Source organism: Oncorhynchus mykiss, chromosome 19, assembly GCF_057628025.1.
Source record: "Oncorhynchus mykiss isolate SJ-2025 chromosome 19, ASM5762802v1, whole genome shotgun sequence".
Classification (NCBI taxonomy): Eukaryota; Metazoa; Chordata; class Actinopteri; order Salmoniformes; family Salmonidae; genus Oncorhynchus; species Oncorhynchus mykiss.
Window position 1 is genome coordinate 52611583 of NC_143040.1, and position 72089 is coordinate 52683671.

The following is a 72089-nucleotide window of genomic DNA, read 5'->3' on the forward strand; positions in this document are numbered from 1 at the left end:
AGCACCCACACACATCCTCCTGCAGATGAAGTTGTGTGGTGCACTGTGCACTAATCTATGGGATGAAATAGTTTTCTTAAAATAGTATGACAAAGTGGGAGATGTGGTTTCCATGGTTACCCAGTCTGTGGGAGAGGCAACCAAAGCATTCAGTAGACCAACCTCGCCAGTAGAAGTTGGCCATCTGAATTACTACGGTATATCCACAATTATAGGAGACAGAATTATACTGGCTGTGTTGGCCATGTCTGTGTCCGATGTGACTAATACATGCTGTAAAATCACACAAGCTTCATCAGCAAACCAAGTAAACTAACTAAGCCAAATATGTCCTCCGATTTTCTATTTCCGAAATATCCGATGAGCAACATTCTGTGTGTATTGTCATTCTCACCTTATGCTGGGTATTTGGAGCGTTGGAGAGTTTAAGAGTTTGTGACATGCTAGGTGAGAGGTTTCCAGGCAGTGTTATCTATAAATAAAGAGCTGGGGCTGCTGTAGCCAGAGCTGTCAACTCACATTACCTGTAGATTTCTTTCTCCTCAAATGGTCTTAGCACTTCTGATGGCAGGGGGTGAAGGTCATGATTGGCTCAGGCATTCATTTTACAGACAACCTTGATCAACAACATTTAGGACTGTGACTCAGACTCATCCAATAATGATGATAGAATGTTCTATGTATCCACTGCAACTGTTTTAAAAGCGTGACAATTGTCTATCAAGGCTATGATGGGAACGGTTTATTATCATGAAAATGCAGTATTTTTTCCCATGTCTCTATGATGTTACTGCTGGTATAATTTTCCTTGAGATCTATGCAGAGGGAGCCATCATGCCAAATTAAGGAGAACAGTTGGCATCTCCCTGTGGCTTGGAGGCTCACAGATGGCAGGGAGTTGTGTGGTGGTGTTTTAACTCCTTACTACTTGCCTCAAATTAACTTTGGTCCATCACGATGGTGACTCCAGGGATGTTTTTGACGTTCCTCAAAGATGAAGGAAAATAACAGAGAGGTGGGAAGCATCTTTTTATGTCAACATGTCTGGTCGTGTTTTCTTTCCCTTTTTCTCTCAAGATAGTGATTTTTTTAACGACATAGGTACATGTCCATCACAGACAGATATGCCATGATGAGTCCACCCACTCATGCAATTTAGATCCCATAGTCCTCAATGGCCTATGTATCTCTTTCCCGTTCAGGTGTGAATGTGTGGTAATGTCCTCTCCGGAGCAGTGATGGCACAGTCCTAGTGACAGTAACCCAAGGTAACGCCTTGGTTATGTTCCACTGTGGGCTGCTCTATTACTGCTGTCAATGTGCATCACCTTCCCTATAAATCCAGCCCTTTGAAAAACCCATGAGTTATTGTGTTGGAATGAAGTCGAAAATGAGGTCTTTATTTGGCTGGGGTTTGTCTGGGACTAGAAGGCCACATTAAAATACTCAAATACAGCTTGTTAGGGGAGATACTGTGGGCATGATGAGCCTCCAAAGAGCACTGGATTACACATGCTGAGGGGATGGAAGTGAATGTACAAAGTACAGTACAACACGCAAGCTCATTTAATCCTTGTCTGTAATCATCACCTTTCTGTCACTCTCCCCATCATTCACTCTTCAGTAGTTTAATGTGATATGATGCCGATCACATTCAGTTGCTTGCTGTTTCCTTTTTAACCCCTTTCAGTGAAGGACATCTGACCTTCTAGGACTAGAGATCCTATTATGGATTCTACAACCCTACAGTCAAAATACCACATACACTACATCTCATACAAACAGGCCGTGTCCTAGTTTGTGTCAGTAAAGAAGAGTAATTGCTTGCTGTATTTCATTAAAGGCCTGTGGCTATTGTAATCAGCCTCTGTGGAGAGGTGCTGTGCTGGGAAGTGAATGGCCTTCTCTCACCATCCCCTGGAGAACTACCATGCCACTGAGACACCATGGAGGTGGAGCCTTATCTACTGGCCCAAGGTGGCACTGGGGCCAGCACTGCCCGTGGGTATAAAGAGGGCATGGGGACGTCATCAGCTGCTGCCCAGCTCGGTCATGTTCTGACCTGCATTGTCCAGTAGGTATTTTAGTAGCAATTTACATGTATATCATAGATTGGAGTGGCTTGGTCAGCATTGCAGTGTTAATCAAAGTTGTTGTTTTGTAACTAATGATAAGGGGTTGATGAATAGATTATTATCAATCACACTTTGTTTAATTTGTTTTACTTATTTGACTTTGGAAATCCATTATTGCTGTCAATAGGTTGGCCTGGAACATTTTAAACCATGAATTGTATTAAGCTACATGTATCTAAACATCTAAAGGGTTATTATGTAGGAACTAAAGTTCCAAGGGAGATATAATTCAAGATAATATGCAACTTGCTGCTGTGCAACATTTCACCTACTGTACTAAATTCAGACTCAAGTATGATATTAACTCCAGAATCCATTTTGGTGCACATGCTACAGTTATTACAGATGATTCATTTTGTGTGGGAGCACATTATGCATAATGTATCCATATAAACACATAGTCAGGTAGTTAAGGAGTCTTGAGTTCTCCTTTTTCTATAGTTCTAAGGGACCCAGAGGCAATTACAGTGTGAGGCGGCTCTCTTGCTGTTGGAAACATGCAGATTTGGTCAAATTAAATATTAATATTTGAAATGTATGCTAGGTATGTACAGCTACTCAAACACAATTTGTCTTGATCAGCTGAACATACCATGTAAATGTGCTGATGTTAAATATCCGTGGAGAATAACCATTTGAAGCCCTCAGTCTTGGTTTTTATAAGAGAACCGGAGGTCGGATACTTGTAGTGCACAGTACACAACAGCAAGCCCAGTAAGTATGGAATGTTACAAAATTATTTGAGGACATCTGGTTTACCAAAGGGGACTATGGCATACCTCTGTTTTGATAAACTGATCCACATAAATGTCAAATGATAAGATATGACACTCAAGCCGCAGGGCCAAGCCTAACAAGGACCAATAACAATGGTCCTGGGAGGTGATTGCTGGCTGAACCAGTCCATCGATTGCTGGGAAGATAGTATATTCAGCCACTTACTTCTGACAGCTCCACTGATTGTGTGGCTTTACGACCTCTGACACTCTGGGCCCAGAGCTCACAGTGCATCAATCCAGTGATTTCACATCAGTTTATTGATACTCAATCCCCTTCAATCAATTTTAGTCTCTTATATTTTTATTTTTTATGCCTCAGCCAGGGACACACTTTAATCGCACCTGGAATCAAGCCATTTGTAAAAGGGATGGCTTCAGGATCAGATTAACACCTATTCCCATTAGCCACATCTCTTATGTGAGCTGAGCTTATTTGTAGAGTTGCTCTGCTGTCAGAACGCCAGCTACGACTAAAGCCTGTGTATGAAGTCACTCTGAGGGACTGTCATATGAGAGGAAATGTGTGAAAGACAGGGAGAGATATCCAGCTCTGACACCCTACTAGGACGTCTGATCTTTGGTTCAGAAATAAATTCAAACACAACGCATATTTCCACTATTTCCAATATAATGTTTCTGGTTGTTAACGTAGTGACACAGAAATGTTGATATTCTATCTCATAGCAGCACGAACATAAACACAATTTACCTCCCATTCCATTTGGGAGCATTCTAGTGTATAGTGGAGGAATGAGAGTGTGAAATAGAACAATGACACAAAGAATGGGTGTAACTGTGAGGAGAATGTCAAACGGCTGTTTATAGCATGGTCTGAGGGGATATATCCAATCTCCATAGCTTCATGCAGGTGTCGTGTCTTTACTATCATTCAATTGAAGACTTTTAGTTTTTATCAAAGATTCTCTGTAATTAGCATTACGCGATTAAACTGATTAATCATGTAACTGTAATTAACTAGGAAGTCGGGGCACCAAGGAAAATATTCAGATTACAACGTTATAATTTCCTAATATAACTTTTCAGATATTTTATATCTGATAAATTAGTCTTCGAATTCATGAATTATTTACTTTACCTCACGTTAGTCTCATTCCAAACGTTGTAAATTGTTGGTTATCTGCACGAACCCAGTCTTCACTATGAGTCATCCATACATCAATTGTCTTAAATAATTTATTTACTAACTAAGTAATTCACAGAAATGCATAAACAAACAAACAAAGTAAAAATGTTTACAAGAAATGATAGGGGAATGTGCCCTAGTGGGCTAAACCGGAATGGCGGCTTGTTGTACAAAAGGGAAGTGGGGGTCGACTGAGAAGACAACAGACAGTTGATAACTATAACAATTGAAATGCTAATCCTTTGCACATGAACGCTCACTCATTCGGGAACAATTGCAATCAATATATATATTTACTCTCAGTGAGTCGTCTTGATCGCTGTTGAAAAGTTTGTTTCTGTTGGAGAGTTCTCTCTCTCTCTCTCTGTCGTGGTTAGGATGGATTGTTCAGAGTGACATTCATTCAATTCATTGTAGAATGAATGTTTCGGCGGTTGTTGTTCTTCGCGTTCAAAGGTACCGAATTCCTAGCTGCAGACTAGTAATTAATATCAAAGACTTGTTCTTATTCTGTCGGTATTGATAGTGTAAGAGTTTAACCACGTGGTATGGTTAAAAGATTCAGCAATGGTCAGCAACCTTTGTCCTCTGGTAAAGGAGAAAAACATGGTCTGTTGAGAACTTCTCAAAGTTGGGGTTTTATTCGGAATTGCAGAAAAGGGCCTGTCCCAGGATGCCCGACCCTAACTGGGCTCATGGGCGGTCCTCTGATTTAGTTCAACTCAAAAGGGAATTGGAGTTTCCTTCAGTAAACTGTCCAAAATCACATTATACAATTTTACGAACAGTATCATCCTCACTCATTCATCTTATACAACAATTAGATGTAAACCTCATATCTGAGGCTATTATATAAACAGCGTTATGGTAATGTAGCCGCACCGTCTCCCATGAGCCTCACCAAAATGTAACAAACGGACCGGTTCGTAACTGGATTCTTCACCGATCTTTTATACCTTCTCCAGAACATAAATGTTGTTCGGACCTCAAGGCTATACACAGTAGCGAGGCTATATACAGTAGCGAGGCTATAAAAGTAGCGAGGCTATAAAAGTAGCGAGGCTACATGCAGACACCGGTTCGTCAGGCTGATTGAGGTAGTATGTACATGTAGATATGATTAAAGTGACTATGCATATTTGATGAACAGAGTAGCAGTAGCGTAAAAGAGGGGGTAGCGAGACACAATGCAGATAGCCCGGTTAGCCAATATGCAGGAGCACTGGTTGGTCGGGAAAATTGAGGTAGTATGTACATGAATGTATAGTTAAAGTGACTATGCATATATGATAAACAGAGTACTAGCAGCGTAAAAGAGGGGTGTTCAGGAGTCTTATGGCTTGGGGGTAAAAACTGCTGAGAAGCACAGAGCCACATCTAGTTAATCAGTTGGTCTTTAGGTCCTTCTTTTATGTTCTCAACATACTTACAGCTGGACTTTTGATCTGGACATCATGGATATTATGGATATTTGACAACCCTGTTCTGGCCTGTTTAACTGCAAGAACTGAGGAAAATAAGAGTCCTCTAAGACTGTATAAGAGGGCTTTCGCGCAGACATTAGGAAATGAGAGGGAAAGGCCAGAAAGTTCATGGGAGTGATGAGGTTTCTGCTCACTAACATCCACAAATCCCAATCTTCAATTAGAAAGACCTACGGGGCTTCACATTTCTTCTCAGACGCCTCCATAGAGATGAATTTCCACATGCATTCAACGCTCTGCTCCTACACAGGGCTCCTTTGACCATCATTAGAACTTAATACGATACTCTATATCCTAAGAATATTGTGGCATCCATCGTTTAAAATGTACCTTGATTGGGTGTGTTAATTTTTATGCTTTGATTTGGTTCCCAGTTTCCCACTCTTCTATAGGGACTATAATGGGATATTCTCACATCTTGTCCTAATTAGTTTCAGCTCCCGTTCGTTAGATACATCTCGCATGGATCAATTCCCTGTAGTCCAATGATACCAGTGCCGTAAATCATCAGTGGCTCCTCGCCTGCCTGCCCGCCTGCCATGCCTCAACATATAATAAATCCTACCTCCTCCGTAGTTCAACTCTCATTCTTCTTTGCTTTTTGACTATACCATCTCATGGATGGAAGGATCTTACTGTGTATGAATATGTGTTATAGTTCATATTCAGTCTGAATTAGGTGGATGACACCAGAATAATGAATGACCCACTTTCCTTTTTTTTTTTGTAGATTCTGTTGTTATGGCTGTCTTTGGGCTTCAACATTTCAATGTAATTAAAAATGCCTTTAACACTCTTAGAAAAAAGGTATTATCTAGAATCAAAAAGTGTTCTTCGGCTGTCCCCATAGGAGAACCCTTTAAAGAATCCCTTTGGTTCCAGGTCGAACCCTTTTGGGTTCCATGTAGAACCCTTTCCACATGGAACCCAAAAGAGTTCTACCTGAAACCAAAAATGGTTCTCCTATGGGCACAGCCGCAGAACCCTTTTGAAACCCTTTTTTCTAAGAGTGTAGGCTACATGTTTTATTTGATTTGTCATCAGTGACTTAAATACATTAAAAACATCCCATTTCCAGACACGCTGTCCTCTGAGTTTAATGAACTGTCTGTTAACTGTCCCTCTTTTTCCTTACTCAGCCATGTTATTGGAAATGATCGTGTGAGGAACCTGGGTGGGAGAATGACTGTGACTTTCCGTGAGCTGGGTGTCAAATGTAAGAAAATTAACTGTCAGCAATGCTAAGCCTGCAGGCTGCACCGTCTCAGACTGCTTTCTCCACACAAAGCAGCTGTAGTCAGGATTGGAACTCCTCTGCATGTGTTTGTGCAAAGGAGTTAAGAACAAACCCGGAAGCTGACGCCACAGCTAGCTTAGGCTTCCACTGGGGCACAGTGACACTGAGACTGGGGATACATACCTTTTTCTATGAACTCCAAAGGCATTTGAGAGAAATGAATGTATCCTATTTGCTATGAACAGATGAAAGATATTTTCTTATTTTTAAGAGACATAATAGTCTGTGTTGTACTGTCTGTCCTCAGTAAAGGTGAAGCCAGATGATTTGGTCTGAGATATACAGTCGAAGTCAGAAGTTTACATACACTTAGGTTAGAGCCATTAAAACTAGTTTTTTAACCACTCCACAAATTTCTTGTTAACAAACTAAAGTTTTGGCAAGTCGTTTAGGACATCTACATTATGCATGCCAAAAGTAATTTTTACAACAATTGTTTACAGACAGATTATTTCACTTATTATTCACTGTATCACAATTCCAGTGGGTCAGAAGTTTACATATACGAAGTTGACTGTGCATTTAAACAGCTTGGAAAATTCCAGAAAATTAAGTCATGGCTTTAGAAGCTTCTGATAGGCTAATTGACACCATTTGAGTCAATTGGAGGTGTACCTGTGGATATATTTCAAGGCCGACCTTCAAACTCAGTGCCTCTATGCTTGACGTCATGGGAAAATCTAAAGAAATCAGCCAAGACCTCAGAAAATAAATTGTAGACCTCCACAAGTCTGGTTCAGCCTTGGGAGCAATTTCCAAATGCCTGAAGGTACAACGTTCATCTGTACAAACAATAGTATGCAAGTATAATCACCATGGGACCACGCAGCCGTCATACTGCTCAGGAAGAAGACGCGTTCCGTCTCCTAGAGATGAACTTACTTTGGTGTGAAAAGTGCAAATCAATCCCATGGCTCCAAAACCGCAATAAAAAAGCCAGACTACGGTTTGCAACTGCACATGGGGACAAAGATTGTACTTTTTGGAGAAATCTCCTCTGGTCTGATGAAACAAAAATAGAACTGTTTGGCCATAATGACCATCGTTATGTTTGGAGGAAAAAGGGGGAGGCGGGCAAGCCGAAAAACACCATCCCAACCGTGAAGCACGGGGGTGGAAGCATAATGTTGTGAGGGTGATTTGCTGCAGGAGGGACTGGTGCACTTCACAAAATAGATTGCATCATGAGACAGGAAAATGATGTGGATATATTGAAGCAACATCTCAAGACATCAGTCAGGAAGTTAAAGTGTGGTTGCAAATGGGTCTTCCAAATGGACAATGACTCCAAGCATACTTCCAAAGTTGTGGCAAAATGGCTTAAGGACAACAAAGTCAAGGTATTGGAGTGGTCATCCCAAAGCCCTGACCTCAATCCCATAGAAAATGGTCAGAACTGAAAAAGCGTGTGCGAGCAAGGAGGCCAAGAATACCTGACTCAGTTACACCAGCTCTGTCATTAGGAATGGACCAAAATTCTCCCAATTTATTGTGGGAAGCTTGTGGAAGGCTACCTAAACAATTTAAAGGCAATGCTACCAAATACTATTTGAGTGTATGTAAACGTCTGACCCACTGGGAATGTGATGAACGAAATAAAAGCTGAAATAAATTATTATTCTCAAAAATTATTCTGACATTTCACATTCTTAAAATAAAGTGGTGATCCTAACTGACCTAAGAGGGAATTTTACTAGGATTAAATGTCAGGAATTGTGAAAAACTAAGTTTAAATGTATTTGGCTAAGGTGTATGTAAACTTCCGACTTCAATTGTGTGTGTCTCTGCTCTTCACCACAGAAGTCTGCACCTCTAATTATCTACAGAGATCTCAGGTCAATATTAATGGGAATACAACAGGTATTATGAGAAGCAGGCTATTTTTTAATTTTTTAATTTATTTATCCATTATTTTACCAGGTAAGTTGACTGAGAACACGTTCTCATTTGCAGCAACGACCTGGGGAATAGTTACAGGGGAGAGGAGGGGGATGAATGAGCCAATTGTAAACTGGGGATTATTAGGTGACCGTGATGGTTTGAGGGTATTGACATACAAGGGACACAAAAGATAGGAACCACATTCACACTGCTCTATTGTTCCCTTGCAAATGCAATTTCTTTCACTGATTGAGCCACCACCATCAGTGTTTGCTTTGTGGTGTGTTTCCTGTTTTAGCTTGATGTTGGAGGTTTTATAAAAGCTACATAGCAGAGATTGACAATAGCTCTAAATAGAATATCAATTTCCATCAATACTTTGTTTCTAACTGGCTTTTCAGTCTGTTAAGTCTGGTTAAAATAAGAGATTCATGCCATATAGGTAGTCACAACCTCACCTGTTTACTGTGGAGGTGGAGCCTTATTGTTCTTAACCTCTGATGGCGAGGGTGTCTATCCCTTTAAGAGCAGAACCAACCGGTCCAGGCTGATTTCTACAATCAACTACCCTGCTCACGTTCCCTGACATTATGGAAGGATTTTCTTATTTTCCTATTAGACTCCCCATTCATCTCCAACTGAGAGGTAATGGCACTGTTTCCACTGGTTCACAGCTATTGTGATGAGGTTGAATAGAGAAAGTGGAATACATTTATCCAGCAAATAGTAGTCACTGTGAGCTGTATTTTCAATTATTTTAGCAAAGTTGGACAAAACAAAATGAAAACCGTCAAGCAATTATGAAAGCAGGCAGAGTGGTAGGCATAGATATAAAACAGTTATGTATTGGTGGTTGGCTATGCCAACATTCTAGAGGGATTCAGTGACACCTAGTGGAACTTATCGCACAGCTACTGTCAGTTCCATAGCAACAAAGACAAATTAGAACCCATTGAATCAGAAAACTCACCCAACATGACTAATAGAGAATATGTCTTTATTATAACATTCATTATGACAGCAATACTGAGAGAGGACATCTTGAGAGAAATACTGGTACGATGGCACCACAATATATCATGCGCTTAGGGTATTTACACGGTATGTCATTGGTGAAACATCTAATATTATGTTAATTGCTACTATGGACAACCCTGAGCTGATGAAATATACATGAGAAAACTGTGGTTGAATCTATTCTTTCGATAAAACGTCTTACACATACATACAAAACTATTATTTGTCTATATCTACCTGTATAAAAAAAATGGAACAGCTTATCTTTTTCTAGAGTTTGTAGTGTTTTAACAATAAATATGGACAGTAACATTGAAATCACGTGGATTTACATGTTGTATACAATATGCATTCTTGTTATTACCTAAGGCAGGACAATAACTACACAGTCCACCTGAATGAACTTCTCCAGTTTCCTGGCCTTTCTGCCATACTGTGTGGTTTTCTGATTGTCAGAGTCCCAAAGCCGATGGCACACTGATTGGATATGTTTTGGCTATGTTCCATGATGGCTGGTACTGTACTTTGATTGTCTGTGTCCTATTCAGGACGGTACTTTCATTGGTTTTGCCTCATAACCCCGTTTTGGCTGTGATTGGCTGCAACTGGTGTTAAGACTGGCTGTATATACCATACTGTGAGTAACGGCGTCTCCTCACAGGGAGTTTTTGGTCCCTCTGTGTATCTTCTCGACTGTGTGGCACTAGGGTCCTCCAAGACATACAGTACTGTCAGTGGCTCTGGAGACAGATGGCTGAGCATCACCTGTGATGTCATAGAGTGGGTGTGTCTGACCGGCTGAGGGGCGTTCCTGGCTAGGAGGAGGAGGAGGAGTCCTCCACCACGGAGTGAAGGGCGTGCCTCTTTAGGAGTGTCTGCAGGATCTCTACCTCGCGCTGCGTCTCCCTCAGCTTCTTACGCAGCGTCTCGTTGTTCTTCTGAAGCTTCTGGTTCTCCTGAGAACAACATCATTCACTATCATTGTTTATTTGTTTGAATTGTCAACCTTATGTTCAAAACTCTAGAAATGAGAATGTAGTACATTCAATGTACACAATTGAACACGTATCAGTAACCCAGTGGTGTCTGAATCTCACCGTTTCTAGAGTATCATAGGTGGGTTTGTTGTCTTCGTCCAGCTCCTTGGGCTGTAGCACTGTAGAGGCTCTGTTCTCCCACTTGGCGTAGGCCCGTCGTTTGCGTTGGGGCACCGGGCTGGGGCATGGGGTGAGGGAGGGGGGTATGGGGGCCAAGAGAGAGGAGGGTACAGGGGCCAGAAGAGAGGACTGTACTGGCTGCAGCCGACTAGGCTCTTGAGGGGGGGCAGGGGCGTGGGGGCCCTCTGTCTGGGTGCTGCGGTGGACCCCCACAGGAATGGCCAGCTCAGGGGGGAGCCTCAGATGGGAGGGGGCCGGTGAGTCAAGGCTCCAGTCCCTACATTCCTCTGAGGGGTACGGGAAAGGCCCCTCTTCTGAGCCTAACACAAACAACATCATGAAGATAGTCAGTCAAATCTGATCTGTTCAACCCATTTCAATCCGTTTTGGGGTTTTGAAGTGATGTGTTTGCATACAGTCTGCATCCCATAAGGTTAAGAAAAAGTCAACTGAGTGATTGTCTGACCACAGAATGTTATTTTTAGTAGTTCCTGAAAGCAAATCCAGTGTTACGGTAAGTGAGGCAGGTCCTTGACTTTAGCGAGCAGTATGACAGTTTGAATCCACCTACACAGGGAAACTACCCAGGATGCTGTGCTACTTTTCCATAAAGTAGCTTAAACCTGCACTATCATCTGCAAAAACAAACTGTATCTTTCAAGTAATGATTTGGCATTTTAAAGTTCCTGTGTATTTGCACTCTACCAGTGTCAACAATGGTTGCAACATTGAATGGTACAGTTTAGGCCTATCTGAAACAAAATAGGTTTTAGTTTATATAACTGTAGTAAGCACAATGAGGATGTTATATTACTTATAGGCCAACAGATGGCGACCTTCTGTGGCCTTAGATTTCTAACACAAAGCTGCTCTGGCTGGTTACTACACTACATGTGGTTACAACTATTTTAGATAAAGAACCTATTTAGTATGCGTGTACAGTGCAGTCATAAAGTATTCAGACCCCTTCACTTTTCCACATTTTGTTACGTTACAGCCTTATTCTAAAACTGAATAAATAAATAAAAATCTGAATCAATCTACACATAATAACCTATAACAGCAAAGAGAAAACAGGTTTTTAGAACTTTTTGTAAATGTATTTAAAAAAAAGAGATATATAAACACATTTACATAAATATTCAGACCGTTTGCTATGAGACTCAAAATTGAGCTCAGGTGCATCCTGTTTCCATTGATCGACCTTGAGATGTTTCAACAACTTGACTGGAGTCCACTTGTGGTAAATTTGGAAAGGCACACACTTGGCTATATAAGGTCTCACAGTTGACAGCAAATGTCAGAGCAAAAATCAAACCATGAGGTTGAAGGAATTGTCCATAGAGCTTTGAGACAGGATTGTGTCGAGGCACAGATCTGGGGAAGGGTACCAAAAAATGTCTGCAGCATTTTTTTATTTACCTTTATTTAACTAGGCAAGTCAGTTAAGAACAAATTCATATTTACAATGACGGCCTAGGAACAGTGGGTTAACTGCCTTGTTCAGGGGCAGAACAACAGATTTTTACCTTGTCAGCTCGGGGATTCAATGTTGCAACCTTTCGGTTACTAGTCCAACATTGAAGGTCCCTAACAACACAGTGGCCTCTATCATTCTAAAATGGAAGAAGTTTGGCACCACCAAGGCTCTTCAAGATTCTCTGGTTTGATGAAACCAAGATTTAACTCTTTGGTCTGAATAGCAAGCATCATGTCTGGAAGAAACCTGGCACCATCCCTACGGTGAAGGTTGGTGGTGGCAGCATCATGCTGTAGTGATGTTTTTCAGCGGCAGGGACTGAGAGACTAGTCAGGATCGAGGGAAAGATGAACGGAGCAAGGTACAGAGAGATCCTTTATGAAAATCTGCTCCAGAGCAGTCAGGACCTCAGACTGGGGCGAAGGTTCACCTTCCAACAGGACAATGCACACAACCAAGACAACGCAGGAGCGGCTTTGGGAAGGCTCGGAATGTCCTTGAGTGGCCCAGCCAGAGCCCGGACTTGAACCCGATCGAACATCTCTAGAGAGACTTGAAAATAGCTGTGCAGCGACGCTCCCCATCCAACCTGACAGAGCTTGAGAGGATCTGCAGAGAAGAATGGGAGAAACTCCCCAAATACAGGTGTGCCAAGCTTGTAGCGTCATACCCAAGAAGACTCGAGGCTGTAATCACTGCTAAAAGTGCTTCAACAAAGTACAGAGTAAACGGTCTGAATACTTATGTAAATGTAATATTTCTGTATAAAAAAATAAAAAAACATTCACCAAATTTCAAAAAAACTGTTTTTGCTTTGTCATCATGGGGAGTTGTGCGTAGATTGATGAGGGAAAAAACGATTTAATCCATTTTAGAATAGGGCTGTAACGTAACAAAATGTGGAAAAAGTCAAGTGGTCTGAATACTTTCCGAATGCACTGTATGTGTGTTTGTGTGTTTGTGTGTGTCCCTCCTCACCTTCCGGGCCACATGTGGTGCTGGGTGTGGAGTCTGGCGTTAGTGGACCTTCAGAGGTGCTACTGCCTTTGGCATTCTTCTTACACTCAAACGCCACCTGATCCTTACACAGCCTATGGCAGTTCATACCACAGTCTGTGACCAGGCCAAGAGAATACAGACAATGTGTTAGAGCAAGCAGAGGTGGAAAGGAGGTAGTTAAACATGTATACTTGTATGGTCTTGCTGGGTTGCACAGAGAATGCATATTTATGTTTTGTTGTGATTTACTAACGGAACACTTCAGCACCCGACTAGCTAATGCAGCATCCATTCCCCCTCAGTAGCCTAATGCTGCTGCTCAGCCTGTGGAACAGAACAGTTCTCAGACCTTTACGTACATGTTGCCATGAAAACAGTGTGTTTCTGACTGTTTCAAGGGGAAGAGGGTAAAAAGCAATGCTGTGGTTGTGACTGCAGACTCAAGTCTTTTATCTGTTGCAAGGTTCAGCAAGCAGTCTGCATGACAGAAACCACACAACGCAGCTTCTTCTTAAGATAGCTACACTTCACTTGCTCCTCACAGCCTCCCCATTATCAAGAACATCGGCCTCCCCATTATCAACAACATCTGCTAACATTGTATTCTATCAACAATACAAAGTACTGAGTACAACGTACTGAACTCTAAGCTACATACAGTATGACATATATAGAAACACTATGGAATATTCCAGTCTAAACTCAGTGACAGTAAAAAAAAAGAAGAATCACCTCTGCATCTGTAGCCTTGTTTTATGACGCCCCACAACTGTAATGGAGAAGAGGAAGTTGCTAAGATTATTAATAGATAATACAGCTGATGCATATTTAAAAATTAGCATGTTTAAATATTGTCATTTATAGTCGTAACTGCATTGCTATTGTTGATGAGTAGTCTATAACTAAGGGCCAACTTTTTTCCTGTTCCAGTTACATGGTCTGGAAAACCTCCTGGCCCTATTAATGAGAACTACAGTCTAGCTGAAGACAGGCCAGTATAGAGTAGTGAATTACAAATCCGGAGCAGTTGTCACAGAATGTGGGCTTCATGTAGGTGGTCTCCTGAAAGTTGTGGACAAAGCCAAGACCCAGTTTGGAACAGATGACACTAGCACGCATGAAATAGGCTGTGATCTCCTCTCTGCTGATGAGGCCTTCCCTGGGGCAGGACAACACAAAGCATATCTCATGTAAACAAACTGTCTGATAAGAAATGTTTGCAATGTGCTGTGTAGGCATTGGGAACCATTTCATAGGTCTTCATTGAAATAGGAGCAACCAAAACTAGCAGTTTTTTTCACTTCAACAGTTTCAATCCAGTAGCTAACTGGTTAAAAGGTTTGTGGTTTCACCTGTCAGTTGACCACAGTGAGAATGGCTAGCTCATAGTTCTGATGCTATTTCTGTTTCCTGTTGCTACAGACCCTGCTAACAGATTCCACTTTAGTTTCCTTTCTCTGCAGTCACAAATGAACCCATGCAGTTACAATGAACTGTCAAATGTGCCAAAGGAGAGCCCATTCACCCACAAAGAAACCATACACTCCACTTACTTCTCTTTGTCCATGACACAGAAAGAGAATGGAAAGCTAGCAGCAATTTTCTCAAAGTCCCCTTGAGAGATGAAGCCATTCTCATCATGGTCATAGTTTTTAAACACGGACTGTTGAGGGACAAGAAATTGTAGTGGGATACATGAAGCACAATAGATCAACTAGGAGAGGTGGCGTAAAACCACAACTTCTAGAGAAATAATGTATATAGTAAACAATATTAGTCATTACATAACAGCCATGACATAACAATAATCATAACACAATTACTTTTTTTATGAAACAGAATACAATGTGCGTGAGAATACAGTGTGATAGGTCATGGATAACTCACATCCACCATTCTTTGCACATGTTTGCTGATGGTTTTGGGGTCAGGTTTTGGGGGCACTCCTGAAGCCCAGTTCACAACCACTGGAGGTCTAGAGGGGGTGGCGGGCTGATGTAAAACAAAACAGATGATCAGAACACTGTCAGAAGATGTAGAATAGACCATACTGATGTTAAATGGGCCAATTAAAAAAAAGTGTCAGTGCTTATTCTCTTTCAATAGGTTTGTTCATGAGATATACAACATCCAATTTCCGGACATTCAGAAATGATTCAGTAAAGCTAACTGGGTCTTAATGAGTGTTATTATATGTTTTAAATTGAAAATACCCGTAGCCATAACACAGTGAACGTGATATGGCTAGGGTTATTTTCAGTTTTTCATGTCCCTTTTTTACTCACGGGTGCTTTGCTGTTCTTGGGCTCCCTGGTGTAAGACAGCTCATAAATCTCATCCTCTGTGTAGTAGAGGTCCAGGGACAGCTGAGCAGTAGAGGACACCAGGGTCAAACAGCTGATATATTCCAACGAACACAGTAGTGTGTACTAGCCTATGAATTTGATATTTTGCACTGATATTACGATTACATGTTTGTGTCATTTTTGCATTGTAGGCATAAACGTGTCAGTGGCATTTTAAGTGTGTACTAACCGTGAGAAGGTGGACCAGGTCTTTGTTGGCATCGAGCTGTGGGGTGATCTGCTGTAGCTGGATCAGCTCGTTGATGTGGTTGTACAAAGCCTGGAGCTTCTGAACATTCACCTTGTTGTCCTCTACGTAGTCTGACATGGCCTCGTTGACTGAGATCAGGTCCTTGAGGTGAACCCCCAGGATGGGGATCTTAAAGCCTGCACACCTGCTGTACGCCTGACGGTAGTTGTCATAGTTCCTACAGGAGGACAGGAGGTCTGTCATCTCATTCAGCACCTGCGGAGAGAAGAGACAGCAGAGAAGATATTGTAGATGATCACCTTGTACAGTATGCATATATTGGAGACATTTGTCAACATACTGATCAATAGATCAAGTTATGATAATGTTATAAATAATGTACCTTGGTGACCTCGTGGGATACATGTGAACTGGTCTCTTTAAGTCTGGAGATGGAGCTGTGGCATAGGCCCCCCACCACAGCCATTAGTGTATTGAAGTTGTGCATAAGATGAAGGCTCTGTTTAACACATACACAAACAATTAAATGAACCCCGGAGTTAACCAATAGTACACCCCACAAGTAGCACTCCAATATTGATTGCATAATGCACTCATAATACTGGCACACTTTTCTCAGTTCCTAATTGATGCTATATCCCTGCTGTGGGACACTGGAACCCATTGATGTGGAATACATTAAGAGAAGGTAGAGGAGCAGCATCTGACTAGTGCATTAAAGGGATACTTCAGGATTTTGGCAATGAGGACCTCTATCTACTTCCCCAGAGTCAGATGAACTCGTGGATACCATTTTTATGTCTCTGCGTGCAGTTTGAAGGAAGTTGCTAACTAGCGCTAGCACAAATGCTACCTTGCGTTAGCACAATGACTGGAAGTCTATTGTATCTTCTAGCATACTATCAGATAGCATAGACTTCATGTCATTCCGCTAACGCTATGTAGCATTGGCTTACGAAACTACCTGTAACTTCTTTCATACTGGACACAGAAAACTAAAAATGATTTGACTCTCATCATTTGACTCTCATTGCCAAAATCCTGAAGTATCCCTTTAAAGTAACCTAGAGAGATTCTCCATCCAACTCGGCCTCTCCATCCAACTCTCTCAGCTCGTCATCACTTTTCAGGACACAGCTTTGCATGTGAATAAAGTGGTGAAGAGCCATAATAAACCAGATTTCATCAACTAGAGCCACTAGTTATGTTTTCCATGGTACACTTGCTAGCACTTGAGTGTCAGTGTTTCACCTGATAAATCTATTAGTGCGGATGGCCTGTGCTTTGTTAATATTCAGAGCACACATTCTCTGTTAGCAAGCTTCTTTGACGCACTAAAAGCCCATCATGGAACTCTTGAGAGTCATTAGCAGCCCTCTTTTAATATGCATTATGTAACTACAAATGATGGTGCTTCTGCAGCTCAGCAGTAGGTAGGTCTCACTGTGCTGTATGAGATGGTAGACATGTATTCGCTTAAGCCGAGGAAAAGGCACTGGATATACACTATGAACAAACACTCTTTGAGAGGGTACAAAACATGGAACCTAAATACCTTGTATGTGGACATTTAGTTATTTTTTACACATAAACTGTAGAGAGATTGTTAGTCTATGATAGATCTGAAGGAGCAGGAATAGTTAGGGCCATACCTGAGCCACATGGATGAACTTGGTGAAAACCTCTGCTCTCAGCTGAGCTGTAGGCCGACTCAGAACCATGAGCTGCACCCACTGTGAGATACCATTACACAAGGTAATGGAACGTTCCATCATGGGGTTGTCCTTCATGCAGCAACTGCGGATGTAGTTCTGGTAGTCTGCAAACTGTCAGAAATAATAAAGCATATGCTGACTCATTTTGCTAAAAGGACAGAGGTTGGGGAACACATTTGGAATGCATTGCGATACCTAAAGTAGAGCGCATGTGCTATGAGATTCTTCCCAATGTCATAGTGTTAATAACGATCACATTCAGGCGAATTGGGACTCTACTCACTGATATTCTACAGAAGGACTTGAACTCCAGGTAGGTGAGGTGCTCAGCCAGCTCAATGGGCTCCAGGTGATCAAACAGCAGAGACACTTTCCTCTTCTTACTACTGTTAGCCTTGATTTTCTGACTGGGCTTCTGAGACCAGTGCCTGTCATTTCTGTGACACAACATGGTGAACAACATAGACAGGAAATATACAACTACACTACATTAACAAAATGTAGTGAAAATGCACTGATATTGGCCGATTAGGCTTGACTCGCAATCGGTGTTCCAATTCACCCAAATGGTGTTTGATCGGGTTAAGGTAAGGGCTCTGTGCAGGCCTGTCAAGTTCTTCCACACCAATCTCGACAAACCATTTTTGTATCAACCACGCTTTGTGCACAGGGACATTGTCATGCTGAAACAGGAAAGGGCCTTCCCCAAACTGTTGCCACAAAGTTGGAACAACAGAATCATCTATAATGTCATTGTATGATGTAGCCTTAAGATTTCCCTTCACTTGATATAAGGGGCCTAGCCCGTATCATGAAACACAGCCCCAGACCATTATTCTTCCTCCACCAAACTTTACAGTTGGCACTATGCATTTGGGCAGGTAGCGTTCTCCTAGCATCTGCCAAACCGAGATTAGTCAGTCAGACTGACAGATGGTGATTCATCAATCCAAAGAATGCGTTTCCACTGCTCCAGAACCCAATGGTGGTGAGCTTTACACCACTCCAGCCGACGCTTGGCATTGCGCATGGTGATCTTAAGCTTGTGTGAGGCTGCTCGGCCAAGGAAACCCATTTCATTATGTTCCTGATAAACAGTTATTGTGCTGACGTTGCTTCCAGAGGCAGTTTGGACTCGGTAGTGAGTGTTGCAAACAAGAACAGGTGATTTTTACGCACTATGCGCTTCAGCACTCGACGTTCCCGTTCTGCGAGCTTGTATTACCTACCACTTCGCGACTGAGCCATTGTTGCTTCTAGACGTTTCCACTTCAGAAATAAAAGCATTTACAGGGTAGACATTTGATGAACTAACTTGTCGGATCCTATGACAGTGCCATGTTGAAAGTCATTGAGCTCTTCAATAAGGCCATTCTACTGCCAATGTTTGTCTATGGAGATTGCATGTCTGTGCGCTTGATTTTATACCCCTGGCAGCAAAGGGTTTGGCTGAAATAGCCAAACCCACTAACTTGAATCCTTATACTTTTGTATATATAGTGTAATACACAGGCATGAAACCATTACATCAGCATGAATGTTAAGCCAGAGAGATATTCGTTCTGTTCAGTAATATACTGGGGATACTTACATCCATTGAGTCTGCAACAGAGGGCACAGCCTCTCCTGGCCCTGATCTCTGATCAGATCCTGGAACTGTTCCATGGAGTCAGACAGGCTGCTGTGCAACCGGAACATTGTCCAGAACTCCTGGATCCAATACCTGAAATAGATAGAAAATAGATTGTTCACTGCAATTAAATACTATACTTCTGACTCTAAACCCCAGTTGTTTAGTTATCTAATAAGAAATCAACACTGTAGTTTAATGCAAATGTAATAATAGCATGACCTAAACCAGTGTTGCCCAACCCTGGTCCTCGAGTAACTCTAACAGAACACATTTTCATTGTAGCCCTGGACAAACACACCTCATTGAGCTCTTTGAGGCTTGATAATTAGATTACAAGTTGAATCAGGTGTACTTGTCCAGGGTTACAATAAAAATGTGTACTGTTGGGATACTCGAGGACCAGGTTTGGGAAACACTCACCTAAACCATTAACCTAATTTCAGAATATTGTATAATTAGGTGACAAGTGGATTTCATAAGCTCTTTCATAAGAATGATTGGACAGTGAGGTATTGTGTGAAAGCTTTAGTGGACCCCAGCAGGCCCTGTGGTAGTGACAGGATCAGGACACCTGCACGGGGTACAGACAGTTACCTGATGAAGTAGCAGATCCTCTCACATTCTGTGGACTGCTCATTCTCCACGGCGCTTTTAAATGTAACAACTCCAGTTAAGGATACATTATGATTCACTGGTATAGTAAAATGTGTGCACATTGTTTAGAGTCAGGGAAGAGACCAGGCACTGTATGTGGGATTTATTAGTGAATAAACGACCTGGATCACTATGCAGGACAAAGTGTCTATTCATTTCTGTTCATCTAAGTCACATGTGTCAAACTCATTCCACGGAGGGCCGAGTGTCCACCTTTGTACTTGATCGATGAATGGTCACTGATTAGTAAGGAACTCACCTCACCTGGTTGTCTAGGCCTTAATTGAAAGGATAAAGCAAACATCAGCAGACACTAGGCCCTCCATGGAATGAGTCTGACACCCCTGATCTAAGTAAACAATTCCAAATATGTGTTTATTATATTTAGTGGAGGAAACAGGTGTGATATTTGGTGGTTTGGGAGGAGGCGATCACAAATGGTTAAAACTGGTTAGGAGCATCAGCAAATGAATCATTCTGGTGGTGTGTGGTTCCGATAGCCCATTTGGTTGAAACATGGTTTTTATAGTGCAATGGGTTGGATTGCTTGGTTGCTTTGGATAAAAGTGTCTTAAACGTGCCCAACACACATTCACTATTCCTTTCAAAACAGACTGTGTATTACATTTGCTGGCAGAGTACCCTTTTAGTTAGTAAAAACATGTTCTCTTAACTAGCTAAAAACACAGCTTACATAATGTTACTTTTACCCCTCAATGGCTTTGAGTGTGAGAACAGTTTATTACCTAAGCTGCTGTGCCATATGCTCGGTAGGTACAGAGTGACCAGAATCCCTAGGGGATTGTATTAATCAAAATAAAAAACATTTCCATTCTTCTTAGTATATAAAACAGGGCTAAAAATAGCCAGCACTGTAAGCCTCGCCACAGCACTCTATTGGCAGAAATCAGCTTGAAGTGATGCACATAAAAAGGCTAATTCCATCATGGGAGCTCGAGAGCCGCCTACACCATCCCAAAGCCAGAATGTGTTTACAATAAATGGCATTAATGGCTACAGGGCTTTCCCTTGTTCCTAACCTGCTCTTAACAATATTTGATGCCTGCTTCGGAGACCTTGGCTCAGAACGAGCCCAGGGGTTCAAAATAGAGGGCAGGACACATTGTGCATCTTGAGGTGTGACGTAGGTTTTGGTGAGCAAGCCTCCTTGGTCAGTTGAGAGGCAGTGCTTATATCTGAAGAGGACTTCAGTCTGGGAAGATGTCATTAACACCTGAAGCCCATAGCCTTATTGCCCTCCTCACTGGGCCAGTACTGCTGCTCCTCTAGACTTTGTGATGTCAGAGCTCTTTGTTGAATGGAGGCTTAGATTACATACCGCTCATTTGGTCATTTTGTAAATATATATTATGTTCTGAAACCATTACATGCACCCATCTCATTAGTATTTAATTATTAGAGATATACAAATGTTTTTGCACCCACCATGAGTCATGTCCGCAATGGTCATGTGAGGTGAACTGTGTATGTTTTGTGTGTGACCTGATGAAGATCCGTTTCGGATCGAAACGTTGTCAATAAATCTGTGAATTGGGAGCTTTAACAGTGTGCGGGCCTTCTTGTTGTATACAGCTCATTTTAAACAGAAAATAGGCTTCTAGAGTGACCTTTAGAATCATGTTTTTTGAATGGTCCTGTGTAGCTAAGATGGTCATAGAAAAAAAAGTGTAAGGTACCCGGAAGACATGGAATTTGAAACAGAACACGGTGATGTGTACTGGAGCTAACAAAGACATGTAAAGAATCTACAGTAATAGGAAATTGGGGTGCACACATATTGGCACTGATAGTCACATTGATTGGAGGAGTGAGGCGTCGATGACATGGCACCTTGTCAGCCAAGTTGGATCTTAATTGGCCGTTGCTACCGACAACCAAATCACAAAGCAGTGCTGCACAGCCGGTAAAGATCCGGTGTTATGTTTGGCACAACAGATTGGTCAGGTCCTTGTGCCAACTCAATAATAGTTCTGGCTGTAGTGGAGCAGCCGCAGAGCATTGGGTCTGCTTGATAAAGGATATAGGGAGGTGAGTTTCTCCAGGAGGTCACTGGAGGACATGAGGAGTCGGTGCATGGTCAGGGTGATGTTCATCAGGTGGCTGCTCCCACATACAGAGCCCTCCACGTCTGAAAGAGAGCACACAACACATGGAGCAAGTCAGCAGACATTCTGTTGCACATCACAATGCCAATACTGTACTGCAGATGGTTGAGAGTTCATATGGACAAGAAAATGATTTCTGAATATCAATGTCCAATGCTAATGTAGCTCTTGGATAACAAAATCTAGCAGTCATGTCATGCAAAGAATCAATGTCAACAAAACAAGGGGATGTAGCTATTAAAACTACGTAGATTCTTTCAGCCACAAGTCTGCAAAGGCATGCAATAACAGAAAAAGAATGATAGTAATCAACCATAAACACAATAATGTGCCAGTTATGTGTCAAATACAAATCTCTAAGTGTATCTAGTCACTGGGTAACGGACATGTATAAAAAGAAATGGCATGTATGATAGCATTGTCATCTAAGTACAACTAACATTACCAATTCCCCTACTATCTGAGGTCATGCTTGATATGCTGGTATACACCATACCTGGACGTCTCTGCCTTTCCTGTGGTCTACTTTTCTCTGTCGTGTCTCACTTCCTGTCTTTGACCACCTCCCCTTACCTCTGCTAACGCTACAGACATCACAGAGAACTGCAGCCACTAACACTGTCATCTACTCTAACAGCTTTGTCCCTAGAGGCACTGGAGATAAAAAATGTTTTAAAAAGGATATGACAATGTGGAAACCCACTGGGCAAAAACTGATTGAATCAATGTTGTTTCCACGTCATTTTAACAACAAAAAATCTATTTGATGATGTTAAATGAACGTAGAAAACTGATTGGATTTTGAAAACAAATCATCAACGTAATGGAATTTAGTCTTTTTTTTTACCTAAATCAAATGACATGATGACATTTTTTATTTTATTTCATGTTGAATTCTAGTTAGTTAGACAACTCAACCAAAACCAGATGATGTTGAAATGACGTCTGTGCCCAGTGGGAAAGATCTCAAGGAATACATCGTTACCTGTATCCACAAAGTAACAATGGTGGAAAAAGTACACAATTGTCATACTTGAGTAAAAGTAAAGATACCTTAATAGAAAATGAGTCAAGTAAAAGTGAAAGTCACCCAGTGAAATACTACTTGGGCATCAAAAGTAAATGTAATTGTTAAAATATACTTAAGTTTCAAAGTAAATGTAATTGCTAAAATATACTTAAGTATCAAATGTAAAAGTATGAATAATTTCAAATTCTTTATATTAAGCAAACCAGACAGCACAACTTTCTTGTTTTTACTTACTTACGGATAGCCAGGGGCACACTCCAACACCGAGACATAATTTACAAACAAATCATGTGTGTTTAGTGAGTTTGACGGATCATAGGCAGTAGGGATGACCAGGGATGTTCTCTTGATAAGTGCGTGAATTGGACAATTTTCGGTCCTGCTAACAACTTTTGGTTGTCAGGGAAAATGTATTGAGTCAAAAGTACATTATTTTCTTTAGGAATGTAGTGAATTAAAAGTATAAGTCAAAAATATAAATAGTAAAGTAAAGAACAGATACCCCAAAAACTACTTAAGTAGTACTTTAAAGTATTTGTAATTAAGTACTTTACACCACTGCAAAGTAGCAATTGCAGACTCCATTCCTAACGACATTAGCCTTTCTTTTACAAACGATCTGAACTGAGAAAAGCTTTTGTTGGTCCGCTGTAACACGTTGTGCATCAAAGTTGAGACCGAGAGACTGAAAAACAGCTTCTATCTCAAGGCCATCAGACTGTTAAACAGCCACCACTAACATTGAGTGGCTGCTGCTACATACAGACTTGAAATCATTGGCCACATTAATAAATGGAACACTAGTCACTTTAATAATGTTTACATATCTTGCATTACTCATCTCATATGTATATACTGTATTTTATATTACCTATTGCATCTTGCCTATGCCGCTCTGTCATTGCTTATCCATATGTACAGTTGAAGTCGGAAGTTTACATACACTTAGGTTGGAGTCATTAAAGCTCGTTTTCAAACACTCCACAAATGTCTTGTTAACAAACTATAGTTTTGGCAAGTCAGTTAGGACATCTTCTTTGTGCATGACAGAAGTAATTTTTCCAACAATTGTTTACAGACAGATTATTTCACTTAAAATTCACTGTATCACAATTCCAGTGGGTCAGAGGTTTGCATATACTGTACTAAGTTGGCTGTGCCTTCAAACAGCTGGGAACATTTCCCAAAATGATGTCATTGCTTTAGAAGCTTCTGATAGGCTAATTGACATAATTTGAGTCAATTGGAGGTGTACCTGTGGATGTATTTCAAGGCCTACCGTCAAACTCAGTGCCTCTATGCTTGACATCATGGGAAAATCAAAAGAAATCAGCCAAGACCTCAGAAAAAAAATTGTAGACCTCCACAAGTCTGGTTCATCCTTGGGAGCAGTTTCCAAACGCCTGAATGTACCACGTTCTTCTGTACAAACAATAGTATACAAGTATAAACACCATGGGAACACGCAGCCGTTATATCACTCAGGAAGGAGACGTGTTCTGTTTCCTAGAGATGAATGTACTTTGGTGTGAAAAGTGCAAATCAATCCCAGAACAACAGCAAAGGACCTTGTGAAGATGCTGGAGGAAAAAGGTTCAAAAGTATCTATATCCACAGTAAAATGAGTCCTATATCGACATAACATGAAAGGCCACTCAGCAAGGCAGAAGCCACAGCTCCAAAACCGCCATAAACCTTTATTTAACCAGGTAGGCAAGTTGAGAACAAGATCTCATGTACAGTTGCGACCTGGCCAAGATAAAGTAAAGCAGTTCGACACATACAACAACACAGAGTTACACAATGACCATAATGACCACAATGACCGTTTGGAGGAAAAAGAGGGAGGCTTGCAAGCCGAAGAACATCATCCCAACCTTGAAGCACGGGGGTGGCAACATAATGTTGTGGGGGTGCTTTGCTGCAGGAAGGACTGGTGCACTTCACAAAATAGATGGCATCATGAGACAGGAAAATTATGTGGATATATTGAAGCAACATCTCAAGACATCAGTCAGGAAGTTAAAGTGTGGTTGCAAATGGGTCTTCCAAATGGACAATGACCGCAAGCATACTTCCAAAGTTGTGGCAAAATGGCTTAAGGACAACAAAGTCAAGGTATTGGAGTGGCCATTACAAAGCCCTGACCTCAGTCCTATAGAAAATTTGTGGGCAGAACTGAAAGAATGTGTGCGAGCAAGGAGGCCTACATACCTGACTCAGTTACACCAGCTCTGTCAGGAGGAATGGGCCAAAATTCACCCAACTTATTGTTGGAAGCTTGTGGAAGGCTACCCGAAACGTTTGACCCAAGTTAAACAATTTAAAGGCAATACTACCAAGTACTAATTGAGTGTTTGTAAAATTCTCACCCACTGGGAATGTGATGAAAGAAATAAAAGCTGAAATAAATCATTCTCTCTACTATTATTGTGACATTTCACATTTTTTAAATAAAGTGGTGATCCTAACTGACCTAAGACAGGGACATTTTTACTAGGATTAAATGTCAGGAATTGTGAAAAACTGAGTTTAAATGTATTTGGCTAAATGTATGTAAACTTCCGACTTCAACTCTATATATCCTTATTCCATTCCTTTACTTAGATTTGTGTGTATTAGGTAGTTGTTAGATTACATGTTAGATATTGCTGCACTGTCAGAACTAGAAGCACAAGCATTTCGCTACACTTCCAATAACATCTGCTAACCACGTGTATATAACCAATAACATTTGATTTGATTATAAGTAGGTGATTCACTATCATGGTTGTCTATTGGATAGAAATAGGAAACATCTTTGCTTCACTCTTAGGAAAAAAAGGTGCTATCTAGAACCTAAAAGAGTTCTTTGGCTGCCCCCATAGGAGAACCCTTTGAAGAACCCTTTCCACAGAGGGTTCTACCTGGAACCAAAAAGGGTTATCCTATGTGGTCAACCAAATAATCTTTTTCTGAACCCTTTTTCTAAGAGTGTAGACTTCCGATCTTTTCCATTCCAGGTACTATTAAACAATTTGCCAGTAACTTTCTGGAAATTGAATCGTGGCTAAGAGAGAACCTTGACGAAACCATTAAAATGGTGTTTAACTTTGAACCTAAACAGCTGGCATTGTCTTGATTCCACACAAGGACTCCAGTTTCCATGGGTCCCCACTTATCCCATATCTCCTTGAAATACCACAGACACCATGGCAACATGTTCATTTCTAATCTTTGTTATCTATCTCACTGGGCCACTTCAGCAGGCAGCTAATCCTGTCCTCATATATCCTGCACCGCTGGTACGGGAGTGTTCTGTTTACTCGTTCAAACAATGGCTACAACACCCCAATGGTCAATGAAAAGTTACCTTCCCAGCTACAATATGACACACAGACAATGTTACTGGATAAAAAACTGGCAAGAGTAAAAAAGAAACATCTAGAAGATCAATAGGTTTTAAGCTTTATACTGTCACTGTACAGTATGTAAAAGGACTGTGATGCAAAACAAGCAAACTATCCTTCCTCTACTATAATAAACTGAACAGTGCTGTTTTTATGGCTGTAACAATTGCAAGCAAGTCATGCTCTAAAACAGGTGTGTCGAACTCATTCCAAGGAGGGCAGTGTCTTTTATTTTCTCCCTTTCAATTAAGACCTAGACAACCAGGTGCTCTAAAATGACCTAAAATAACAAGGAAGCGGTTTTGATTCACTACCAGGTAAACAATTGCTTCATCATTTGACAACACCTCCCTGCCAACCCAGACTTGACTAATTGCTAAGGAAATCCCCTCTGTCTTACTCACTGTGGAAAGTTAGGAAAGCAGCAGCAGGCGGCACTGGGATAGGAGGAGGGATATGATGACAAACACAGCAAAGAGCTGGGAGTGTTGCCCTACTTTGAGTGTTTTTATTATCATAGGCATCATCAGCAAAGCCCCGGTGCAAGGAGTCTTTCCTTGTTTTGACAGAGAGGTACAGAAACTGGGCTGGATGATCCTTTTGTTTTGCCTCCATCAGCCTTATGCTTATCTCTACGGTACACATGAAAGAACCGGTAAGGAACGATCTAAGAGACCCCAGAGATTTCAATTTCATTATTAGTTGCACACTTTCAATAGTTCTCTTTCTACTGAATGTACCAGCAAGCTGTAGGTTTACATGTCAAACAATACATTCCTCAGTACAGGAACTTACTTCAAAACCCCCAGACAGCCATGATGCTCCGTAAGTGTACATATATTGATTGCAATAGGCACATAAAGGTTTTTCACATTAGTGTCTACAGTACATCCGAGTCTGCAGTGGTTTATCTCTGACTCGTGGTTTATCTCTTTGTGACATTCACAGGTTCTGTGCCTGCATCATACATGATTTACATGGAATATGCATTTAATTAAAAATGTCTTCTACGATTGAGGCATTCAAATATATACACTGCCTATTGCTGTCCATCAACATTATGATTGCGTAGAGACTTCGGGCAATGTGGGTGAGTGGAACTGTGGAGCGTGAACTTGAGGGTGAATGATGATGTCAAACATTATTGATCCACGCCCCTTGGTCCTCTGCATTTCAAAGAGTGGTCAGCATCTGAGGAGGTCCGTTTGGAGAGCTGACCTTTGGGCTAGCAGCCGCCAGCTAATCCTTCAAATAGCTTGTGCGTATGCTCTCACATTTGAAAAAGGTGCCTGAGCCCCAGGACCTGCGGGGTCAGCCTCTGATGTGAGACAGCAGCTGCTGGGAAACGTTCAGCCCTCTTAAACCCCTCTGTACTAGGTTCCTCCATTCTGTCCCTTATAATAACCTGGATTTAAAAACCCTGCCTGTTTATTGCCAGACCAGATTCCGATGAGAGGATTTGAATTTCTTGCTCTCAATTGATTAACTTGGCTGATATTTTTTTAAATCTGAATCCTAAATGAACCGCCAGCCATTATTCTGCTATTGTTCCCCCTGACAGATAGTGAAACTGTAAGTAGGGGATGTCACTTTCTGTATTCAGTCCATTGTACCACCTCATCACTCTCACGTCACTCCATTTGTGTCTCCAAGCAACGGTAATCTGAATGCTTGCCTCTTCATAGACATAATCACCATAACTTTGAGAGCACTCCAGACAACTTCGTAGAAAACATGATTCTAATTTGACAGGGTTTTTGACAGCATTGATAGTGCAGCCAACAGATTTTCATGTTACGTTAATGTATTGCTAATGTGATATGCCTAAATCAAATTCCACATCTACTGAATCAGTACTTCAGTTGTTGCATGATTGTGTTATCTCATATTCAGAGCAGGCATAGTTGGATACACATACAATTATACAGCCTTACAGCGATTGGTATAAAGGTTTGCACTATTGCCCGGGGCAATTGACCTGAGCAGTCGCAAACGTTGAACCTACAACCAAAATTGCAGTAGTCTGGTATTTCTGGTTCCTCCCATCTGTAGGTGAAAATAGCTACTTTAAATGTTTGGGCAAGTGATCATAATCTTCGGGCAACCAAAAATATTCCTGATGTGCCTTTCAGACCTTAATGTCAATCCCTGACTTATCTCAAAAGAAAAGACTGAAGACCATGTTGTTAGACAACAAATAGAGGCTAGTTCATTTAAGTCTTCAAATATGGTCTGTTTGTGTCAACCGAGCACTATATGCGAATTAGAGATACCTTGTAAATGGTGACAGTTTAACGGAGACAGGGTCTCTTAACATCAAACAGCTAGACGCAGAGAAAAACAGGTGCTTCCAGGAAACACTCACCGTACTGATTTAAAATAAATTGAGGTTCAGCGACATTTAAAAATGATCAAATGAAGCGCATGCTTTAACCTAACAAGCAGAACTAATGACAAGGATCCTGACCTGCACAACCATTTTGTACAGCTCAACAAACTAAAATATTAAACGTGTTTCTAATTTTACATGCAACAAAAAACAAAAACATATTTTATTGTGATTTAACAGATGCTTTTATCCAAAGTGACTTACAGTCATGCATGCATCAATTTTATGTAACGTGGTCCCAGCAGAAATGCAATCCTGGTGCCGTGCTCTACCGACTGAGCCAGAAATCATTTTCAAATAACAGAGAGAAATATGCAGCACATTAGCTACCAATAGCATTGCTGGCAGAAACTCAAAAGCAACCCAGAGCACATAGACTCACCAAAGGACTGGATACAGGCCTGGATCACCTCCTCCCAGCTGGCCCCCTTTGTGAAGTGTCCTGGCAGAGACATTGTGACCTTGCCCTGGGTCATCTGGGCCTGGTTGGGCCTGTTGAACCGCTGAGGCCGGGCAGGCACCGGTGGACAGACCTTAGATCTGGAGCCACTACCCGGTCCCGGAGAGAGACGTCTGGAGGGGCAGTGGTGGAGAGAGGGAGTGAGATAGAGGGAGGTGTAGAAAGCACAGCTTTGTATGTTTATGTGTATGAGTGTATGTGTGTGTGTGTGTGTGTGTGTGTGTGTGTGTGTGTGTGTGTGTGTGTGTGTGCGTGCGTGCGTGTGTGTGTGTGTGTTTCTAGGGGACTTTCACAGCATGCAGTGAACATTAAACCATTGAAGTATACAGAACCTTCACAGCATGCAGTGAACATTAAAATATTGAAGTATACAAAACAATGAAGTCACACACTCAAATATAATGTAGGTTAAAGTGTACCAAAAATATTGCAACTAACACAACACTTGTCATGTTCATTACACAATAATAAACGTGTTTAATACCATGTATCCTACAGTTACAGTAGCTGTGCTATTTTTTATTGTTCTCATTCAATTCCCTTTGGGGAAATCATTGATTACCGACTTCCATTATGGGAACCACTATATCAGTGTTTGTCCAACCCTGGTCCTCCAGTCCCCCAACCGTACACATTGTTGTTATAGCCCTGGACAAACACACCTCATTCAGCTCATTGAGGGCTTGATGATTAGTTGACAAGTTGAGTCAGGTGTGTTTGCCAGGGGGTTACAATAAAAATGTGTACTGTTGGGGGTACACGAGGACCAGGGTTGGGAAACTGCACTAGATGAACAGTTAGATGGCTGATAAACAGAGAGGATGCCATGCACTTGTTCGATACACTTTCCACACTATAAGCTACATTTGTAATTAAAAACACTCAACTATGCCATACAATTCGAAGGAGAGAACACATAGGCTAAAGGGAAGCTGTTTTGAGAGTGCACATTATGTGCGCTCTGGCCGATGCTTTTATAAATCCCACTGAATTGTTGCACTCAAGTTACTTTACGACCAAGAACCACCAAACGTGTCTGATTTAAATTAGGACTACATTGGAAAAGTGTACAAGATTCAAATATATATTCGGTGTCAATAAAGGTTTTATAACTGCGTATGTTGCAAATTGACAAAACCATATTCGCTGTATTTAAACTGTGCACGTAACGCACTCCATAAACCTATTTAGTTTATTTTACAAACACAGGAAGGAGTTCGTTATAAAATAAAAACTTACGAATGTTCTTTTTCCTTTCCATTCGAGCCCACATTTTCATTTTGTCCATTTTCTTTGGATTGGCAGCCCATAGCGAGATACTGGGCAACAAGTGGTTGAACGAGACTATCCATCTGTGTCCGTTTCGATGAGAGCAACATTGTATGCTTGGTTCAGTGTGCGGCCGTGCGCCGGCGGGGAGCTCACCATCGTCCTGACTTGTCAAAGAGAACGGCACAAATTATGCATCGTGCTGTGGCTGTGTGGGCGTTAACGCACTTGAACAAAAGTTATTTTGGTGATGCGCCCAATGTCACTGCTCAGTAATTTATGCATAGGGGCACATACGAGCTCAAATGAGTAGAATGAGTAGGCCGCCTGACCTGTTTTTTTATTAGTCTATTGCCATTGTATAGTGATTTGACATTAAAGCATGAGTCACGATTAAATTGCCATTTTTTGATATTATCAATTAACTATCAGAAAATGTGTTGTTTCATAGATTATTAGGACTACAAATGGATAGAGTTTTAAATCAATTTTATCACATTTAAGTGTGCAATAACTAAATGGATTGCAGCAATAGGTTTGTGGCAGGTTAATTCACAGTGCCCCTACGCTGTATGCCAATCAAACCATGACGAGTGTCTTCAGGTTCCCTGGAATTACACTGCCACCATGACCACAGCTCCATGTGTTGCTGTATTGCTGTGCCTGCAGAAAAGGAAAGGTGGGGCCTTCCTCTCCGTCAGAGCTCTCTACTATACAGTAGACTTTAGACCCCTATAAAGATGTTTATGTGAGCCTGTTGAATTCCCCTAAGAGCTACACTATATATACAAAAGTCTGTGGACACACCTTCAAATTAGTGGATTCAACCGGTCAACTATAAGTGTTGTTATTGTGAAGTGGAAACATCTAGGAGCAACAACGGCTCAGCCGCGAAGTGGTAGGCCACACAAGCTAACAGAACAGGGCCGCTGAGTGCTGAAGCGCGTAATGCATAAAAAACGTCTGTCCTCGGTTGCAGCACTCACTACGGGGGCAAAGGAAGCAATGTCAGCACAACAACTGTTCGTCGGGAGCTCAATGAAATGGATTTCCATAGCCGAGTAGCCACACACAAGACTAAGATCGCAATGCGCAATGTCAAGCGTCGGCTGGTGTAGTGTAAATCTCGCCACCATTGGACTCTGGAGCAGTGGAAATGCGTTCTCTAGAGTGATGAATCACGCTTCACCATCTGGCAGTCCAATGGACAAATCTGGGTTTGTTGAATGCCAGGAGAACACTACCTGCATAAATTCATAGTGCCAACAGTAAAGTTTGGTTGAGGAGGAATAATGGTCTGGGGCTGTTTTCATAGGTTAGTCCTCTTAGTTCCAGTGAAGGGAAAATCTTAACACTACAGCATACAATGACATTCTAGACGATTCTGTGCTTCCAACTTCCAACAACAATTTGGGGAAGGCCCTTTCCGGTTTCAGCATGACAATTTCCCTGTGCACAAAGCGAGGTACAGAAATTGTCAAAGATCGGTGTGGAAGAACTTGACTGGCCTACACAGAGCCATGACCTCAACTCTGTCGAACACCTTTGGGATGAATTGGAACTCCCACTGCGAGCCAGGCCTAATCGCCCAAAATCAGTGCCTGACCTCACTAATGCTTGTGTGGCTGAATGGAAGCAAGTCCCTGCAGCAATGTTCCAACACCTAGTGGAAAGCCTTCCCAAAAGAGTGGAGGCTGTTATAGCACCAAAGGATGGACCCACTTCATATTAATGCCCAAGATTTTGGAATGAGAAGTTCGACGAACAGGAGTCCACATACTTTTGATCATGTAGTGTATGTTAGGACTAATCACACATGTCCAGACAGGGGGATAAGTAAACTGTTAATCAAAATATACATGTTGATATTAGTTGTCAGGGGTCTTTATTTCAACATTATTCTGTTTGTATTTCTAATACCTTTTAAGACTTTTTATGCTAGATGTTTTTCTAAGTCTTTTCCATCTGTTTGAACAGAAATCAAAGCCTTTGCTTATTCTTTTTTTTAGGATGGAAAATGGTAGAAACTTTACTTTACTGTGCTCTACTGTGCTGTCCAAACTTGTGAAACATGATTGGTCCAGATTTGGTCCGTTCCAGACTGGACTGGACGTTGAAATCAAGGCCAGGGCGGACTGACCAAATTTCAACTACTTTTCGACTTCCATGGATATCCGGTGTCGGTCAGTGCTCAGTGGGTAAGGAGAGAGAGAGGGAGGGGTTGTCTAGACTGTTTTCACACTTGCTTTGACCACCAGAGGACAGTAACATGAAGAAAACAGGATCTTCATTTGAGCCAGTTTGCCACAGCAGTTCAATAATCCTGCAGCAACAGGAAATGTGAATTATTATGTGGATTATAATTAATGAAATACGCAATATCTTCCTTTGCATAATTCCATTACTGATTTTAATTTACAGATTTGGTAAGAGAATTTGAGTTTTAATCACTTCATATTTCATTAACCAATTAGTAAAATCAGTAAAAACACTATAACTAATTGGTAAGTCTACCTTTATTTGTTACTTTTGTGAACCTGTATTATCCTCCCACCTCACGAGGGAGAGAAATAAACACATTTTCGATTTCAGTAATTGCTTTCAAAGACATTGGGAAGTAGCCTAAGTATTTGCATATATATATATATATATATATATATATATATATATATATATATATATATATATATTAAACACAAGTAGTTTAATGTTGGAATGTATTTGGAAATACACTTGGAAAGTATTGGCATGCACTGTATATGAAAATACCCAACACTCCCATGCATTTGAACCCATGTCTGTTTGGTATTTAAAATGTTGTATTTGGAATATTTTTTAAACAGTAGGCTTTTTATAGGACATTATTTGAAAATACTTTCAAATACTTACAACAGAAGTAGTTGATTCTGTACATATTATTTGAAAAAACGGAAATACACAGAAAGTATGTATTTAAATAACAAAATAATAAAATACACATGTATTTGGTCTGCATCTAATATAGAACTAACTATGCATGTGTTATTTGTTATCCAATATTTTTTAATTTGTTTTTATTTTCATGGAGACATTGGTTGAGTAGGTTCTGGAGAAGCAGTCAAACATGACACAACCCAGTCATCATGTTGACACAAGCACTAGTCATAGCATCGTGTGGTCATAGACTGTGATACAAAAAACAAAAACGAAACTCCTGAAACTCAGAAACTCATGTTATCTGTGTGCATTCCCCTGGCCTACTCCCATTACTCAGAGACTTCTTTCCCCCATCCACCCTTAACTGTGTGATATGGATTCTACCAGGCTGATATGGATGGAAATACTATACTCCCTTGTCTTTCTGCATTAGGCAAGATGGACTAAGGATTGTTATCTAGTATAATTGCTAACACTGTAGGGCTTGCACTTCCTTGAAATCAGTTATTTTTTATGACTGAGAACATCATTCAACCATTTGCTCTCTGACTTTTGACAATGGGTTAGATTCACTGTTCACTTTTCTCACAGGGCTACATTCTGTAATATAATAAAAGGCCCAAAATGTCTCAAATCTGCCGCCATGTGGTTGTAGTCAGCACACATTCAAGTATTTACCAGAATCTTTGTCATACATTCTAAACACTACTGAGCATGTTCCATCTATAAAATAAATATGTGACATGTCAGCAGATAGCTCAAACCTAAAGGAATGTTCTCCACATTCTACAGATAATCAACATTCAAAAAACACATAAAACAGTCATACAAATGTGATACCTTCCTACCTTCTAATTCAACTGTTCTATTTGATGAACTTTCCAAATGTTAAAATCTTCACACAGACTGGTTAGGCTATGAAAGTGAATAACTTGCAGATATAATAATTCCCTCTGTGCATTCTGTAACCCCACACCCCACAATGCCTTTGTGATGTTTGAAGTAGATTCGATTGGACTGTGGTTTAATGTGTTATATATTGTAAGGAAATATGTACTACTGTTGCAAGACAGTAACTTCCTGCTGTGGACAAGGCATTAGGAAACATAAAACCATTATAAAAATAACCCAAAGCAACTCTGTGCAAGCCACAATGGCCCAGTGCACTTTGTTTCAGCTGTCTACTTTATAAACTTCACAAAACCATTACTCAGAAAAAAAATTATTATATGACCCAACCATAATAGACTCATTCTATTTGGAAAAATTGGAAAGAGTATGGCACTCATTATATTATATTTTAAGGCTGCTTACCAGATAACTCTCCAGTTGAGGAACTTTCTGTCTGCCTGCAGCAATTTTGCATACAGTGCAATCTTTATTCTAAATGTACAGTCTTCTTTATGCGCACACCATGCAGTGACAATAAAGATTATTCTCAAACATCATGCAAGGTTATGATGATGACGTCTGTCCCCTCCAACCTCCCACGCTCCACCCCTTTCCATCAATCATTATGAAGTCCTTAATTTCACTCACCTTCTTTTAGTGCTTTGGTCACGGCAGCGATATTGACATATCATTATGGGTGAAAGATCAACTAATGTTAACTATGGACAGTGGTGTAAAGTACTTAAGTAAAAATACTTTAAAGTACTAATTTAGTAGTTGTTTTGGGTATCTGTACTTTACTATTCATATTTTTACAACTTTTACTTTTACTTCACTACATTCCTAAAGAAAGTAATGCACTTTTTACCCCATACATTGACACCCAAAAGTACTTGTTACATTTTGAATGCTTAGCAGGACAGGAAAATGGTCCAATTCACTCACTTATCAAGAGAACATCCCTAATAGACATGCTTAGTTTGTAAATTATGTCTGAGTGTTGGCGTGTGCCCCTGGCTATCCGTAAATTTAAAAACCAAGAAACTGGTGCCATCTGGTTTGCTTAATAAAAGACATTTGAAATTATTTATACTTTTACTTTTAATACTTAAATATATTTTAGCAATTACTCTTACTTTCGATACTTAATTATATTTAAAGCCAAATACTTTTAGACTTACTTACTTACTCAAGTAGTGTTTTACTGGTTGATTTTCAATTTTACTTGAGTAATTTTCTATTAAGATATCTTTACCTGTTTTTGTTTACTTTGCTCACATTGAAATGAATGTCTTATTAGTATTGCATGTAATAATGCAAGAAACTGACCCTGTATTCAATTTGTGGCACAGATAACTCTAGTGACCACAGACCTGACTGTCACCTGACAGTGGCAGAGTTTCAGCCATACAGGAAGAATCTCCTACTGAGTTAGTAACCTCATGTTTTATACTCTATTGTACACATTTAGCTAACTGAAGCCAAAGGTTTGCATCATTAGCTTTTTTCATTAGGTAGCTAGCTATATGATCGATGTAGCTCAACAAATAGATGTCTCCCTTCCTCAGATGATAATGAAATTGATGAGAGCCATGTCAACATTGTGGTCATTGATGAGCTCCATGAGAAGCTTGGTCCTGCTGTGAGTACCTAACCCACACAATCACTGTTTCATTTCACTTCGCCCCCTGTGTGTACGCTTCACTTTACATAGCCTATTAGCATACAGACATGGATAACATCCCTGAAGAAAATGAAGCTGTAATGAGTCTAAGGAGGTGTGTGCCCTTTGTCCTGTGGGTGTCAGGAGTGATGTCTAGTACATTGCTTGATCATGCTCTCTCCACCTAGATGATGCACATCCGGAAGCAGCAGGTGATCGAGATAGGAGCAGACGGGGTTGGAACGTTCCAGCACGAGAGAGTCTGTTGGCTGCAGGTGAGGAAAGAGAGACAGAGCTCTTAAGTAATCCTACCTAGGCTTTTGGATATGAATATGTTCATCATTTTCTATTTCACGTTATCTATTACTTGTCTTGAATGGAAATTTGAACTGCTGAACTATATCCAATCTTCTTTGTAGATTGCCACTAAGAACAAGGTGTACCTCTTTGACATCCTGATGCTTGAAGCCCGGGCCTTCAAGAACAGCCTGTCCATGATCCTGGAAAATAACCACATTTTGAAGGTGAGTAATATAGACAGGATATTATTATATTAATCCATTTGACTTCTACCTTATGTAATTTCACCTCTGTCTGTGTATTTATCTTATTCAGGTCACCTATAGCTGCCAGAGGATTGCCGAATGTCTGAGGGCTCAGTTTGGAGTGAATCTCACCAATGTCTTTGACACGCAGGTACTGTATTGTAGAAAATGTATGATCCTAGAGTGTGCAGCCGAAGCTTTGTTGTTGTTCTATGAATGTATTCTTACTGCCCTGTAGGCATAGACCGAGTGTTACCCTCCCAGCCTTATCACTGTGATGTGTTTGGGTTATTTCTCCATAGGTGGCAGATATCCTGTGCTTCTATACAGAGACAGGTGGCTTCCTGCTAGCAGGTGGTGAGCCTACATCTGAAGATGCCCTCATCACGACTCTCCTCTCTCAAGATCAAGTCTCTGCTCACCAAGGTACATAAAGCAGGGAACATAGCACAAAAGTATGGATGTGGTCTGTGTGTGTGTGTATCTGCATTGTAAGACTTGATTTTGTGTGTCTGTACTGGAGGTTGACCGATTAATCGTAATGGCCGATTAATAGGGCCAATTTCAAGTTTTCATAACAATCTGTAATCGGCATTTTTGGACACCGATTATGGCCGATTACATTGTACTCCACGAGGAGACTGCGTGGCAGGCTGACTACCTGTTATGCGAGTGCAGCAAGGAGCCAAGGTAAGGTGCTAGCTAGCATTAAACTTATCTTATAAAAAACAATAAATCTTAACATAATCACTAGTTAACTACACATGGTTGATGATATTACTAGTTTATCTAGCTTGTCCTGCGTTGCATATAATCGATGCGGTGCCTGTTAATTTATCATTGAATCACAGCCTACTTCGCAAAACGGGTGATTTAACAATCGCATTCGTGAAAAAAGCACTGTTGTTGCATCAATGTGTACCTAACCATAAACATCAATGGCTTTCTTAAAATCAATACACAAGTATACATTTTTAAACCTGCATAGTTAGTTAATATTGCCCGCTAACATGAATTTCTTTTAACTAGGGAAATGTTGTCACTTCTCTTGTGTTCTGTACAAGCAGAGTCAGGGTATATGCAGCAGTTTGGGCCGCCTGACTTGTTGCGAACTGTGTGAAGACCATTTCTTCCTAACAAAGACCGTAATTCATTTGCCAGATTTGTACATAATTATGACAAAACATTGAAGGCAATATTTAGACTTAGGGACGCCACCCGTTCGATAAAATACGGAACGGTTCCGTATTTCACTGAAAGAATAAACGTTTAGTTTTCGAAATGATAGTTTCCGGATTGGACCATTTTAATGACCTTTTTGTGTGTTGTGTTATTATATTATAATTAAGTCTATGATTTGCTAGAGCAGTCTGACTGAGGGGTGGTAGGCAGCAGCAGGCTCATAAGCATTCATTCAAACAGCACTTTCCTGCATTTGCCAGCAGCTCTTCGCTGTGCTTCAAACATTACGCTGTTTATGACTTCAAGCCTTTCAACTCCCGAGATTAGGCTGGCAATACTAAAGTACGTATTAGAACATCCAATAGGCAAAGGTATATGAAATACAAATGGTATAGAGAGAAATAGTCCTATAATAACTACAACCTAAAACTTCTTACCTGGGAATATTGAAGACTCATGTTAAAAAAGGAACCACCAGTTTTCATATGTTCTCAACTTAAACGTTAGCTTTTTTACATGGCACATATTGCACTTTTTCTTCTCCAACACTTTGTTTTTGCAGTATTTAAACCAAACTGAACATGTTTCATTATTTACTTGAGACTAAATTGATTTTATTGATGTCTTGTATTAAGTTCAAGCAAGTGTTCATTCATTATTGTTGTAATTGTCATTATTACAAATATATAAAAGAAATTGGCTTATTAATCGGTATCGGCTTTTTTTGGTCCTCCAATAATCGGTACCGGCGTTGAAAAATCATAGTCGGTCGACCTCTAGTCTGGACTATACCTGTAGGAGGACAAAGAGGTATGGTACATGCGTCCCTGCCCTGTGTCCCTGCTGAAGGTCATGGCCCTGTCGGTGATCCATCTGCAGCCTCTGAGGCTGGCTGACTACACAGGCCTGGTGGACTCCTACCTTAGCAGCAGTCATGAGGAACCTATCCACACCAAGTCAATGAGCTACACACACATGACCCAACACACAACCGGACAGATAAATAAAGGACTTACATCCAGACTCACTTACTCATTACTGTACACATGTCAAATGGCAATGTTGACGGAAAACATTGTAATAGAGTTAGTGACATAAAAAGAATAGATCTCAATGACAGTTATTATCTGAGATATACATGTCCCAGTGTGTTGAGATGATATAGATGCTTATGTGCTGCTTTGTGTATCTGTCTACAGAGCAGTGTTCTGGAGCTGCCTAGGGAGCTGCGGCAGGAGTGGGCCATCGACCGTTACCCTGTCTCTGAGCAGGGCCTGCTGGAGCGCTCCAACCCCAGACCCCTACCCCCATCACAGGATGGGCAGGGCCAGAACATAGCCACCCAAAGACAACCTGACCCCCCTGTCCCCACAGCAGAGGAGCCTGTAGCCCCAGGACCAGTACCAGGGCTGCAGGCCCCAGCAGAGCAGAGACCCCCTGTCCCAGTAATACCCCGTGGGCATCTGATCTCCATGCTATGCCCAGTGCCCTGACCCCAGAGGTCAAGCAGAGCTCCAGGAAACAGCCATCTGGAGTCGTCAGCCCAGTGGCTCCATCAGGATCAGGAGAACCAGGACTCATGGAGATAGTGATGGTCACAATGTCAGGCAGCGGGAGGTCTCTGATGAAAGATGCAGCACCACCAACCCTCCCTGCCTTCCCTCCCTGCCTTCCTCTTCCTGGGAAGAGGCCTGGTTTTCCCGATACCAGCGGCCCAGATCCCTAAGGAGAGCCCCAGGGTTCTAAAGACCCAGGCCCCAGTGGGGAGGGTAGAGGTGCCTGTCCACCCAGGCCCAAGACTCAGCCCAGGACAGTGAGCTGTGCCCCAGCAGGCTGCCCTTTCTACTGCCATGCCTGAAAACATCCCTGGGGCAGAGAGAGGCCTCTTCATCCAGAAACCCCAAGGTCTCACCTCTCCTCTCAGTATCTCCTTCATTTCCTTTAGAAATACTTAAGAGGACCACCTATGGTTGTGAAGGGTTGGTTGAAAATTACTTGTGTAATTGTTTATTCTACAAAGACCACTAGATGGCAGTAAATTGTCCATTTTGTTTGCAAATTTAAATTGCATCAATGTTTGGGGGGAAACAGTCATGGTTCAGTTAAATGGTTTTCTATTTCAAATGGAAAAACAACAGTAGATTCACATCAAATTAAAATCGGATGAGAGATATTTTGAAAATTCTGTATCATGGCGACTAGTTTACCTTGTGTACATGGCTTAATTTGAGTACATTTTTTTGTTATTCAAATTGCTGTTCACACTTGTTACAAATGTCAATTAAACACCAGTTCAATACTCTGCTTATTGTGATTCTGTGTTTCTCTCTTTCTGGCCTGATTTGCGTGAGTAATGGTACATTCTGAATATGTTAATTGCAGTCATTTCACTTGGTAATAGGGTCCTCGGAGTACAGTGATATTCTGCTGGGTTACAGCCCAATAATGTCCAACTAATTCCTTTGATATGACTACATGCAGTGGTACTTCACCCATCAATGCATTCCAGCCGTCGAGGAAGACCATGTATGCAGCACTGGCAGAATTATTCTAAATGTTTCTTCAAAGGAAACCTCATTATCAGTTAATTGTGGAAATAAAACTTATTTTTATGGTGTTAATCACACATTTTTGTTCTCCTGAAAAGTCCAATGGGAAGTTGTGTTGGGACATGTTAGAACAAAACACCCAAAAGCTAAATGCATTTAGCTTGTGATGATTAATTACCTAGAAACTTGGCTTCTTGGCTGCTATTAATTGAGGCTGAAAGCTAAGGAAAGCATTGATGGATTTGCTGTTAATTGAGGGAAAACATTGTTTATGGAAGGTTCCTTTGATTACAGATGACTGGAAAACCATTAGAGTTGGCACGGAATGAATGCAGGACGTTGACATTATTAAATTGATATTGCCTGTCTGCAGCACTAATCACTCAAGAAGTTCAGATGGTGATGATCACAAGTACCCAACACCTGCCATGTTTTACACAGCAAACAAAGCCTTGTCTTATCAATCTACTATCGGTTTCCTGAATAAGGATCCTGCAATGCGGATATTACACAGATGTTCCACAAACAGCCTCTTTGAATGAATTTTCGGAGGTACGGTTTGGGAACAAAACAGGATATTAAGACGAAACAATGTGTTCAAACAGCAGCAGGGTGCGCGGTACAAATGGGGCCCTCATTAATCACATCTTATTGCCATGGCTATCTAGATATAGCAGCTTGGGCCTGTGCCAGGACCCCTTATTGAAAGCATGAAACAGATAAAGTAGGCTTTTAATTAACTAGGAGGGAGCAGAGCACAAAGACCCATCTCTCTTAGCAACCTCAGCTCCTGCTAGGGACTGGATGGAGAGATCCTGGATCCTTCTCATATGTTTCACCTCCTAGGCCTTTAGATCTTATTTTAGATATCAGAATAATCTTTATTCACCAACTACAATTTTCCTTAGTGAGAAAGAGCTGCCAGCAAGCAATAAACAATACACAGAATACTTAGTCTTCTTAGACATCATACAGAATATACACTGTCACAACAGTCTTGTTTCAAGTGATGCAAATGAAAATACAAATCCAATCAATTTAGCATTGAAACACTGACAGGGGCTGTAAATGCAGGAGCGTGCTCTAAGGGTTTCTCGAGGCTCTCTTCCCTGTTGGGTTGTGTCAGTCAGTCAGTATATATGAAGTGTACTGTATTTGGTTGGCAGAAATCACATGGCCCAGTCCATTGTGTGCCATACTCGTCCTGTTCCTGAAATTGCCAGTCTGTCATTGCCTTTGGTCATAAAACACTCAACATTCCCATTGTTTATCCACCATTTTCTATAATACATGATGATGGGGATGTAGATTTGCAGGTTATGACTAAACACTCTGGTTCTAGTTGTTCTGTAGGCTATATTGTTACAGTAATGGACATGCTCACCCCAGTCTCTGCTTCTTGCTGACGTGAAGAAAGAAAGAGGTGCGGTAGGAGAGAGGTCTGCCACAGGGATATAGAGGGCAGGGACCTGTCATTGACAGGTAGAGAAGGACCTTATTTTAGAAGACACTGCATTTCCTGTCCGTCACAATAATGCATTATGAGCTCCGCTTCCTGTTTCTCAGGCCTGGGAGGAAGGAACAGGGTGCTTGTCACACGGTAGTCATGGCTTCCTACCTCCTCCCCCCTGGCCCCTAACTTCAGACAGTCTCTTTGCTTTTGAGGGGAGATGACTACACCTTGAACATCGCAGCAGGATGTGTATGGTTACTTTTAGTGTTAGGTCGAGAAGGTAGGACACAGACATAAACATAAACTTTAGAAATACCCGCTGTGTTTATTGGTTACAAGAAATTGTTGTTTCAATGCTGTGCCTCTTCTCCGGAGGAACGTGGAGTGGTCTACTGTTTGCTCATCGTGTCTAAATGTGGGTCAGAACAAACAATTCCTTCCACAGTTAAATAAACAACAACCACACAATGAACTCCTTCATACAGTTACTGTATGCTTTATCCAACTATAAACTTCATATACAACCTTCAAAACAACTAATCATAATATAATGTGAATTGATTACATACAGTTGAAGTCGGAAGTTTACATACATCTTAGCCAAATACATTTAAACTCAGTTTTTCACAATTCCCGACATTTAATCCTAGTTAAAATTCCCTGTCTTAGGTCAGTTAGGATCACCAATTTATTTTAAGAATGTGAAATGTCAGAATAATAATAGAGAGAATGATTTATTTCAGAATTTATTTTTTTCATCACATTCCCAGTGGGTCAGAAGTTTACATACACTCAATTAGTATTTGGTAGCTATCCTTTAAATTGTTTAACTTGGATCAAATGTTTTGGGTAGCCTTCCACAAGTTTCCCACAATAAGTTGGGTGAATTTTGGTCCATTCCTCCTGACAGAGTTGGTGTAACTGAGTCAGGTTTGTAGGCCTCCTTGCTCACACACGCTTTTTCAGTTCTGCCCACAAATTTTCTACAGGATTGAGTGAGCTTTGTGATGGCCACTCCAATGCCATCTATTTTGTGAAATTCACCAGTCCATCTTGCAGCAAAGCACCCCCATAACATGATGCTGCCACCCCCGTGCTTCACGGTTGGGATGGTGTTCTTCAGCTTGCAAGCCTCCCCATTTTCCTCCAAACATAACGATGGTCATTATGGCCAAACTGTTCCATTTTTGTTTCATCAGACCAGAGGACGTTTCTCCAGAAAATATCTATGTCCCCATGTGCAGTTGCAAACCGTAGTCTGGCTTTGTTATGGTGGTTTTGGAGCAGTGGCTTCTTCCTTGCTGAGCGGCCTTTCAGGTTATGTCGATATAGGACTTGTTTTACTGTGGATATAGATACATTTGTACCTGTTTCCTCCAGCATCTTCACAAGGTCCTTTGCTGTTGTTCTGGGATTGATTTGCACTTTTCGTACCAAAGCACGTTCATCTCTAGGAGACAGAACGTGTCTCCTTCCTGAGCGGTATGGCGGCTGGGTGGTCCCGTGGTGTTTAAACTTGCGTACTATTGTTTGTACAGATGGACGTGGTACCTTCAAAATTGTCATGTTCAAGTTGGTGGAAAAAAGTGTACAATAGGGGTGGAACAATAGTCCTATAAATCTACCCTAATTCTCACTAATCATGGAACTGTATGATAATGGTCCAGTCATCTTGAACCATATAGCAGGATCCAGTTTTAACCTGTGTGTGTGGTCTGACTTCCATAATGACTCAAATAGACCACATGTCCCAAATTATTGCACAACCTTAGCCTAATATGATCCAGTAAAGCAAGCGACCCTCTGGAACAACTACAAGGACCTGACAGAGGAAAGAAAGGTAAATGGAATGGAATGATGCAAAATGGAGGCTACAAATTGAAGAAAACAAACACTAAAGAGACAATTATAAATGTATGTGGGTATTACTGATGGTGGCTCCAGATAGTGACTAATACACTGCTCAAAATAATAAAGGGAACACTAAAATAACACATCCTAGTCCTGAATGAATGAAAGATTCTTATTGAATACTTTTTTCTTTACATAGTTGAATGTGCTGACAACAAAATCACACAAATTATCAATGGAAATCAAATGTATAAACCCATGGAGGTCTGGATTTGGAGTCACACTCAAAATTAAAGTGGAAAACCACACTACAGGCTGATCCAATTTTGATGTAATGTCCTTAACACAAGTCAAAATGAGGCTCAGTAGTGTGTGTGGCCTCCACGTGCCTGTATGACCTCCCTACAACGCCTGGGCATGCTCCTGATGAGGTGGCGGATGGTCTCCTGAGGGATCTCCTCCCAGACCTGGACTAAAGCATCTGCCAACTCCTGGACAGTCTGTGGTGCAACATGGCGTTGGTGGATGGAGCGAGACATGATGTCCCAGATGTGCTCAATTGGATTCAGGTCTGGGGAACGGGCGGGCCAGTCCATAGCATCAATGCCTTCCTCTTGCAGGAACTGCTGACACACTCCAGCCACATGAGGTCTAGCATTGTCTTGCATTAGGAGGAACCTAGGGCCAACCACACCAACATATGGTCTCACAAGGGGTCTGAGGATCTCATCTCGGTACTTAATGGCAGTCAGGCTACCTCTGGCGAGCACATGGAGGGCTGTGCGGCCCCCCAAAGAAATACCACCCCACACCATTCCTGACCCACCGCCAAACCGGTCATGCTGGAGGATGTTGCAGGCAGCAGAACGTTCTCCACAGCGTCTCCAGACTCTGTCACGTCTGTCACATGCTCAATGTGAACCTGCTGTCTGATTGACTTGGAGTTACATTGTGTTGTTTAAGTGTTTCCTTTATTTTTTTGAGCAGTGTATTTAACATGATACAAATTGTAAAATAAAACTGAGAAAAGTCCGGGCATAGGCTATAATTAAAACATTCTAAAGTGCATAGATTAACTCTGCAGGTACAGCCCCACAGAAGCCTATAGTTTGGGTGTCCAAATTTAATCCACGCAAAATATGAGGGAACACTATTCAATTTCAGAATAATGGCACCTGTGGAAAAGGGGCTGCAATACATGTGTCACGACTCCCACCGAAGTTGGCTCCCCCGCCTGCTCCCCCGCCTGTGGTGCTTGGCGGCCTACTAGCCGCAACCAATCCCTTTTTCTTTTCGGTTACTTTTGTCTCATTTGTTACACCTGTTCCCATTTTGTGTGTGCCAGATTTGCTTCCCTATTTAGCGTGTGGAACCCGTCCCTTTGTTGTGCGGGATTATTTTGATGTTCACGTTGTGCCGTTGGTGTTGTTAGTGCTCTGGACCGTGTTACCCGTTGTTTTGGGTTGGTCAGTGTTTTGCGGCCTACGTGTTTGGGCATTTACATTTGGTGCCGCATTAAAGTGCATCTTTCCCCTGGACCTCTCTGCTCTCTGCGCCTGATTCCTCTCTACACACCTAGCCAGCCATGACAGAATCCCGCACCTGTACAATGGAATCAGCAGGAGCAGCCACACCTCCTCTCCCATCGATGGAGGAGAGGGTCCTCCATCACACCACCGTTCTTCACTGGATTGAGTCCACCATGGATCAGATGATGGAGAGGATGGACCGATGGGAGAGGAGTGGCCTTCTCACCTCATCTCCAGCGCCCCCTCCACTAGCACCACCTACCCCTGCTTCAGCATCTGGCTCTGGGGCCCTGCGTCCCAGGGAGTATGATGGGACAGCGGCTGGGTGTCAGGGGTTCCTCCTCCAACTTGAGTTGTACCTAGCTACCGTCCGTCCGACTCCCTCAGGGGAGGAGAGCGTGAGCGTCCTCGTCTCCTGTCTGACGGGGGGAGCCCTGGAGTGGGCCAATTCAGTGTGGAATGGCCCAGACTCGGCGAGGGATCGCTACCCTGAGTTCCACAATGGCTGTTCCACCTGCGACAGGAGACGAGGAGGGCGCAGGACTTTGCCCTGGAGTTCCAGACCTTGGCCGCAGGAGCGGGGTGGAATGACAGGGCTTTGATGGACCACTTACGTTGTAGCCTCAGGGAGGATGTCCGCAGGGAGCTAGCTTGTCGGGACACTACTATCTCAATGTATGAACTGATAGACATGTCCATTCGTCTGGACAACCTCCTGGCTGCCCCCGGGCGTCCAGAACGGGCCCTGTTGATTCCACCCGCAGGCCCTCCTGCTCCCATCCCCATGGAGTTAGGGGGGGCTGCATCGAGGGGGACCGAAGGAGGAGTTTCCTCCTGCACCAGTTGTGGTCGGCGAGGACACACGGCCGACCGGTGCTGGGGGAGCTCGTCTGGGAGTCGGGACTCACCCAGAGCTTCCTGTCGGCCATATGTTTGTGCTAACCTCTTTCCCTGGGTTTTCTCCCTCTCTACAGCAAAAGGCGCTAGTCGATTCAGGCGCAGCTGGGAACTTTATGGATCATGGGCTCTCACTAAGGGTAGGGATTCCCCTGGTGTTGTTAGACCAACTTTTCCCCGTGCACTACTTAGATAGCCGACCATTAGGCTCCTGGCTGGTCAGGGAGGCCACGGTGCCACTGGACATGGTAACGCAGGGGGTCATAAGGAACGGATTGGTCTATTCCTTATTGATTCACCTGCGTTTCCAGTGGTGCTGGGAATTCCATGGCTAGCTCATCACAACCCGGTGATTTCATGGAAACAGGGGGCTCTTCGAGGGTGGTCAGAGGAGTGTTCAGGCAGGTGTATAGGAGTTTCCGTAGGTGCGACTACGGTGGAGAGTCCAGACCAGGTTTCCACCGTGCGCATTCCCTCTGAATATGCCGATTTGGCTATCGCCTTCTGTAAGAAGAAGGCAACCTAATTACCACCCCATTGTGGAGGGGACTGCGCGATAAACCTCCTGGAGAACGCTGCACTTCCGAGGAGTCATGTGTACCCATTGTCCCAGGAGGAGTCAGTGGCTATGGAGACATATGTCACTGAATCTCTGGGGCAGGGGTACATTCGGCCCTCCACGTCACCCGTCTCCTCGAGCTTCTTTTTTGTGAAGAAGAAGGAGGGAGGTCTGCGTCCGTGCATTGATTAGAGAGGTCTAAATTCAATCACAGTGGGGTTTAGTTACCCACTACCTCTCATCGCTACAGCGGTGGAATCATTTCACGGGGCGCGTTTCTTCACAAAACTGGACCTGAGGAGTGCGTATAACCTGGTGCGTATTCGGGGAGGAGATGAGTGGACCGGACCCCTCTTTAGCGTTCATAGTGGAGGTGGATGTGTCCGAGGCTGGGGTAGGAGCCGTGCTGTACCAGTGCTCGGGCGCGACACCAAAGCTCCGCCCTTGTGCTTTTTTTCGAAGAAGCTCGGTCCGGCGGAGCAAAACTATGATGTGGGGGACAGGGAGTTGTTAGCTATAGTCAAGGCTCTGAAGGTGTGGAGACATTGGCTTGAGGGGGCTAAGCACCCTTTTCTCATCTGGACTGACCATTGTAATCTTGAGTATAACCGGGAAGCGAGGAGAATGAATCCGCGTCAGGCTAGATGGGCCATGTACTTTGCCCGGTTACGCTTCACCATCTCCTACCGGCCAGGCTCCCAGAACACTAAAGCCGACGCACTATCCCGCCTATATGATACCGAGGAGCGGTCCATCGAGCCGACCCCCATCATTCCACCGGAGATAGAGAGGGCATCACGGTTGGAGCCTTCCCCCCCTCAGTGTCCAGCGGGGGCTCAGTACCTGCCGCGGGGTGTCTGTGACAGGCTGATTCGTTGGGCTCATACTCTACCCTCCTCGGGTCATCCTGGCATCTCCTCGACACCTGCCTAGAGGAAAGTTACAGCCCCTCCCCGTTCCACAACGGCCGTGGTCACACTTGTGAGTGGACTTCCTCACCGACTTTCCCCTGTCCCAGGGAAGTACTGCGATTCTGGTCGTTGTGGATCGGTTTTCTAAGTCCTGCCGTCTCATCCCGTTGCTCAGTCTCCCTACGGCCCTGCAGACCGTGGAGGCTCTGTTTACCCATGTCTTCCGGCACTAAGGGGTGCCTGAGGACATTGTCTCTGATCGGGGTCCCCAGTTCACATCCAGAGTTTGGAGGGCGTTTATGGAGAGGCTGGGGGTCTCGGTCAGCTTGACCTTGGGTTTTCACCCCGAGAGTAATGGGCAGGTGGAGCGAGTAAATCGGGATGGGCAGGTTTCTGCGGTCGTATTGCCGGGACCGGCCAGGGGAGTGGGCGAGGTATGCTCTTTGGACAGAGCTCGCTCAGAACTCCCTCCGCCACTCCTCGACTAACATGTCTCCCTTTCAGTGTGTGTTGGGCTACCAGCCGGTCCTGGCCCCATGGCATCAGAGCCAGACCCAAGCTCCTGCGGTGGAGGAATGGGTGTAGCGCTCAAAGGACACCTGGAAAGCCGTCCAGGAATCGTTGAGACTGGCTTTGGAATGACAGAAGAAGAGTGCTGACCAGCCCCGCAGTGAGGCCCCCGTGTTCGCACTGGGGGACCGGGTCTGGCTCTCGACCCGAAACCTGTCCCTCCACCTGCCCTGCCGGAAGCTGGGGCCGCAGTGTGTGGGGCCATTTAAAGTCCTGAGGAGGATAAACGAGGTGTGTTTTAGGTTATAACTTCCTACTTATTATCGTATTAACCACTCGTTTTATTTGTCTCTCCTCAGGCTGGTGGTGGCTGGTCCCCTACAAGAAGGTGAGGTGCCTGAGGTCCCTCCGCCCCCTCTGGACATCGGGGGTCCCCGGCGTACACAGTACGCACCATTCTGGACTCGAGACGCCGGGTGAGGGGCCTACAGTACCTCGTGGACTGAGAGGGGTACGGTCCGGAGGAGAGGTGCTGGGTACCGGTGGGGGATATTTTGGACCCTTCACTCCTGAAAGACTTCCACCGCCTCCACCCAGATCGCCCGGCGCCTCGCCCTCCGGGCCGCCCTCGAGGCCTGTGGTGGCGCGCTGCGGGTGCCACGCGTCAGGGGGGGGTACTGTCACGGCTCCCGCCGAAGTTGGCTCCCCTGTTCGGGCGGTGCTCAGCGGTCGTCATCACCGGCCTACTAGCCGCCACGATCCCTTTTTCTTTTCAGTTAGTTTTGTCTCATTTGTTGCACTTGTTCCCATTTTGTGTGTGCTTGATTTGCTTCCCTAGTTAGCGTGTGGAACCCGCCCCTTTGTCGTGCAGGATTATTTTGATGTTCACGTTGTGTCGTTGGTGTTGTTTGTGCTCTGGACCGTTATTTTGGGTTGGTTAGTGTTTTGCGCCCTGCGTGCTTGGGCATTTACTTTTGGTGCCGCATTAAAGTGCATCTTTCCCCTGGACCTCTCTGCTCTCTGCGCCTGATTCCTCTCTACACACCTAGCCGTGACAACATGTCATGTTTATATGAGTTTCAGTTTGTTTCCATATGGCTGTTTTCACATTCATCTCCAGGATCATAAGGAAATATAATCTAAAGCAATTGTTATGTGTATTTACAATCCCCTTCTCCAAACGACTTTCTCATTTACCTAGTTCTTATCAGCTCTTATCGATTTAGAAATTACAGTGCATGGAGAATTCTGTTATTTCTATTGGAAAAAATAAAGTTGATACTTTTCCCACTTTGAACCGGCAGGTTTGCATGACCTTATTCATGGTTTCCTCGCGCGTAAAGGTGTTGGTATTATCAGGGTGTTTAGACAAGGTCAGAATACGGCTTATCTGTAGACACACCTCTGCCACACCTTCATTTCTTAGATCTCCACCCTGAACGAATAGTGGGTGAATAGCACACTATTCACATGCTTAAGTTCAAGGTCAGAATACGCATAGAGAGACAAGTGCACAAAAAGGGAATAATGTTCCGTTTACACGAGCTTAACTCGGGTCTATCTCTATACACATGCTCAGGCAGGTTCAGTGGAGGAATGCCTCAGATCCCAGAGGTATCCTGACACAACAGACACAACTGCATTATTGATCACCGAGGCTTGTATCCAGTTTGTGACAGGAGCCAATACAACTGTTATTGTCGTGGCCTGCTTTATTTACTTTCTGCTGTATTACCACTATCCTGGGGAGGGTCTCATTAACAGCAACAATAAGGTGTAGTATTTAAAATGGGTCAATGTTCCTAGGCAACTAGCATCCCTCATGACTAGTGTTTGGTTACAGATTGGTTCATATTTAATAGGTTTTCATGAATTATTAACCATAGAGGGGGGATAAATTATCCCACCCTCTCCTTTTATTTTCCTCTCCTTAGAACTGTCATTCCATTTGTTGATTGGCTACAATCTGCACATCTTGGCCAAAACCATCATTAATATTCACACTTGACTTAAGCTCTCCTGGGCAAGCTCTTATCTTGTCCACAGCTCGCCTGTCATTATGTAGATTCAGCAGCAAGGAGAGAGGAGCTGAGAGCGGTGTTTGGGTCATTCCCTGGATCATCTCTCTCCCTGTGTGTGTCAGGTCTTGATCATCAGGCCTGAGTGATTGTGGCTCCCCAAGAAAGCACTTCTCTGCTGTCAGGTGTGATGACTGGCATAAGGTGTCAGCGAGAGCTTCGCTGTTGGTAGCCATCATCTCTCCCATGGGTGTCTGTGCTTTTGCCTGAGTGGCAGAGTCAGTCAGAGGTGGGTGATTTAATTGCCGTAGTGTTGGGGAGTTTTGATTTGTCAATCTTACCTGAGCACTGAGGCAAATAGGCGGAGATGAGCATTAGCTGGCACTTCTGGTCTGTGCTTCTCAAATGTGAAAACAAGAGTGAACTAATAGTCTGAAATGCATTATCCCTGTCCACAGGGACATACACATCATCAATCATCAGCTTCTACATTCTACAGTATTTGCCTTCCATCTGTTTGTACAAAACAAATACACTCATCTGTTATCATAAGACCCATGTCATTCATCCTACATATAGTCCCTCTCTTTCTCTCCCTCATTCTCTCTCTCTAGAGTAACACAATTAGCTCCCACTATGCAGCACTGGTCGTATTCAACAGGGGAATGAATAGTTAACGTGAGAACAGCCAAGCTGCCCAGATGGCCACTCAGGTTGGCAATTTCTTTTTACAAAACACCGCATTAATATTTCAGTATGTTCTCCTGAAGGAATGCTGTGTTTCCCTGTGATCACTAGTCAGGCTCCACAAGGACAAGATGAGAGCTGTGACCAAACCTAATGACCAGCTCTCAGACATAAGGGCCTTAGAGGCAAAAGCAGCTTAATCTTGTAAATTCGGCTTTGACTGCTTCAGCCCTAACCTAAATGCTGATTCTATATCATGCCTGGGACCTTGAATGTTAATATCTGCACATGTTTCTCTGTAGGGCTCTCTCCCTCTCCTCTCCTGTGTACACAGGGAGGCAGCAGGCTGGAGACTAGGCTACGCTGGCTGGGGCCTTTGGAGGGTTCACTGTCCACCAGAAGCCCACCGCCATATTGTGACCTTCAGCCAGAGCAGACTGAATCAGCAACAGTAGGAACAGATTGAGTGACAGGTGAGTAAACAGATGAGGCGTGTGTAACCGGGCAGAGGGCAGGCCCGCGGAATACCACACAAATGCCCCTGTGCCAATCTGTACAACTGGCATCAAATGGACTGTTTGAGGGCACATTCACACCCAGGCCTTTAAGCTCCAGCAGTATGTTGTCCTGGCTTCGGTTCTGTGCAACGCTCCAGCTCTCCCTGGCTGCATTTACAGAATGCATTACATCCATTTATTGAGTGATAAATATAACTTAAGAGACTTTGTGACTTGGCTTCATGTATGTATGTACATGGTGAGAGAATGAGGAGAGGTGGCTCTAGCCTTAGGAGATGTGAGAGGACAAGAGAGGAACCACCCATGTCTGTCACCCTGCCTGCTCTGAAGGGTTGGAGCGTGGGGTTTTACTGAGCCTTGATGATGAACCCCATGGCATAGCACAAAGACACTCCAGCACTGGAGGACTAGTGGAAGCCTTCCCAGCTCATCCTGTGCCCAGGGTAGAGGCCAGGGACACAGTGGGACGTCAACAGAGAAGATCTAGAACAATCAGAATGCCAGATTAACGCTTCAGAGCATTTTGAACATGAGTTTATCAACCGCTGACTAACTGGCCTCATTGCAGTCCCTTGGGTTCAGAGTCGTGTTCTTAACCACATGGGGGATAATGACAAAACGAGCAGGACATTCATTATTCACAAAGATGAACATGGACATGTGTCAAAGAGATCCATGAAAATGAATGGAAACTCCACTTGCTGTTCCACACATCTTCAGTACAGCAACCAGAGACAGCACACAAATTCATCTCTGCATCAATGAAGATGCAAAGGCACATTTCTTAGTGAGGTTTTGTCCCTTGCTGTCTTTGAGAGCCTCATAGGCTTTGCGGTATCGAGAAGAGAGTAGTGCTGGTCAACAGAAGAAAATATGTTTATTCTCCAGATTCTCTGGTAATAAGACATCTGGATATTGGCACCATCATCTGTTACAACTGTATTTGATTAAAAAGATGGGAGATTAGGTTCTGGCAAGTTTGGCATAATTAAGGCTGATGTTGGGGGATGTGAGTCAGTTAGGTGTGTGTGTGTTTTTGTGTGGGAGGGTTGGTTATAGCCACAGGGAAGGGCTTAGGGGTGGGAGAAGGGCTCCCTGTGGCTTGCTGAATTAGTGCCTGCTGGTTTGGCCTGGCAGCTGGGCTCTGGTCCTGGCACACTGACAACCTGCCTGGCAGGATGATGCCATGTTGCCAGGGCCAACCAGCAGTCTGCCTGGTAGGCACCAACACTAGGCACACCAAACACAAACTCCTTCAGTCCCTCCGCCAAGCTTTTACTCCAAACCTACTCACCATTATATTTTACTTGTGGCAATATTATTGGATTAGTGGTGGATCATGTTTGGCAATTAAAAATAGCAAATTTGATTGATCTCATGTGGGACATTGTCAGTGCCACTTTAAGCCTATCTGCCATTCAGCAGTAATGAACAATTTCACCATACAGTATTCTTCACACCACATTAATTTGTTCCAAGACAGATTGGTGCCAAGATATACCAATTAGTTATGCTCTGTCCTTCACACCACGTACAGCTGAACGTGATCGTAATGAACATGTCCTTATGATTCAATAAAAATGTACGTTTAATTCAATGTTAGATGCTTTCCTTTGTCAGGAATGCTTAACAAAAGCTCTAAATGGGAACTCAAATGTGATACAGAAAGGAATGCCATCTGTTTTAAAAGCTGTTTATAACACAGTTGTATTAATTACCACCCATCTGTACCTACTGTTTCATTGAAAAGAAATGAGAGAATGGAAAATTGTTCTTTCACTTTATGGCAGGATTCAAGTTTGCTACCAGCTAGTGAAACAAACACACAACGTTTCTGTGTACAGTAGTGTCACAAGTGACTTCCTGTGTCAGCTGACTGGCCCCTAGAGGTGTCTGATTGAGTCTTTGACCTGCTGCGTGTAAAAGTTGTCAGCTATGGGGTTTGGGGAGCCTGGGCCAGGCAGGCTGGCTGGCCTTACCATTGGCCCAGATGCAGGGGCTCCTGTCCAGGGATGGCACTGGGATATCAGCAAGGCCCAAACGCACCAGCTGCTATCTCCCCGTCACAGACAGCTGTGTCTGAATATTCATAAAAAGCACAGATTAATGTGTGTTTGTTTGGCCCCACCTGGTGTGCCTTCAAACAGGCCGGTGGACACTGTGTGCGGCTGCCCAGTTCCAGAATAGACAGGCATAGTACACCACACACTGCATGGGCACCGCAAGCATAGATGTCGTCAGATCAACCCATAACACTTCTGAGATGGAGGGACAGATACTGTGTTGCAGGAAGAACCAGAATGAAGCCTTGAACAAAGTGGCAGTGTCTAACTGTCTATACCAGGCACTGGCACAGTTAGAGTGGTAGTTCACCATCTGAAAGCTACGGACAGTTCCCCATATGAGCCCAGCTCATCAACTAAAAGTTTGTATTCCATTGAAGGCCAGTTCTAAAGCTGAACAATACATCCCAAGCCCAGCATGCCCATTAGCTGTGTAAATGTTACTGCCCATTCCAGGCCTGGCGATGGGAAGAGAAGAGCAGCTGCCTGTCATGGCTGGTCCAGTGACACTGATGGCTGTGACCGTGCGCTGTCCAACTCTCTCTGCTGATGCCTTTCATTCTGCGCCAGTAGGAGATGAGGCATCAGAGACTCCCTGGCTCTCTCTCTCTCTCACACACACACACACACACACACACACACACACACACACACACACACACACACACACACACACACACACACACACACACACACACACACACACACACACACACACACACACACAGAGAGAAATCCCCAATAACAGTCGCTTGACCAACCTTGGCTCCCATTAGGATAAATGGTTCCTGTGAGAGAGGGGGTATTTGGTCAAGCAATCTACTGGCCAATGGTAATGAAAGCGGTAAATGTGACTTGGGCAAAGGGAGGATTTTGAGGTGGGGTTGCTGTCTGAATAGAGCAGATGGTCTTTACTTTCCTGCCTGAACAAGTTGAATGAACTAGTGAGCACACCAAGACAGATTTGTGGGTAAACTGTTTTACCTCCCCTCTCTTTTCTTTGTATTTGTATTTATTACGGATCTCCATTAGCTGCTGCCAAGCTGCTTCATGGGGTCCAAACAAGATTATGGCACTTACATACAAAACAAAACAGTACATTGCACAACACATTATTACACACTACTTTACCACAACATATCTACAATACAAAATCCATAATATAGCAATGCAACAATATTACAATGTACGTATGTGTAGAGTGCGTGTGTTAGCATATGTGTGCGCATGCGTGTGTGTGCCTGTGTGTGTCTCTTCACAGTCCACACTATTCCATAAGGTGTAGTTTATCTGTTTTCTTTATTAGATTTTACTGCTTGTATGATTTACTTGATGTGGAATAGAGTTCCATGTAGTCATGGCTCTATATAATGTAGTACTGTGCATTTTCCATAGTCTGTTCTGGACTTGAGGACTGTGAAGAGACCTCTGGTGGCATGTCTTGTGGGGTATGCGTGGGTGTCTGAGCTGTGTGCTAGTCGTTTATACAGATAACTTGGTGCTTTCAACTTGTCAATACCTCTCACAAAGACAAGTAGTGATGCAGTCAATCTCTCCTCCACTTTAAGGAGAGATTGACATGCATGTTATTGATGTTAGCTCTCTGTGTTAATTTAATGGCCAGCCGTGCTGCTCTGTTCTGGGCCAAATGAAATATAAATACAAATAATATGATTTGGGGGGGTTAGATCAGCTTTAAAATTGCATATAGCTTCCATCAATGTAATTGTCTGCATCACTTCCAATCCACCATATATGTTTTTGCAAAAATAAAAATAAACAATAAGAAATATATATATTTTTATTTCACCTTTATTTAACCAGGTAGGCTAGTTGAGAACAAGTTCTCATTTACAACTGCGACCTGGCCAAGATAAAGCAAAGCAGTTCGACACATACAACAACACAGTTACACATGGAATAAACAAACATACAGTCAATAATACAGTAGAAAAAAAGTCTATATACAGTGTGTGCAAATGAGGTAAGATGAGGGAGGTAAGGCAATAAATAGGCCATAATGGCGAAGTAATTATAATTTAGCAATTAAACACTGGAATGGTAGATGTGTAGAATATGAATGTGCAAGTATAGATACTGGGGTGCAAAGGAGCAAGATAAATAAATAAATACAGTATGGGGATGAGGTAGTTGGATGGGCAATTTACAGATGGGCTATGTACAGGTGCAGTGATCTATGAGCTGCTCTGACAGCTGGTGCTTAAAGCTAGTGAGGGAAATATGGGTCTCCAGCTTTAGTGATTTTTGCAGTTCGTTCCAGTCATTGGCAGCAGAGAACTGGAAGGAAAGGACGGCCAAAGGAGGAATTGGCTTTGGGGTGACCAGTGAGATATACCTGCTGGGAGCGCGTGCTACGGGTGGGTGCTGCTATGGTGACCAGTGAGCTGAGATAAGGAGCCAGTGGGTTTGGCGACGAGTATGAAGCGAGGGCCAGCCAACGAGAGCATACAGGTTGCAGTGGTGGGTAGAATATAGGGCTTTGGTGACAAAACGGATGGCATTGTCATAGACTGCATCCAATTTGTTGAGTCGAGTGTTGGAGGCTGTTTTATAAATGACATTGCCGAAGTCGCGGATCGGTAGGATGGTCAGTTTTACGAGGGTATGTTTGGCAGCATGAGTGAAGGATGCTTTGTTGCGAAATAGGAAGCTGTGGATCAGAAAATCACCAGCAGCAAGAGCGACATCATTGATGTTTACAGCGAAGAGAGTCAGCTTGAGAATTGAACCCTGTGCCACCCCCAAAGAGACTGCCAGAGGTCCGGACAACAGGCCCTCCGATTTGACACACAGAACTCTATCAGATAAGTAGTTGGTGAACCAAACAAGGCAATCATTTGAGAAACCAAGGCTGTTGAGTCTGCCGATTATAATGTGGTGATTGACAGAGTCGAAAGCCTTGGCCAGGTCGATGAATACGGCTGCACAGTATTGTCTCTAATCGATGGCGATTATGATATCGTTTAGGGCCTTGAGCGTGGCTGAGGTTCACCCATGACCAGCTCGGAAACTAGATTGCATAGTGGAGAAGGTACGGTGGGATTTGAAATGGTCTGTAATCTGTTTGTTAACTTGGCTTTCGAAGACCTTAGAAAGGCAGGGTAGGATAGATAGCCGTTTTTGTCTAGAGTGTCTCCCGATTTGTAGGGGTCCTGATTTGTAGGCTGATTTGTAGGGGTCCAGATTGTCTAGCCCAGCTGATTTGTAGGGGTCCAGATTTTGCAGCTCTTTCAGAACATCAGCTCTCTGGATTTGGGTGAAGGAGAAATGGGGAGGCTTGGGCAAGTTGCTGTGGGGGGTGCAGGGCTGTTGACCGGGGTAAGGGTAGCCAGGTGGAAAGCATGGCCAGATGTAGAAAAATGCATATTGAAATTCTCAATTATAAATCAAATCAAATCAAAGTTTATTTGTCACGTGTGCCATAAAAGTAGCGAGGCTACATACAGACACCGGTTAGTCAGGCTGATTGAGGTAGTATGTACATGTAGATATGTTTGAAGTGACCATTCATATATGATGAACAGAGAGTAGCAGTATCGTAAAAGAGGGGTTGGCGGGTGGTGGGTGGCGGGTGGCGGGACACAATGCAGATAGCCCGGTTAGCCAATGTGCTGGAGCACTGGTTGGTCGGCCCAATTGAGGTAGTATGTACATGAATATATAGTTCCCAACTCTTTTGAAATCTAAATTGCAAGCTGTCCATTTTTTGGTTCCTTAAAGTAAATTGGTAAACTTTGTATACACTGGTATACTGGGCCAACTGTAATTTGCTTATGTCCCTCTTCGTGGCACTTGACCATATGACTGGGCAATTGTCCAAGTGCGACAAAACTAGGGCCTGTTGGACTTGTTTTGTTGATAGCAATGTAAAGAAAGCAGAGCAACACTTTATTATGGACAGACCTCTCCCCATTTTAGCTACCGTTGCATCAATATGTTTTGACCATGACAGTTTACAATCCAATGTTGCACCAAGCTGTTTATCTCCTCAACTTGCTTAATTTCCACATTGTTCATTACAAGATTTAGTTGAGGTTTAGGGTTTGGTGAATGAATTGTCCCAAATACAACGCTTTTAGTTTTTGAAATAATTAGGACTATCTTATTTCTTGTCACTCATTCTCAAGCTGACTGCAACTTTTTGTTAAGTGTTGCAGTGATTTCACTTGCTGTGGTAGCTGACGTGTATAGTGATGAGTCATCAGCTTTTCTCAGTGCCAGTGGCAGGACATTAGAATTTTTTTTTTTTTAAGTAAGAGGCCTAGACAGCTGCCCTGGGGAATGCTGACTACCTGAATTATGTTGGATAGACTTCCATTAAAGGACATCTTCTGTGTTCTGTTATACAGGTAACTCTCCATCCATTATATACCAGGAGATGTAAAGCCATAACACGTGTTTTTCCAGCAGCAGATTCTGATCGATAATGTTAAATGCTGCACTGACAAAACAGCTCCCACAATCTTCCTATTATCATGTTTAGTGCCCTTCCCTATAAGCTTGCTGACAGTATGTTGTTAATTGACTTTTGCTTCCCTCCAGGCCTGAGGGCACACACTTTCCTGTAGGCTTAGATTGAATGGATGGCAAATAGGAGTAGAAACGTACACCGTTATAATCCTCAGTCATTTTCCATCCAGATCGTCAGATCCAGGTTTCTTGTCATTGTTGATAGATAACAATCATTTGTTCACCTCTTCCACACTCACTTTACGGAATTCAAAATTACAATGCTTGTATTTCATGGGTGTGTAGGTTCAGAATGTGTTGTTGATATGTCATGCCTAAATGAGCTAATTTGGCCAATGAAAAAAATAATTAATGTAGATAGCAATATCAATTGGTTTTGTGATGAATGAGCAATCTGATTCAATGAATGATGAATCACTTTTTTTGTTGAAAATGTCATTTAAGGTGCTCCAAAGCTCCTTTATATCGTGTATCTTTTTTTTATAGCACAGTTTCAGAGACAGTCAGTATATGAATGTCATCTGTTATAAGCAAGTTATTGATTTGATGAACCTTGTTTCTTAGGCTGGGGCGGCAGGTAGCCTTGTGGACTAGTAACCGAAAGGTTGCAAGATTGAATCCCTGAGCTGACGAGGTAAAAATCTGTTGTTCTTCCCCTGAACAAGGCAGTTAACCCACTGTTCCTAGGCTGTCATTGAAAATAAGAATTTGTTCTTAACTGACTTGCCTAGTTATATAAATAAAAAGGCTGATGTGGGCAATTTTTTACACTTTTCTGCGATGCTTGATTGTTTTTATTGTTTTCCTGGGAGGTTTATTAGAAGTATACATGATAATGATATTTATGTTTGAGCTGATAGTACAGGTTGATTACTGCTGACATTTGCTTTTGGATTGCCCGAGTCATTCAGGGGAGTTAGAGGAACATAAATGAGGTTACTTACATTATAACTGCCAACACCCATGGGACAATGTACATTTGCAGCAGCACTACGACAACTCAGCGACACGATGGTAGGGATTATCTGAGCAGGGCTTGGGTAACTGAACCAGTTTACACACCAAGGCAGATTTGTGGGTGAACTGTTTTACCTCCCCTCTCTTTGATTTTCCATGGGGATGGCAAAATGGCTTCTAAATGCTGGGGAACACAATGACTGAGGATACTGAGATCACAGTGTTTTGGTGCTGCAGGTATAATGAGGATGAAGTGGTCAGGCTAATTATTGCAAGTCATCTGAAGTCGCTAGGGCCCAACTGCATCTGCAGTCACCAACATGAGTCCATGCTGCTTGTTAATATTTGATTACCAAATACGTCACATTGGCCAAGGAAGAAATATGTTTTTGAGAATGGCGAAGGTAGATACTCATAGAGTCGTTGTCATTTACTTCCATGACTTAAATGAAAAAAAAATCTGCCTAGCCATTTCCCAGACAAAGTCAATAAATCAGCTCCAAAAGCAGAGCTGGACTACATTTAAGAATTTAAGGCTATTAAGCATGTCTTAATGTGTAATTTGAGTCTTGAGCTATCTGAGCAAACTCCTATCTTCTTAATCATCAAAGTAAGCAGTACACTGGGAACTCGGAGAGAAGAAGAGTATGACTGATAGTAAATTGAGTGCTAGTTTTCAAAGCCTAGACACCCTGAAAGTTATGGTTCTTCAGCCAACCCTTATCACACATCTACAGTCATAACCTCACCTCCAGACATCTGACCACCCAACCTCATCAGCAGAAAAAAACATAGGCGGGATCAGAAGAAAGCCCCGCCAACCCTGCAGTCCTTGGTAACTTTCTCAGTTCTCCATCACAATCACAAGTCTCTAAATTAGCAGAAGTCTATGAGCAAAAAACAACTAGTCATTTTGACCATACAGTCACAAAGCACATGCACAGGACATTTTGAAAACTCCTGATGAGGATCTCCTCATCTAGTGTGGAAGTAGAGTAAGTTTCTTCTCTATAGCGTACAGACTACATTGCTGTCAGCAGAACAGATTGAGCACATTTAGGAGATGTTTTTGGAGTGTGCTCTGCTCATTAAGGAAACATGCTTTAACACAGACTGATGGGGTATCTTATCACTGCAATAAGTGGCCAAGGATAATCCATCTCCATTTGCAGAGGCGTGTAAGCCTGAGGTAATTTGCTGACTGTTTATTTGCGCAAGCTGGTGCAAGCCTTTATCTGACGCTTTCAGTCTGTACCCTCACCTGAGACTATGTCTGGCCGAAAACAATACTAGATAAGAAACACCAGCTGTAAAATCACAGGTTGATGAAGCTAGAGCTTTGTTTTACACTATTTTATTTATTTAGCCTTTATTTAACTAGGCGAGTCAGTTAAGAACAAATTATTTTTACAATGACGGCCTACACCTGGACGACGCTGGGCCAATTGTGCGCCGCCCTATGGGACTCCCAACCACTGCCGGTTGTGATACAGCCTATTCACTCTGACGAGGGACAGTGTGACTGAAACGTTAGCCCTATCACTGAGGAGGAGGAAGTGGTGGGTGGCCAATTTTTCAGTTTTTGATACGCCCAATTTTTCAGTTTTTGATTTGTTAAAAAAGCTTGAAATATCCAATAAATGTCATTCCACTTCATGATTATATATGATTATATGATTATATATATTATATATGATTATATCTTTATGTTTGAAGCCTGAAATGTGGCAAAAGGTCGCAAAGTTCAAGGGGGCCGAATACTTTCGCAAGGCACTGTATCAGACTAACTGAGCTGAATGAGTTGTAACAAGCCCAAAATATATATATATTTTTTCAAATCTGTGATGGATTAAATCTGGCTCCACTGTAATGAGTATATTATTGTCCATTAATGAGCTGGATTTTAACAGGGTTCCATTCCCCTAACAACAGAACATGATCTCTGCTAGTTGATTATGGAGGAAATCCATGGATCTGTAATCGGCAGATCCACATTGAACTATGGGTGCTTCTCTTACAGATAACCACAAGAAGACAGAATCAGAAACACTTTTATTCGCCCAGTACATTTACACACACCCAATTGATGCTGCCAGCAATAGACAAATGTACAGACAGTATACAGACAGAATAAAGACAGAGGAATTTACACAAAGTCAACATACAATGTAAATAGAGTAAACATGAAACATACAACTCTAGGGTATGGGCTGATTTACATTGAGGATATACAATTTACAATGGGGATATACATCTCTACTGTATATGCAGGAGGGATGCTGCAATGACATACTGTATACAATTGATGTGCCGGGGTGTACAGTACATAGTGAAAATACAGTTTAGTGCAGCTATTAGTTTAGCAGTCAATGACTTTTATAATACTGTCATAATACATCTTGGATCCCATCTTTAAACTGAAGTTGTAATTCCCTGTCAACCCCCGTAGAGTTTTGTATCGACTTCTCACCCCTAGTGCCCTCAGGCTACAGGGGCCAACCCCATCTCTGCACCTGATGCACCTGTCTGATTGAAGCCCCTATACCCAAATGTGCTAATGTGAGCATTAACGTGCCAGCCTTCCCAGTGTGAAAACAGGTTTGAATTAGCACTCTTACTCTCATGCACCTGTCACCAGTGTGTTTATATTCATTTTCTAAACATGTAAAAAAAAAAAAAAAAAGTCTAGAGGATGTAGAAGGACACTGACAATCTGTAAGAGTTGACTTCGCAAGCTCATTCTCATTCTCTCAAAGTACATAAATACAGATAACACCCACATCATATTCCCTCATTTTAACTTGTTGCAACTTGCATTTGAGAGTGTGGGTGTACTGTGTTCACGTACATAGAGCCCTAAAAGGAGACATTTCTTATCTGTGACACACAGTTTCCCATAAGCTCTCTGCCTCTATTCCCTGTTGCAGCAGGACCAGACCACTTTCCCATTATTATGAGGAGGAGAGAGGGAAATAGGAAGGCACACGGTTTCCAGGTATTACTTTAGTCAGGCTGGGGGAACAGTGAGAGGCAGGCCAATCTGAAGTGGAGACTGTGGGAACACAGGGGAACATGGGGGGAACACGGGAGGAACACGGGAGGAACACAGTGGGAACATAGGGGGAAACACTGGGGGAACACGAGGGGAACACAGTTGGAACATGGGGGGAACACGGTTGGAACATGGGGGGAACATGGTTGGAACATGGGGGGAGAGGGAACGGGGACCCAGAAGGGGTGGGCCGTGACATAATAACATCACACAGAATGAGCTCTTCCTTGTCTTTTCCTGCTCGAACACACACGAAGAGACATACGCACGCACGCACACACACGCACACACACACACACACACACACACACAAACACACAAGCACAGGTTGAAGTAAGTCTATGCGTAACTATTGACAATGCCAAAACATTGTTGTAATTGCCATAAGATGGAGAATTTATTTTTGTTCCCATTAAAACTCTATAGTAATCTTCAATTGTAGTCCATTTTTCTCTGGTTGTCAGCCAGGGGCACCAATGAGAACAATGGACATTGTACTCCATGAGAATGACAAAGTCCTGTGATTCTATGAATGAGTCGGACCGGGAGATGATGGGGGAGTGGGTGTAGGTCAAGGGGGGGAAGTGACACGGCTTTCCAGATTAATTGATTGTGTCATGGGTGAATACAGGAGCACAGGCGCTCAGAGATTGGTCGGTGTGTTTTATGTCATGTGGTCCTGTTGGTCAAGGTACACTCTTAGAAAAAAGGGTTCCAAAAGGGTTCTTCAGCTGTCCCCATAGGAGAACCCTTTTTGATTCCAGGTAGAACACGTTTCGGTAAATGGTAGAACACTTTTGGATTCCATGTAGAACCATATGTGGAAAGGGTTTTACCTGGAGCCAAAACGGGTTCTTCAAAGGGTTATCCTATGGGGACAGCCAAAGAATACTTTTAGGTTCTAGGTAGCACCTTCTTTTCTAAGAGTGTAGGGGATTTGTCCTCTGACAGAGTTGTTACACATCATAACCACCATAGGGGAAACAATGATGTGAAAACATTGGTCATTCAATTAATGCTGACATTTGAAATACCAAATAGCTTCAGACAGTCAACCAAGCTGACTGTGTGAACTGAACTTTTGCATTTACAGTAAGCTGCTTTACTCACCATCAGTCCATAGGCTATAGGCTCCCACACTGCACGCTCCTTCTAGTTGCAGACCCACATTGTTTGAGAAGGCACAATGCACTGTCAGACGACAGCCTTATTGTCTGATGAGGAGCCATGTTGTCTAGTGACGGTCCCATTCTACTGTAGTATACAGTGTGTACCTTAATAGGTTTAACAGCAGCACAGAGCCCCCTCTCCTTTCTCAAAGGACAAACAGGAACTGGCCAGAACATGGAGGTGATGCTTATCTCCCTTTCACAAGCAACCCCGCGGAGGGAGGGAGAGACAGAGCTGTGGTGGGGAATGAAATGAGAGCAGGCATAATGCAGTTCCACAGCAAATCATTTAGATGTATAGGCAGAGATAGGAAAAAGAAGATAGAGCTGATGAGATTACAGTCAAGCTCCATTTTAGAGCAAATTAAAATCCTTGCCTAAGAACGATAGATGGCTGCATTTAAGAAGCTAAATAACACCAGAGGAATTGCACACAAAATAATAATCTGGCAATATGTCTATTTTTGGTCAAATGAAATACTTTGTTAAAACTGCCAATATATTCACATGAAAATAATTAACAATGGGCTGATGCTCTCAATCTAAACAATAAAAACTGGATTGTAAAGTGTGATTTTGAACAAGAACCAACAGAAAACCAATCAAAAGCTTTTGTTGATGTGATTCTTTTCTTGCCCTTAATTGCCTTGTCTTTTGTTGCATGTGCAGTGTTTCTGTTATTTGCCCAGATCTGAGGCATACAGACAACAATCCACAGCGCACGCTCAGGCTGTCCGGCATGCACCAAGCCAAGCTCACGCTTCTGTTTCATTTGAATCCGTTTGTTTTCCCCTAGACACACCTGCAGAACAAGGAGAGGAGCCAGCAAACATCTACAGCTTCCAACATCACACACAAAACAACAACCCTTTAATATTGTCCTCCTGCCATCATTCCCCTCTCCCAAAATACACGGTGCCATGGTAATGGTGCACTCATGGTTCCACTGGTCTAAATGGAATCTTTGGGACGTCCCAACTATGACATCATTCCATTGAAGTTGAATTTGAAATGGTTAAAGTTAGGGTTAGGGTTAGGCTAAGGTTTGCACACATCTCACCAAATGTGGATCTCCCGTTTGTCTACCAACTGTTCAGCGTGCTGTTGATGTTTAACTGCAGACATTTTCACTCGATTCTACATGTAAAATTGGATTGCACTCGGTTCGCAAGTACTCTCGGTAGGCAAATGCTATTGCTGTGTTCAAGCCCTTAGGATTAGGAACTTTATGTTCCTAGGGTTAGGGCACAGAGTTTCTAAACCCAGAAGCGCAACATCACGAGACTTCCGGGAAAACTTGCGAAACAGACTACAGTAGGCTTGAGTTTGGGGTTTAAAAAGTCAATGAGACTTTTAGTTGCTAATTTTCTTGAAATCTAAAGGCACAACTTAGATTCGCTCCAATGTCTTAAATAGTTGTTATTATTACTCCAACCTCGTGAAAGTGACAAACTGACATGTTTTCATTTTCGGCAAAAACAACTTCATATCAAAGGTGCATTTGACATCAACTACAAGTGTGATCTGGGATTTCTATTGGAGAAGAAGTTTTAGCCTATCTTCATACTGTACTGTCTTTGGTATAGGCTAGGGATGTCCAAAGGATCCCGGATAGTACTAACCCTAGGCAGAAGGTTGGGAACAATACTTGCCTGCCCTGGTCAGTCCCCATCCATATATACAGTATCTCTCTCTCATGCAGTAGAAGTCAGAAGTTTACATACACCTTAGCCAAACGGTTGGGATGGTGTTTTTCGGCTTGCAAGCCTCCCCCTTTTTCCTCTAAAGATAACAATGGTCATTATGGCCAAACAGTTCTATCTTTGTTTCATCAGACCAGAGGACATTTCTCCAAAAAGTACAATATTTGTCCCCATGTGCAGTTGCAAACCGTAGTCTGCCTTTTTTATGGCTGTTTTGGAGCAGTGGCTTCTTCCTTGCTGAGCGGCCTTTTAGATTATGTCGATATAGGACTCGTTTTACTGTGGATATAGATACTTTTGTACCTGTTTCCTCCAGCATCTTCACATGGTCCTTTGCTGTTGTTCTGGGATTGATTTGCACTTTTCGCACCAAAGTACGTTCATCTCTAGGAGACAGAAAGTGTCTCCTTCCTGAGCGGTATGATGAATGGGTGGTCCCATTGTGTTTATACTTGCATACTATTGTTTGTACAGATGAACGTGGTACCTTCAGGCATTTGGAAATGAATCCCAAGAATGAACCAGACTTGTGGAGGTCTACAATTTTTTTCTGAGGTCTGGGTCGATTTCTTTTGATTTTCCCATGATGTCAAGCTAAGAGGCACTGAGGGTAGGCCTTGAAATACATCCACATGTACACCTCCAGTTGACTCAAATTATGTCAATTAGCCTAACAGAAGCTTCTAAAGCCATGACATCATTTTCTGGAATTTTCCAAGCTGTTTAAAGGCACAGTCAACTTAGTGTATGTAAACTTCTGACCCACTGGAATTGTGATACAGTTAATTATAAGTGAAATAATCTGTGTGTAAACAATTGTTGGAAAAATGACTTGTGTCATGCACAAAGTACAACTTGCCAAAACTATAGTTTGTTAACAAGAAATTTGTGAAGTGGTTGAAAAAACGAGTTTTAATGACTCCAACCTAAGTGCATGTAAACTTCCGACTTCAACTGTAAATATGTAAAATCAGGGCTAATCTCAAGGTTTAGGCTCAACTTTGTCCCAGCTCTGTTTTACATGGCATGAGGTAGCTAGCAGCAGAGAGGGACCCAGCTGGCTCAGCTATAGTGGGGCTGGGCTGGGGCCCATGTGTGACCTGTCAGCTCTGTCCAGGGGGTACAGGGCCAGTTGGGCGTAGAGGGAGGCGGGGTGGGGTTCCCATGTCAGAACCATGCTAATGTTGTGGGTTTGCTTTATAGCATGTTGTCCTTTTTGCTTCTCTGTCTGGTCTCGTGGATGTTTTTAGACCTTTATTTTCTCGTCATGCTCTGCTCTGTGTCACATCCTGACTCCCAGGGGTCAGCCCCATCCATGGGAACATTGGCTATGGTCACATTGGGAACACAGTGGACGTACGCAACACAGGGAAGATGAGGCTGACAGAAAAGCTGAGGAAGGCACAGGCTACTTTTAACATGAAGAATGTTCTGCAGCAGCCAAACTGGAGAGAGGGGAGGAGGCCAAAGAAGACGTGGGGCATGGACACTTAACCTGGGACCCTATATGGCAAGGCCATGTGTGGGTGTTTGTTTAGGAGGAATAGGGAGTAGTGACTCAGAAGGATGTGCAACCCCTCTCCGAATGGTGTGACCCCTGCGTGACCTTCATAGCGGAGGTGAGACTCCCTGTGTGCACTGATTAAGGGCCAGGATATGCGTGGACATCCTCTGATGTTTCAGGAATTTTCTCATTAAAGAAGTTCATGCCGATGGTCACATAGGAATCAGTGACAGAATAAACAGAGGAGAACTCCACTGGAGCCAAATAAACATGGGACTCATTCATCATGCAACATGTACGTTCCCAGAACATTCGTTAGGTTGCTCCCTCGTAACATAAAAACTGTTGAGGTGCACTGACGATTATGCAATATTTGTATAAAACATTTGCCTGGTGTTGCAAGAACATTCCCAGAACACATTTTCTTATTACATTTCCAGGAAACCTAATAATAACCTTAGGGGAATGTTCTGTGGTGGTTGTTACAGATGTTGTGTCCCAGGAATGTTCTGTGGTGGTTGCTACAGATGTTGTGTCCCAGGAATGTTCTGTGGTGGTTGTTACAGATGTTGTGTCCCAGGAATGCTCTGTGGTGGTTGTTACAGATGTTGTGTCCCAGGAATGTTCTGTGGTGGTTGTTACAGATGTTGTGTCCCAGGAATGTTCTGTGGTGGTTGTTACAGATGTTGTGTCCCAGGAATGTTCTGTGGTGGTTGTTACAGATGTTGTGTCCCAGGAATGTTCTGTGGTGGTTGTTACAGATGTTGTGTCCCAGGAATGTTCTGTGGTGGTTGTTACAGATGTTGTGTCATAGGAATGCTCTGTGGTGGTTGTTACAGATGTTGTGTCCCAGGAATGTTCTGTGGTGGTTGTTACAGATGTTGTGTCCCAGGAATGTTCTGTGGTGGTTGTTACAGATGTTGTGTCCCAGGAATGTTATGTGGTGGTTGTTACAGATGTTGTGTCCCAGGAATGTTCTGTGGTGTTTGTTACAGATGTTGTGTCCCAGAAATGTTCTGTGGTGGTTGTTACAGATGTTGTGTCATGGGAATGCTCTGTGGTGGTTGTTACAGATGTTGTGTCCCAGGGATGTTCTGTGGTGGTTGTTACAGATGTTGTGTCCCAGGAATGTTCTGTGGTGGTTGTTACAGATGTTGTGTCCCAGGAATGTTCTGTGGTGGTGTTACAGATGTTTCCCAGGAATGTTCTGTGGTGGTTGTTACAGATGTTGTGTCCCATGAATGTTCTGTGGTGGTTGTTACAGATGTTGTGTCCCAGGAATGTTCTGTGGTGGTTGTTACAGATGTTGTGTCCCAGGAATGCTCTGTGGTGGTTGTTACAGATGTTGTGTCCCAGAAATGGTCTGTGGTGGTTGTTACAGATGTTGTGTCCCAGGAATGTTCCCAGTTTTCTGGGCAGTCACCAATCAAAAGCGTAAATTCAAAATACATTAAAGGAATGTTCTTTGGTTCTGTGAGATGTATAAGGCAAATAATATTCAATCAAATCATTCAGTAGTACTATGCATTAATTAATGGTGCCATTGTAAAAATGTGTTTACCATGCAGTATATCAGCTGCCTGGACTGGGCTAGGGGACTGAACAGCATTGATACATGACAGAATTTTTGCCAGTGTCTCAGGGGACGATAAATTTAGAAAATACCAAACATATGCCATTCACTACAAGTAACGGTGTCAAACATTCTCATGAAGGTATAAAATTAGAAAATTCCATTAAATTAGCCTATATTTCAGGGCTCTGGATAATGTTTTCCTTAATGGCTTGAAATGGGGCAATCAGAGTGCCCATTACCATATCTGAGAGGTACGATTAAACGGCAGGGGTACATCAGGGTTCTGTTCGTATGTTATTCTCTCTCTCTTTCTCTCCTCTACCCCCTTCTCATGTCTGACAAATCGTTTCCAGCTCATTTACGATGCTCAGAGTGTGGGAGAACAATACCCCTCGGACGTAACATAGCGCAACCGCCACACCATGTCCCACAGAGGAGAGAGGTGCTCTCAGGAAACACTTGCTGAGATAACAAGATAGTAAGGAAAGCAGGGCCGCTGAAAGGCCACGGAGCGCTCCACATAGAGGAAGAGGGCAAGAGGGGTGGGCCAAAGGGAGAGAAGGGTGGACCAGCAGGAGAGAGGGGTCAGCCAGGGGGAGAGAGGGGTGGGCGAGTGGGAGAGAGGGGTCGGCCAGGGGGAAGGGAAGTGTGCATGCTGAGTGGACCAGGAAGGTGGTGTCTGTTTGTGACAGTGTGCTCAGCTGTGTCCTGTACTGGCTACAGAGGGGCAAAATGAGTGACTGTAGACCAATCGGAAAGGTACTGTATACCTGTAATCTTTATGAGCGACAACAATCAACAATTTACCATCATCAATTACACCAAACGGTTTACAACACTGACTAACAGCTCTATAAATACTATGCAATTACCTTTCCCATAAATGGTACTACTTTCATTGAGAGAAAATAGACATCAGATTCTTATCAATGGTACTGTATTGCTATAGACTGCCACGAAACCATTCACATTTTGGGACACAAAGCCACATCGCTGTTAAAATCACTGCAACTGGGTAAGGGTTGAGCAATACAGCTGTCAAGTGGGGGCACACAGAGCTCAGGGCTATCATTCAGCCTGATTAATGAGTTTGCTTGTTTTCACTGAGCCCAAGTATAGGGAAGAAGCGGTAAAGGGAAGTCGTCTTCAAGGCCCTTGTGTTTACCTTCTGAGGACAGAGGCGAGAGGTCGCACGGGGCTTTAGGAGAAGAGCAGATATCCATTAGCAAGTGGAAAGAGAGCCAAGGGATGTGGAGAGGAGGTGTAGGGGCAGGGGGTTCAACTAATACCCCTCCTCTTTCTCCAAACCTCTCTCCCTACAGCCAGTACGGTGGGAAAGGAGAAGCAGGGAAGTGCAGAACTCTCTCAAGATCAATGAATGTGGTGGAAAAAGGAGTGGCCCGGGGCGGCCAATGAGGGCCAGGCCACTGGGAGCAGTGGGGTTAACGTAAACAAGGAAACCACCTGATGTGAGCGGGGTCAGATAAACGCACAGGCCGCCACACAGACAGATGCTTCCTGAGTCCTGCACTCTCAATCAGTTCAACCTCTCTCTCTCCCTCTCCGCCTTATCTATCATTGATGTAAACCTTTCTAAAAAGCAGGATGATGTTGAAAACACTATCAAAAGCAAAGTGCATTGGCCATATGGTTGGAAGTGAAGGGGTGAGATTTCTGGAAGGCAAATTGTGATAGCTATACATTGATATCATGTAGTGTGGTTTCCTACCACCACTAGAGATAAGAACAGCTTGCCGCTCGCTACCTGCTGGTCCTACTAGGGTTGCTTGCACCACTAAAATGGCAAACACAGTGTTTGTTGGTGTCTGTGCTGACTGATAAAGGGATAATACATTTGTGGTGACAGTGTCAGGTGGATGCAGGAGATTGCAGAGGCGCTTGGTGTGTTTTCAGCTACTGATAAACTGTCTGCCCAGACTGATAGCAAACCTCTCTATCGCCACCTCTGTGTCCCTCCACCCCTCTCTCTCTCTCTCTCTCTCTGCTCGGCTGGCCAGTCTGGGATTGTTTTGTGCTGTCCAATGAGGAAGGAAGCCGGTGTGAGAAAGTGCCTGTTTTTTTGGGACCAACAGGAATTGGCCTCATCACAAGCAGTTCCTTTTTTTGCTGCTGGAACAATGCAGTGGCGTCACACCCCTCGACTGGACCTCAGCATTTCACATGGAAAAATGTTCCCAGAATTCCGCTCCCAGGCTCAGGCTGAGGAGGGGCGGGGGGTAACGGTTGTGAGGGTAGAGAGTGACAGAAGCTGACCAATGGACACTTGTTACCGTAAGCACTGTGCTGTGTCTATGGAAACACATTTACTCCAAATTATATTTTTAGAGGGCATAAATGCCTAAATTCATAACTTTTAGTTTAATGCACTGGGCAGATTAAAGTTATGAAGCCCTAATAAAGCCTTTATAGTTCCTCATACGTTTTAAATGAGAGTTTAATGTTGAGTAGCTCAAACACTTCATCCATTGGGGCCTTCATGCTCTCACTACTGTATATATTGGGAAGTCATAGAAGCAACTCACCATGACATAGTGATGGTGACATAGTGACTACAGAACACTAGTTACATGGTATGTCAGTTATAGTTCTGCATCCAGCAGGGTGGACTAGCCGTGGTCTGGCCAGCCAGACTGACCAGATGAAAGTGTGTGTAAGACAGGCAGGCCAGCGGTCCTCTGGGACAACATAAGCGGCTCATTGCTCTGTGTTTGTAATTACCGTGAGAGGGTAGGCACTGCTGTTCTCTCAGCCTTATCAGCATCAACATATCATACAAAGTTTGGAGCTGAACCAAATTACACGGCTCCATTTGGACCTAGCAAAATGCCGTCTTCCACCACAAAGGTGGAAGACGGCATCATGCTGCCATGCATTATGTTGATGGGGAATTGGGTGGGTGTATGTTGAGGGCAAAGTGAAGTCCTGGTGTCAGTGACCTGCAGATGAAAAGATAAACAGTAAATTAAAGGCCCCTGGTTAGGACTCTATAAAGAGCCCTTTAATATAGACTTACCTATTGTAAGGGAAAAGCAATTTACTATTTGGACAGGCAATTCTATGACTTCCCAGGAGACTTCCAGAACACCCACTTTGTAGCCCCTGCAGTTGCAAAACCCAGGGTCTATCAGTGCAGAGATGGCTTCCTCTCTGAGTAAAACCCTCCCAGGCCAGCCATACCTAACAGAGAGAGGTCAGGATAGGGTAGGTTAAACTAAATAGAGCCACTTCTCCTGGGTAAGAGAACTACATGGCTGACTGGTGAAGGGGATAGGGGTTCAATGTGCTAGCTCTACACTTACAGTCTCTATGTCATTCATCACTAGGGATAATAAATCACACAGGTTGTATGAGAAAGTTGTGCCTGCAGGAAAATGAATTAGCACTGTGTGGTTTACTTTCCAACTCCAGCCATTAGAAATAGTGCCATTTAGTGTGAAAACATCAACAATGCACACGTTTGGATTGAAGTGGAGCATAGTAGGAGTCTAGGCACTCTACCCTCACAGTTCATTTTGGATGTGTGGTTCTCAGAGGTGTAGCTTGGTGGGTAGAGACATGATAAAGAGTCAGTTAGACCCCAGAGGGAAAGGGGGATAATCTAAGAACAACACACAGGCCTTCAAGCCTGCCAACGAGGGAACTCTGGGCAGGGATCTCCAAAGTGGGGCAAATACATAAGTCTTCCCGTCACAGAGGCCCATGTGAAGAGTCATTTATCACCATGAATCCTAGCCCCCCACCACCCACCCCTCATCAGAGACCGCTCAGACCCATACAGACCTCGTTACACAAACACCCTGGGTTGCAGCTAACCCACCTCTGCCTGTCCTCTGACGTCCCACAGAGACGTCCCATAGAGAGCATTTATCAGGTGCGAGTCAGACAGCTCATGTTGTCTTATTGGTGCAGCTGAGTAAGCACCAATTTACTGCCTGAATGATAGCAAACTCAGCATGAAGCCTGCCTATTGGCCAGGGACTCAGCATGAAGACTGCCTATTGGCCATGGACTCTAATTGACTGTGAAAGTCTGCCGTGTTACATTTGCAGTATATAGTATTTGCTCGACTTAATGCATGAGATATGGATTTTGAGTTAAAGCATGTTGGATCAACCTATTGGATCCTGCACTGGATACATGTGTATGTACACCAACTAGCTCTTATGAGATCAATCCTAGTGCAGAGAGCAATTGATTGAGAACAAACAACTAAATCAATATTAATGATGATGCATAGCAGGCATTAGTGCTCGATGACTGCAAACACAGATCTACCTAAA

The 72089-nt window shown here is 43.0% G+C and overlaps 2 protein-coding genes across 3 annotated transcripts; one reads left to right on the forward strand and one right to left on the reverse strand.

The window, feature by feature from the left end:
• Positions 1-9700: 9700 nt before the first annotated feature.
• LOC110497935 (RAS guanyl-releasing protein 1) lies at positions 9701-34966 on the reverse strand. Of its 2 annotated transcripts, none has more exons than XM_090211347.1 (17): positions 34825-34966; positions 29248-29438; positions 21973-22080; positions 19872-19932; positions 19236-19367; positions 17928-18081; positions 17582-17755; positions 16312-16428; positions 15909-16184; positions 15659-15739; positions 15261-15365; positions 14927-15036; positions 14388-14532; positions 14106-14142; positions 13353-13487; positions 10835-11214; positions 9701-10693 (listed from the first exon to the last, which is right to left on the reverse strand). In XM_090211347.1, the coding sequence occupies exons 2-17, from the start codon at positions 29339-29341 to the stop codon at positions 10553-10555; spliced, it is 2250 nt and encodes a 749-aa protein (XP_090067473.1). In that variant the 5' UTR covers positions 29342-29438; positions 34825-34966; the 3' UTR covers positions 9701-10552. The 2 variants fall into 2 exon arrangements, with proteins under 2 accessions (XP_090067473.1, XP_090067472.1); XM_090211346.1 differs by lacking the exon at positions 34825-34966 and adding an exon at positions 30565-30828.
• A 1211-nt stretch (positions 34967-36177) lies between these two features.
• Positions 36178-40101, forward strand: LOC110498579 (piRNA biogenesis protein EXD1-like). The gene is made up of 5 exons (XM_021575233.3): positions 36178-36339; positions 36484-36588; positions 36680-36760; positions 36912-37035; positions 38991-40101. Exons 1-5 carry the CDS (start codon positions 36253-36255, stop codon positions 39011-39013), a joined length of 420 nt encoding a protein of 139 aa, XP_021430908.1. The 5' UTR covers positions 36178-36252; the 3' UTR covers positions 39014-40101.
• The last annotated feature ends 31988 nt before the right edge of the window (positions 40102-72089 follow it).

Coding starts and splice junctions, on each gene's coding strand:
- LOC110497935 (XM_090211346.1), bottom strand. CDS start 30,704: ATGTTGCTCTCATCGAAACGGACACAGATGGATAGTCTCGTTCAACCA. Junction 29,439..30,564: donor GGAAAGGAAAAAGAACATTC/GTAAGTTTTTAT, acceptor CTGCCCCTCCAG/ACGTCTCTCTCCGGGACCGG. Junction 15,037..15,260: donor ATGTGCAAAGAATGGTGGAT/GTGAGTTATCCA, acceptor GTCCCTCAACAG/TCCGTGTTTAAAAACTATGA.
- LOC110498579 (XM_021575233.3), top strand. CDS start 36,253: ATGATGCACATCCGGAAGCAGCAGGTGATCGAGATAGGAGCAGACGGG. Junction 36,761..36,911: donor CCAATGTCTTTGACACGCAG/GTACTGTATTGT, acceptor ATTTCTCCATAG/GTGGCAGATATCCTGTGCTT. Junction 37,036..38,990: donor TCAAGTCTCTGCTCACCAAG/GTACATAAAGCA, acceptor ATCTGTCTACAG/AGCAGTGTTCTGGAGCTGCC.